At 38.1% G+C, this 72,089-nt stretch overlaps 1 protein-coding gene across 1 annotated transcript; it reads left to right on the top strand.

Annotated features, from left to right (window-relative positions):
- The first annotated feature begins 24,917 nt into the window (after window positions 1-24,917).
- Window positions 24,918-68,789, top strand: LOC124152037 (homeobox protein Hox-A5a). Its single transcript, XM_046524780.2, has 3 exons — window positions 24,918-25,110; window positions 43,869-44,555; window positions 65,720-68,789. The coding sequence occupies exons 2-3, from the start codon at window positions 43,988-43,990 to the stop codon at window positions 65,995-65,997; spliced, it is 846 nt and encodes a 281-aa protein (XP_046380736.1). The 5' UTR covers window positions 24,918-25,110; window positions 43,869-43,987; the 3' UTR covers window positions 65,998-68,789.
- The last annotated feature ends 3,300 nt before the right edge of the window (window positions 68,790-72,089 follow it).

Genomic DNA, 72,089 nt, shown 5'->3' with positions numbered 1-72,089 from the left:
AGATGCCCATTTTATGCAACATTAAGGGCTAAGTATATACCTGAATATTACCATGGTAATTTAAATTTCTTTAAATTCCCATCTCTGTTAAACAACACCAAGTACTTACTTTTACAAAATGTATCTATGTACATTTATCATGCAATGAGACACGGGAAAAATATTATGTTATAGACTCTACTGCTCTTAATATACAAATCATAAATGTACTATAGGCCTGTGGCCTCCTCAGTACGGACATAAAGATATTGAACAAATTATAGGGGCACTGGACGGGGCAAATTGGCAGCCCTAGCATCATTTAAACACCAATTTCTGTTTCTGTTACTCAGATGTTATGATTAATAGTGTCACGGAGCTGTGCTCCAGAGACCAGGGTGTAGTTTAACAAGAATAAAGTAATAATTGAAAATGTAAAAGTTCATAGTGTTATTACTATCCTCTAATTTTATATAAAGATGGCATTATAAAGGATCAAGACCCTAATTTATACTGACAATGATCACTGATTAATAAAATCAGAGCAAATATACAGGTTGAGTAGCTATGTAACTGTATAACAGTAATATAAAAGGAGAGTAGCTTTGACAAGATCATTGGCAAGATGCATAGACAGACAATAACGTCGGCTGCGACCAATTAACTCTAATGAGTAAATAACTTCAACAGGGTCAGATAGATAGAAATAACCACTGAGGGCTTATCCCTGAAGCAAATCTCTTGGACAATGAAATAGACGAAAAACGCTAGAATAGCAAACTAGTCTTATGGACTAAAGTCTAGGACACTTCGACTGGTCAAGGAAATACTAGACTTCTCACAAATAGAAGGTACTTGACCTAAGCAGTATCAAGACTCATAATCATCGAGAAAGGTATTTGATCAAAAGTAAATATGATATTGACATAAACTAGACAATCAGGAAAGTTGGTTATCCACGTATTACTGGAAAACGGGGTACGAAATATAGAAGCCTAGCTAATACGTTTCAGCTCAACACGGGAGTAAGTCAGTACCAGAGAGAAAAGTTTCGACCTACCCCAACCAGTGGCAAGGCGACCTGTAAACGGTCTAGCAATACCTGGGGGTGAAGGCACAGAGTTTTGACAAGTGTTTTAACCAGTGTGCGAGGACGTCGGAGAAAGCAACCTTTCTGGGTCAGTAGGGGGGGATGCTGTAGAATGGCGAGCTAGACAAAGTGTGTTTTCAAACATAGTGAAAACCCGAAACAGCAAACTAACTACAAAATCAATATTTGAGATGTAGATACCAAAATGCACTAAAAAACGGTACCACTGAAGATCCACAACCAGATACGTACAATTATTGAGGTGGTAAAAATGACCATCAATGCATGTGAAATATCTACCAGTATTAGATAATCGCGCTAACGCATGAAAATCAAAGATACAAAAACATTTTCAATACATGAATAAGTTTGAAAACATGTACGAGACGACCTATATCAAATCAATACATGATAAAAGTATGTGATTAAACCGCTTAGAGAAATTGATTTACATGTCACCAGTTCTCTAACAGTGAATGCAGAGACCCTTGACAACTCACACACATATATACAATGTCTCGGTGTGAGGCAGTTCGCCAGCTACAATGTTTTGCATGAGTTTGAAACCTAACAACAGACTGGCGAGCATTGCCTCTTTAAGTGGCAACAGCAAATCACGTTCAAACCACTGTTCAGATCATATACAATGTGAGCTGCCGAAACATCAATAATGCACAATCGAGTCTGCATAATTATTGATTGCAAAATACAATAGCATGCTTCCTCATGGAATGGGTAGCTTACTCGGGAGGATAAAGCCAACGGATGAATACGATTTCCGTTCAGGTTATATACGGATAAACATGCAAATAAAAAGGTTTGGTAGGTATTTTCATGGGTTACAAAAAAACATGGCGTCGCCTTTGTCTATCGGCGATCGCGCCAGAAATAACTATCGATGACCTGGACAAATTTGTGGGGGAATTGTTATCATTATTCAATATATAATAGTCAAAGATACTTACTGTGTCTCACTGGGATGTAGCTGGGTTTTTTACAAGTGTTGACAACAATGGAGATATAAACTGCGATACAAGTTAGCGAGGACGGTAAAGGCGTCAGTTTTCATACCTGCGTAGACATCTGAAGCCTGGGTCTTTTCCCCTACATGGCAGAACGATTTGGCCGAAATATGTCCGAAATTTTACTTTCTTTAATGTTGTCGCTGTGTGGGACATTTGACTGCATTTCGCAACGTTATGACCAGACAGACCAGAGTAACTTCCCTTTGTTAAAGGGAAATAACTCCAACGGACGGGCGGACAACTGGATAGCCGCTACGGCTTCACTGACAAATTTATTTTTGTGCTTTAAGAAAATCACTATCACAAAGTGTGTGTAGACAATTGTCATTTTGCCTACATGGTCGGTCCGACTTACTAATCATCGACCTTGTGACGTTATGTATTAATTTGTACATCAGGAAAACTTTCAATGTTTAGGTACGCTTTTGACAGATGCGAATGCGTTTTTTCGCAGATATAACTTAAGAATGGCATTACATGAAAAAGAGGTTATCACGTTCGTGTTTTTTGATATGGTAAATATGCTCGCAAAATACAATGGTAAATACATTTAGCATAAACACACTCTATTAGGAATATACACAATGTATTTAGCTCACCAATGTTTTCTAAATAGAATGTATATTCCATATACAAAGATGAATATCTGTCAAATTGCTTTGATATGAATCAGAAATCCACCGTGGAATATAAACAAGAAACATTCAGTACACACTGAAACTATGGAACATCTTTTCATTTATTGTAATGAGACTAGAAGCCAAATATTAAAGAAATGATTTACTGGTATGAAGAATTGACTACGAAGACCCTGCATCTCTATAAAGTGTCATTCATACTTCCCCGTGACGATCCGGGGTAGAATAGGTCTTCAGCAACCCATGCTTGTCGTAAGAGGCGACTAATGGGATCGGGTGGTCAGGCTCGCTGATTGTTTGATGGATGTCATCGTATCAAATTGTGTGAATTGATGCTCATGATATCAGTCACTGAACTGTCTTGTCCAGACTCAATTATTTACAGACAGCCGTCATAGATTCGGAATATTGCTGTGTGCGGCGTTAAACAACAAACAAACAAACATACTTGAAAACCCTAACCTGGGCATTCTAGAAATAAAACACCTTTGTATTCATTCGAAAACATATTTAAACACTTGCCGTTAGAGAAATAGTATTCCTTACTTAAACCAAATATTATACCTGTTAAAAAAATATTCCAACATAGAAAAAAATATATATACCTCTGAAAGTGTTAAGATAAACGAAAAATGGTCAATCCTTTACTTAGATTAGATATTGCTATCCTATATCCTCCTCCGTACCTTTATTCTTTTGTGTGTCCTATCCACCTTGCCATTGTACCATTCACTATTCAATGACATTCTTACCACCCCAGTAAACCTTAGCCATGTTGGTATGTAAGAGATTGTGTAAAGCGTGTTTTCTATTATCAATAATGGTGAAAAATATATATATTCCCAATGCAGCATATTTCCCATCCCAAAACAAACTGTATTAGGAATACACAGTTTGTATGTATCTTACCAAGACTCACTAAACACAACGTATATTCCTGATACAGGATATTTACCATTCATGAACACATAAAGGAATAAACAAAATGCATTTATCTAACCAAGGCTCTCTCAACAAAATGAATGTCTCTAATATAGGATATTTAACATCCCTTAACACACTGTATTAGTAACAAACAGAAATATCTGTATCAACAAGTGAGTGAGTGAGTTTGGTTTTACGCCGCTTTTAGCAATATTCCAGCGATATCACGGCGGGGGACACCAGAAATTGGCTTCACACATTGTACCCATGTCGGGATTCGAACCCGGGTCTTCGGCGTGACGAGCGAACGCTTTAACCACTAGGCTACCCGACCGCCCCTGTATCACCAAGACTCTTATCAAACAATGTATATTGCTAATACAGGAAATCCCCAAACAAACTGAATTAAGAAAGAACACAATACATTGATCTCACCAAGACTCTCTAAGTACAATGTATATTCCTAAAACAGGATATGTGAGGTGAGGTGAAGGTGGGTTTAACGTCCCGTCCATGATTATTGCACTTATATTGCGACGTGCATGCACGTGTGTGTGTGGCTGCTTGTACTTGTCCGGACTGATGCCGATTTATTGTGCTTGCTCACTCAGATATCATGCCGCAGTTTAACATGAATACCCCACTCAGACACAGTATACTGACTCCGAGCCGACCAGTCCTTGTTTTAGCCCCTTTATGCCGAGCGCCAGACAGGGTAACAACAAGTACCATCTTTAACGTCTTTTGGATCTTTTGAACTCCGGGCCCTCCGCTCTCCGGGCAGACGCTCTACCACTAAGCCACGGAGGCGGTCAACAGGATATTTATCATCCAAAAACATACCGTATTAGGAATAAACATCTCACCAAGGCTCGCTAAATACAATGTATATTCCTAATACAGGATATTTACCGTTCCTAAACACACTGTATTAAGAACAAACACTAACATGTATCTTACCATGGGTGCTAAAAACACTGTGTATTCCAAATACGTGCTTTAACATCCCAACCACACTTGTGTGATTATATCTCACTATGCATGATGAAATTTTATAATGAGTTGCCAATATTAAGATTTGTATTGATTTCAACATTACACAACGCTATTTCCTGATATGCTGTGGTCTGTTTCGTTAATAGTGTGCCACATTCAAGTATCTGAATGTCGTAACGACATTTGTGCAACCTACTATGCATGAGGTCAGGTGAAATTGGGTTTAACGTCGCGTCCAAGATTATTGCACTTATATTGCGACGTGCATGCACGTGTATGTGTGTGTGTGGCTGCTTGTACTAGTCCGGACTGATGCCGATTTATAGTGCTAGCTCACTGAGATACCATGCCGCAGTTTAACATGAATACCCCACTCAGACACAGTATACTGACTCCGAGCCGACCAGTCCTTGTTTTAGCCCCTTAATGCCGAGCGCCAGACAGGGTAACAACAAGTACAATCTTTTAACGTCTTTTTGTATGACGCGGCCCGGGATCGAACCCTGGACCTTCCGCTCTCCGGGCGGACGCTCTACCACAAGACCACAGAGGCGGTCTTTACTATGCATGACGTATCAAAATAATACACATAATGACACTATGCAATGTTTATTCGATGGCATCATATGATGTTCGTTTGAAAGCATCACAAGATATTCGATACGATAGCACAACATTTGGTTGTTCACAAATGCTGAATGACAATGTTTGATGACATCAAAAAATGTTTGCTCGGTAACATCACAAGTTGGGAATTTGATGATATGACAAGATGTTTGTTCAACAGTATCAGAAGATGATTGTTTGAGAGCATCACAAGATGTTTGTTTGATGGCATCACAAGATGTTTGTTTGATGGCATCACAAGATGTTTGTTTGATGGCAAAACAAGATGTTTGTTTGATGGCATCACAAGATGTTTGCTCAATAACATCACAAGATGTAAATTTGATGATATTATAAGATGTTTGTTCAACAGTATCAGAAGATGTTTGTTTGAAAGCATCACAAGATGTTTGTTTGATGGCATCACAAGATGTTTGTTCCACAGCATAATAAAGATGCTTGTTCGACAGTACAAGACGTTTGTTCAGCAACAAAATGATATCACAAAGTCATTATTTGATGGCATGATATCATTCATTATAGGCCAACTCACAGTGGGCATGGGTGGCCCAGTGGTCTGAGGCGTCGCAATTTGCTGAGCTGAGTTGCGTCCATGAGGCGTGCCAGAAACATATGATCATATGGGTTCGAATTCCGGTTTCGTCCTATTGTGTTTCTAGGTCTGTCAGCATCATACCAATGCTCGTGGGTTTCACCAAGTGCTTAACTTCGGGCTTTCCTCTCACACCAACTGACCCGCCGTGAATACTGTTCCAAGCGGCGTTGAATCCAACTCACTCACGATAACATCACAAGCGTGTTATCTAGTAACAGAGCATGCCTAGATCCTTGTTATCATTGATGTAAGTTGTCCCTGCTTAAGGTGACGTTTATGGGTAACAACAGGCCAAGAAGAAAGTCATATTTGACTCCGCAGCCCAGTCAGCCTCCCTCCGGTATACAAACCAACCAAACTGGAGATAGGACTTGTCCCAGAGGGAGGCACAGAACCCATCCAAGAATATGAACCACACTACCTGAGTGACCGAAAGCAACAGGATGGCCGGAAATACCACCAATAAAAAGCAAATTATTAAATCAGCATTGGGAGTCATGCCAATGCATGCATTCTTGACAGAAGAGAATATTCGCGACCAGCTCCCGCGACTGAGTGAGCGAGTGAGTGAGTGAATATGGTTTTACGCCGCTTTTAGCAATATTCCAGCAATATCACGGCGGGGGACACCAGAAATGGGCTTCACACATTGTACCCATGTCGGGAATCGAACCCGGGTCTTTGGCGTGACGAGCGAACGCTTTAACCACTAGGCTACCCGACCGCCCATTGTGATGATGATGATGATAACCGCCCTCCCGCGACTGAAGATGTATGGGCGCCGTGAGCCTGGTGAGCTAACTGCCAACACTCGTCAGGCGCCTTTCCATGAACCCTCAGTTCCAGCAGCAGCAGACCCGAAATTGCAAATGAACGTTCGCATTTTCCCCAAATGTCCTGATGTAGTTGTCACTTATGAACCACACATGGGCTCACAAAATGAAATCCCTGATGTTGGCCTCGAAGATTTTGAGTTTTCCCCCTATTCCGACCTCTCTTTTTTTCAATGATCTTTCTCGTGAGGATGTCATTTTATGGTCAAATCTGTGATTTGACGATTGAGAAACGGCGGCCAAAAAAACAATTGAACCAATTGTTTCCACAGAATCAACTTAAATTAATTGTTGCTGTATGCTGCGGCACGAACACTTGGAGGAACCCCATACAGTTTCCAAGACAATGAAACAAAAAGGGGTGACAAAAAAAACCATCAAAAGAAAAACCTGTTCCAAATTAAAAAAATTGAAATAAGAAAAGCTATATCCTGGAGAGAACCCTGCTTGAAACTACTTCCTCGGGGCAATCAATGACAAAACCTCAAAACTCAAGTTGAGAAAGAAATAATAAAGAACCGGTTGCAGCAATTATACAAATCAAATAGTTAAATAATGATGGTCATGTTTCAGGAAACAAACAACGCAAATAAATGTGTAAATTAGCACGATATTGGTTGCACTGCGATCTAACATCTAATGCATGTTGGACGAAGGGAACAATATGCCACAGGCGATCTTTACGAGAACGTTGTGTCGAGGTCAACAGATATGGTGGTTGTTACAGCCATTATGGAGTATGGTTTTTGTGTGTAATCAGCCGGCGATTGGCAGAGATCAGAAAGTAACGACCAGAGGGTCACGGGAACAAAGATTGCAGTCTGTTTAGAGCTTTTTCATCTTAAACGTTTTTGAAAAGTTTAACTAACCTCTCTCCACTGAATGTCCGTATTGCAGATTCCTCATTTAAAGTTGCCTCCGTGCAATTCCCCTTGTGGATTCCCAGTTGAAATTGGTACCCAGTAATACATGCTTGTCATACGAACCCAGGGTCCAGTGAGTGAGTGAGTTGGGTTTAACGCTGCTTTTAACAGTATTCCAGTTATATCACGGCGTGTCAGCTTAATGTGGGAGGAAAGCCCGAAGTGATGCAGGTCTCAGACGTTTACCACTTTGGTGAAACCCACAAGCACAGGTGTGATGCTGACAAACCTAGAAACAAAATCGGGGCGAACCGGGATTCGAACTTACAATCATAGGTTTCTGGCGTGCCCAAGGGACGCAACTCTGCACAGCGAATCGCGGCCCTTCAGACGGCTGGGCCACCAGTGCCCCCATATATCTTATGATAGTGAGTGAGTGAGTATGGATACTCTTTTAGCAATATTCCAGCAATACACCCAGAAATGGGCTTCACACATTGTACCCATGTCGGTAATCGAACCCGGGTCTTTGGCGTGACGAGCGAACGCTTCAACCACTAGGCTACCCGACCGCCCCTATCTTATGATATATATGCCTCAAACGATTGGGCCACCCGTGCCCCCACCCCTGGAGTTCAGACTCGGTGACTTGGTTGATAGCGTGTCAACGTACCCCGAAGTCGTTGATTGTTGCTCATGGTATCAATCATTCGTTTGTCTGGTCCAGATTCGATTTTATTTACAGACTGCCGTTATAAAGATGAAATATTGCTGAGTATCCAGTAAGATAAAAAACAACAAAAACAAGCAGAACTCTCCAAACAACTGTGTTTACCATCATTATCGGAATAAACACAGACCTTAGGTCTGATAAACAATCTGGATCTAACACGTCGATTGCTACATACAGCAATATACTTGACTGTCATGCTTATTGACACGACATGCATGACCGTTGACGAAGACGGATATTTGTATCATGACAACAGGGTCAGCGAGGTAAGTCTAGTGGTTAAAGAATTCGCTCGCCATGCCAAGGCCAGGGTTCGATTCCCAATATTGGTACAAATTGTGAAGCCCATTTTTTTGCATCTCCGTCGTAATATAATTGGATATTGCTAAAAGCGGCGTAAAAAGTTATGCAATCTGTATAGTGTAACAATGTACATACATGAAATAGATTAACATGAGCGGGTTACCAATAGCAACAGAAGGATAACATTGGAACAACATGGTGCTTTACAACGTTATAACGATCTATACCGAAACGTCGCTACGGCATTGTATTAAAGTAGTTGTTCTCCATGAATTGTGTATACTTCGACATTCGCCTGCCTCTGAGCAATACCTATCAAACAGTGACATGCTGTCCCACCGACAGCATGAAAGAATACATGACATGACATGATGTCCCGCTGATAATATGATATGGTACATCATATGCTTTCTCCCTGATAATACATTGTGATACATCATGTCATACATCGCGAAAACCTGGTTTTATCACTATCTGGTAGCGATAAAAAATCGCATACTTATGATACAGTCGGAATCAATGGACAATGGACCCTAATGATTATGGAAATGTCGCTTTTATTAAGTCTGAACGGAGTTTCAGTTGCATCATGATGTTGCGGAGGAAATCCCGATGGGATGCAGGACTTAAACGTTAGTTAAAAGCCAGGAGCACGAATATGATGCTGACAAGCCCAGAAACGATCATAGCGAATCATGGAATCGAACCCGAGACATTTGTTTGTTTGTTTGTTGTTTAACGCCGCACTCAGCAATATTCCAGCTATATGACGACTGTCTGAAAAAGTATCGAGTGTGGACCAGATAATCCAGTGATTGACATCATGAGCATCGATCCGCGGAATTGGGATACGATGACATGCATCAACCAAGTCAGCGAGCCTGACCACCCGATCCCGTTAGTCGCCTCTTACGACAAGAGTAGTCGCCTTTTACGGCAAGCATGGGTTGCTGAAGACCTATTCTACCCCGGATCTTCACGGGCATTACATGAAACAAGACATGGAGATGCTTTAGTAGTATTTATAACATCTAACCCTATTGTTTTCGAAATAAGATGACACAGAAACATCACAATATAAGCTGCTTGCACGTCAATAGAGACCTCCTTAATGTATTCAGTTATGCATGCGAGAGCTTGATGACCATGCAATTACCATTAAAGTCTTGATATATCCAGGTGGTTCTTTCAGATATTTCACTGACTATATTCAGCATCCCAGCCTAACTACCATCTTCATCAATCACACCGGATTCCGTTACTGTAGGGTTACTTTGCTGGCCATCCCTAATGGCCAACAAGATATTGCATACCATTATAATGACATGCTCCACAAAAAGCGTTCGCTCATTAACTTTGAAGACTGGTCAGCAACATTTTACGAGCATTGTACACCGTGGGTAGACATGAAAAATAGCATTAACCGTAGCTCGTATTTTTATTTTAATACATTCCTGAACTTCGAGGCACCCAATTAAGCTGCATTTCAGGCAACTGTTTGAAATCTAGTTGGATTTCCATTAGGCGAGCAACGATGGACGGAAAGTGTCTTGGGGGTGTTTTCGCGGTTGGTTTTTGCAATTACGGCCTCTGACAGTCGGGTAAAGCAGTATATTACATACTCCACGCAGACAAAGCATAAATACCCAATCTCGCGTCAGACATACGATTAGACTAGACCATGCGACCATGCGACTCCCGACTACGTGACCAGCAACGGTGTCTCAACTCGCGACATGGCCATAGATCAACCATTAGACCCAACACCCTAACTCCTTTCTCCATTAGGATGGTTTATACCCTTTTAAACGATGTTCTTTGCTTTTAATGGCCGGAGTGGTCCCCAAGAGCCAAGGATGTCTTGTATTAATTTATAGCACGACGATTTGGCGATTGGTTGCAAGCTGGGGTTAGAAGACCGGGCGCTTATGGGGAGAATAGGGGCATACATCACTCGAAAACAAGGGACGAGTGGACAGAGGTCACAATAAACTATCGCCCGGTCTTCATTCTCCAACCGTTCTCTTTCATCGAACGTCGGATCGAAAATATGGCGTTCGAGTCACTCGGGGAATTGGGCCCAAGACGAAATAATTGATTTATAGTTAAACAAACATTGAAATAGAAAATATTCTTGTCGCAGACCTGTCTTCGAAGCTCCTTGGTTCAATTCTGTCAAATATCTCTTATTTATTATAGTCTCCTCACAAGCCGATAATGGGGAGGCGATTTCAGACTTATTTACGGTGTGAAGGTGTAATTGATTTCTCATAGAAAGCCATTACAATATAGAAAACTGACGACTCGTTCTTAGTTCAAATTTATGATCGTTCGTGCCTAGTTTAAGTGTTTCCCCCTGTGCATAAAGGCATATTCTGGGTTGGTTCATAACAAGAAACAACACAAAATAAAGCTGTCAAGCTGGTGGAATTTTTCATGGAGTTGGTGAGTGATAAAGAATTAATTCTCAAACGGGGGCCTAGTTTATTTGCATGCTGAAAGAACAGGATGCATGTGTATTTTCAAGTCTTAATCATCCGTAGCATTAATGTCAGAATAAATCGGAACTTGTATAGACGCAATGCGGGGGACTGGAAAATTGGATTAAAGACGTAACAGCTAGATTATTATCGAAATTACTTGTATCACTGTCGACAATTTTCTTAAGGTAATGCAGTTCTGAATGGTACATTATCTCGTTGCTGATTTGTAAATAGAATATAATGTATGTTCCGTCATTGGTCTTCAAGTGGTTTTTCGGGGAGAAGGCCTACGTACGCTCAGGGACTTCGCCATAACAAGTGTTAATACAGCTGATGTGATTTCGTTTCATTTGTGTTCTAGGTAATCGAGTTTGAGAGTATATAATTTACTAAACTGTCATCGTGTTTATAATATGAAAGGGTAAACTATTTCTTCAGGGTAATGATGGAAATTGAGATTTATTGACAATAATCCCAAAGTAATTCACATTGGTTATGCATTTCCATACAGATATATGTTTTATCTTAATGCCAAACAATACATATGGAAGAGAAATATTGTCAACTTTTTTAATGTTCGTCCTTTGGAATATAAAAATAGCGTTTGGTTTAAAAAGGATAGGATTTGATTCTTTGTCTTAAAGGCAAACTCCGCAGCTATTGATTGATTGACTGATTGATTGATTGATTGATTGATTGGTTGGTTGGTTGGTTGGTTGGTTGGTTGGTACTCAGTAACATTACATGGTGGCGGTCTGTAAATACATGGGTGTAATCGAGTCTGGACCACACAATCCAGTGACTGACATCATGACCATCGACCTATGCAACTGCGATATAATGACATGCCCCAACCAAGTCAGCGAGCCTGACCACCTGATCCCGTTACTCGCCTCTTACGACAAGCATGGGTTTGCTTGAAAACAGAAGAAGAAAGTTTGTTATGTGTTTTATACAGTCATAATCATATTATATACGAACATTTTATGTAATGATCATCGTTAAAATATATAATCCCCGGTCACGTATAGTTTGACACACCCGAACACAAACTCTCATTTATGTCTTTAAAATGACAAAAATCACATCATGATGATGATGATTTCATCATCGTCGTCGTCATCGTTGCGTCATCATCATCATCATCACCATCGTATTCGTCATCGTCGTTATTGTTTCTGAGGCGTTAGCTTCCATCCATCGCAGGCGTAATGAAAAGAGTGACATGTTTTTTTGTGAGAGCTGGCACAGGTAGACACAAGCACTGTTCTCGGAGTAGGTCTCGCGATATCCGTAGTTCGAGACATGCGTAGCGCCGATGTTTAGCGTTACAGGAGTTCGAATTTAGAAGGTTCTTCATGTTGCTTTACCTTTTTGTAAACCTATTGCACAATCTATGACGCAAATCTATAACCTGATATTACGGTTTCCTGTCGACCGTTAACAAGTTCCATTTGCTGCACTAATACAAATACGTCGGTGGATCTGTAATAAGTATTGTCCAGTCATTTTGACGTCAGAATAGGATCATAGAAAAAAAGCAAGTTCTGACGTTAGAAACTGTCTGTTATTTAGCAGCTGTGGATATATTTATTTGCTATAATTGCGAGAATACGTCGGTTAGTAGTACTAAATATATACTTGCCTTGACTGCTGTTCTTCTCATGATTCAATAACTCGGTTTTGAAGCCGATTTCCAGTGTATCCTGATGTGATATTGCTGTAAAAGTTCTAAAACGGCGTAAAACAAAACTCATTCATCACTGTGTTGCCTTTCACTCTTTGAACATAGAAGGCCCTGTGTTGAAGCTTTGATACGGCCAAAGCATAGTTCACTCACTCACTCACTCACTCACTCACTCAGCAACAACTGCGTGTGCGACAGAGCCTGCTACGTCAAAAATGGCAAACAAATGTCAACCCTCACGACTTCGAGAGTGCCGTTTATGCTGACCTAAGCATAAATGAGGCCAGTTTTGACATTACGAACGATGCTTATAATTCATGAGCAAAATCAAAAGAAAGCCATACCAGCAATTATGGCATACATCAAACACAATTCGTCTGTTTATACACTGCCCCGAACTGTTGACGAACGACGAACGACTGCCTAACGGATACAGCGTATCCTTCCAAAACCCATTGACAATGGTATGGGTATCTTCAGAAGAGCATTACTGGTCATGCAGTGAGGTCGTTGCGTCAGCGTGAAGTTGACAACGCGCCAACTCGGAAGCGGGGGTAAAATATCCCCCCATTCATCATTGATTTACCAATCGATAATATAATTCAATAGGAATTGCGTCAGCTCTCTTTATTGTGTGGTGGCAGAGGACTTTTATACAATGTGAGGTTTATATGGAGGATGGAGTCACATCTCCATATACAACACTTTCGGTTTCGTTGCAGGACTCCGTTTGCCGTTTGAAAAGTGAATTCGATTAATACATTCTTTGAGTACCATTCTTAGAGAACAATAATAAAACATTATCCCATTTATATTAAATATTGTGCATCAAATGTATGACAAGACGAAAAAGACAAAGTACAGAAATGTACATGACATCGTGTTGGTTCGTGATTATATCAAGTCATGATAAAAGAATATTATAAAAGCGTCCAGATCCCAGCATGATATAGAAGTAGCTAGGCGTTATTGGTTTGTCTGTCCAGCATATTCAAAAGGTGTTAACCCGCGTCTTCTAATATTAAATGTGATAATGTAACAGATTTTAGAAAAGAGACAAATGACAGTGTATGACCCAGGACCAGCTTCAAGTTGACCGATATAATACAAAAAGCTCACGTTGCCATATTATGATCAGATCTTTTAAACACATTATCAAATATACTTTATATCCTATCACAGATCAATATGTGGGTGATTTGAAACAATTGATCTGTTTATGTAATTGTTAGATTCGTGTTTGTCTGTAATATGCAATGGCATTGTTTTATCCACAATTGTTAATTTGGTTTGATGAAGAAATGATTACGATAAAGTATCTCTTAGAACAGTAAGGGTCGTAGTGTTGGCTGAAATAAACCCTCCTGTGATCTGCCTTATTGAGCGAAGGTCGTTGTCATTCGAAGGAATGACTATACATCAACGAATATGTCAGGCTTAACTCGAAATATATCGATGATGTTTATTTAAATATATAGTTTTCATAACACAAAGTATTGTGAAGCGACTACCCAACGCCAACTATTGCAGTAGTCCGCCTATGCTTTTATGATTAATATCCTTCCTATTTTAGCTGTTAAGTTGAAAGCAGATTATCGTCCTCGATGTATGGTACTTTGGATAACAGAGTACTGTCCTGTTATACTTCTCGTGACAGGAACATCTCCCGGGGGTCATCCAAAGTGTGTGTATGGTGTGTAAGAGAGAGAGAGAGTGTGTGTGTGTGTGTGTGTGTGTGGGGGGGGGGGGGGGGGAGTGAGAGAGAGAGAGTTACAGAGGGGAGCGAGACAGAGGGAGAGAGATACAGAGACGCACACAGAAAGAGGGAGAGAGACACAGAGAGAGAGAGAGAAGGACGCAGAGAGCTAGAGAGACACAAAAAAGGAGAGAGAGTGAGAGACACAGAGAGACACACACACAGATGATAACAGGGAGAGAGACGCAGAGAGAGTGAAAGAGAGAGAGACAGAGACACACAGAGAGGGAGAGAGAAACAGATACGCAGAGAGAGACAGACAGACAGAAATAGACATACACACACAACACATATAAATTATTACGAGCACACATATCATATTCTACAATTTTTATCAGCTGGTGTATCTCTTAATGTGAGTACTTGAACCATTAGGGGTATTCTCAGAAATCCATTTGAGAACAGTGTGGCGATACGGTAGAGTGGGTTATTGATGGCCATCCTTCGTAAAACGTGAACCAAAACGATATGAAAAACATTTTAAATGAAACGAGAACAACCGTTATATATATTTCCAGACAGGCAAATGGGATATACATAACCAAAGCAATTATAGAAATGGTTTCAGGACAAATTGCGAAAGATTTAAGTTCCATTTAGAAAGGAAAGCATTCTTTTCTAACGAACTCAAGACGTCGTGAACATCTGAATATATTTCACTTTATAAATCTGAAGGACAAGCTCTTTTCATGATGTATCCATGTATAACATATGTTGCACACTGTCTGGTTGTAATGTACTCACAATACGTGAACATTGCGCATAACTGTGCATAGGGATGTCTGTTTGTTTGTTGTTTAACCCCGCACTCGACGGCGATACATAGGGATGTGACCTCTGTTCTATTAATCATTCGGACAATAAATTATGTTTAAATACATCAGGAAACAGGTAGTAATCACAGCACATTTACATCAGAATTTGAAATATCGAATTTAAACTAGATTCCTAATATTAAAAATTCCTTGCCTAATTGTGAGGTTACAAATGATTTGCTGGAACCAAGAATTCAAGATTCTCAAAACAGAAACTACGGCCTGAATAGCATAAAGATTCATAATGTTCATATGAGCGAGGGAAAATAAATCCTTCTTACCATTCAATCGTTTGTGAATACAGCAGACTTAAATAAATGTATTGCCTGTTCATATATTCCTGTCATTTATTTTGTTTGGCAGATAATAGTAAATACAGTAGACTACGGTTATGACGAACACGCTTATAACGAACTAACGGATATAACGAACTAACTTTTTAGTCCCGACTATATGCTGTAGTTATGCTGTATATATGCTTATAACGAATTACAGTTATAACGAACTAAAATAAGAAGTCCCTTTGAGTTCGTTATATCCGTATTTTACTGTACATTGATTTTGGTTAAGAAACTCATCGATGCAAAATCTTTAAGAGAAGGTGCGATTGTTTGCAATACGATTTAATACCATCTACCATGAGTGAGTGAGTTTGGTTTTACGCCGCTTTTAGTAATATTCCACCAATATCACGGCGGAGGGCACCAGAAATTGGGAATGTCGGAAATCGAATCCGGGACTTCAGCGTGACGAGCGAACGCTGTCACCACTAGGCCACCCGACCGCCCCTCCATCTACCATGGATGTAACTGTAGAGGTGAGGTGAAATTGGGTTTAACGTCGCGTCCAAGATTATTGCACTTATATAGCGACGTGCATACACGTGTGTGTGGCTGCTTGTACTTGTCCGGACTGATGCCGATTTATTGTGCTTGCTCACTCAGATACCATGCCGCAGTTTAACATGAATACCCCACTCAGACACAGTATACTGACTCCGAGCCGTCCAGTCCTTGTTTTAGCCCCTTAATGTCGAGCGCCAGACAGGGTAACAACAAGTACCATCTTTTAACGTCTTTTGGTATGACGCGGCCGGGGATCGAACCCCGGACCTTCCGCTCTCCGGGCGGACGCTCTACCACAAGACCACGGAGGCGGCTGTAACTGTAGATGGATATGTGGTAAGTTCATATGAAACTGATAAAACTTTAAAGGAGGCGGTGTGATCAAGGTTTGGCCAACAGGAATTGGTTTGTTCAATCAATGAGCAGGGCCTTCGTAAACCATAATGAAAGAAATTTGATCCTTTGACACGGATGTCAAATATATGTTTTTCTTTTCGCAAATTACATGTTCATTACAAGTTATTATGTTTACGTTTTGTAATACATCTACTGAAGTATTAAAAGAAAAAAAATGAGTTTATTCAGGTGAAATATAAAAACTGTTAGCATTTCAAAATATGCATTTACCTTGCAAATATATCTATGCATATACCTGAACCGTTATCTTTATAATAGTATCTTAATAATAATGATTAATGAGTCAGCCGCGTTAAACTGTATTCCAGCACATTTTCACGGCGGGAGACACACAAAAATACGGGGATTCGAATCCTGGCCTTCGTCAAGACATAGATATATGTCTTAACACATCGTAAATGAATTGTATGGAGAGATTTATTTGTTTGTTTCTTATCCGACGGGTCACTCAGATATAATCCAGATATATAACAGCGTTCAGTAAATAATTGAGTCTGGACCAGACAAACCAGTGGTTGATATTATGAGCAACGATTCAAGCCGTCGTGATTAAATGAGCTTTCCAAGTTGTACCCATTGTTGGAAATCGAATCGGGCCTTCGACATAACGAGAGAAGTGAACCACCATAGTTCATATCGATAGAAAGATGGTACACGGTACGGACAACTCCGCATGTATCGAACACTGATGGACCTGAAACGCAGTTCGTTATATCAATATGTAAGCTATATCCATGTACAACGCAAGTGCTATATCTGGGGTAATAGACTGTCCTCGTTACAACCAAACATTCGTTACAACCGTTTCTTGGTATGTTTGTTTGTTTGTCTTGTTTGTTGTTGTTTAACGCCGCACTCAGCAATATTCCAGCTATATGTTGGCGGTCTGAAAAATAATCGAGTCTGGACCAGACAATCTCTTGATTGACATCATGAGCATCGATCAACGCAATTGGGTTACGATGACATGCATCAACAAAGTCAGCGAGCCTGACAACCCGATCCCGTTAGTCGCCTCTTACGACAAGCATAGACGCTTTTTACGGCAAGCATGGGTTGCTGAAGACCTATTCTACCCCGGATCTTCACGAGTATGAAATTGGTTGTATAAGAAATAGTTCGAAACCCGATTTTTCTTGGCAACTGGCGCCGTGTCTTACACATTCTCCCTACCGTCCCTGAGGACTTCGCCACCAACTGCAGAACAATCCAATGCAGGATTATCACCAAAATCAATTTATTTCCCATTTCGGCCCGCTGCTTGAATATGCAGTTTCAACCCCAGCTACGGGAAAACGTAGGTCGTAGCTTCGCCGATGCGACTTTTTAATCCATCAACTTTTGTAGTGCTGTGTCTCAAGAGAGAATGCATTGACAGTGATTAAAGTCAGTGAGTTGGCGGTGCGCGACCGCTCACCTGGAGCGATGGATGCAGACCTTGGATCCAGACACCCGACCCAACTGGGAAACCGCAAAACACGACCCTCGGGACCCACTTCCGGTTTCAAAATTCCTACCTTGGAACAAAGAACGAAATTGGATTTTACTGTTCGGAAGTGATTTTCAAACACCGTTTTTGTTTCTTCTGTATTTTTATTCATTTTCAACTATTGTTTTCTAATTTATAAGGTTGGGTTCTTACAAGTCGGTGAATATTATACAAATTAACTTGTACAAATCAAACGAAATGTTTTGTTTTGTGTCAGGTGTTTACTTTTTAGAAATATTATTTTATTTTATTTGGCTAACAACTGGCTTTCACATCCCACTGACAAGAGGTACTGTTCCTCGAGTACTGTTCACAGACCAGTTCTCTTGATACTTAGGTTTTGTTTGTTTGATGTTTAACGCCGCACTCAGCAATATGCCAGCTATGTGACGGCGGTCTGTAAATATTCTGGACCAGACAATCCAGGGATTGACATCATGAGCATCGATACACGCAATTGGGATACGATGACATGCATCAACCAAGTCAGCGAGTCTGACCACCCGATCCCGTTAGTCGGCAGGCATGCGTTGCTGAAGACCTCTTACAACCCGGATATTCAAGGGTATATTTTATTTCAAATACGATTGAAATGGCCATAGTCCGAGGTTTGACATGATTAAACGGAGCATACTCCGTTACACCATATTTGTGTTTATATTTATACTGATGAGGGGTGGGTTTTAATCTTCGTTGTTATATACTGATCAAAAAAGGTTAGGGATCATAAATATTTTGGGCATATTTTTATGAACTTGTGTGCTTAGTTTTAATTACGAAAACATATCCCAAAAATATTCATGATATATGAACTTCTTTTGTTGTAAGATATGTTGTAATGGAGCGTTTTAATTGAAGGCTGTGTGAAAAAGCAGTGTAAATAATCAAATCGAAACCAGACAAACCAGTTGGTTGATATTATGAACAAGGGTCCAAACCTGACCACGCGATCCACTGAGTGGCCCCCAACGACCAGTATAGGTTGTGGGGACCCGAATTCCTCACTAGGGAAATCAATTTTTAAGGTATATATATATAAATAAACAGTTTATGATAAGCCAAATCATACAAGACCGCCTCCGTGGTCTAGTGGTAGAGCGTCAGCCCGGAGATCTGAACGTGGCGGATTCGATCCCCGGTCGCGTCATACCAAAAGACGTATAAAGCTTTTAATTTCTGTTACCCTGTCTGGCGCTCGGCATAAAGGGGCTAAAACAAGGACTGGTCGGCTCGGAGTCAGTATACTGTGTCTGAGTGTCAAACTGCGGCATGGTATCTCAGTGGGGTAGCGCTATAAAATGGACATTAGTCTGGATAGTACAAACAGACACACACACACACACACACACACACACACACACACACACACACACACGTTCATGCACGTCGCTACATAACTACAATAATCTTGAACACGACGTTAAACCCCATTTCACCTCACATCACCTAAATCATACAACATCAATGTCTGAGGCTAACACATGATACTAATAACAATGGTTAAACCTGCACTAGTTATGAGAAAGGCCAGGGAACATTGTCACATCCGCGGGTAACGTAAGCTGCAATACAACGGCTCAGATCAAAAGTGACGTTACGCCCAGCTTCTGGTGGCATTGCCCTTCTGTTATAGACAAGCGTCTCGAATAACGCTGCCGTTTTTTTCTTTCCAACATACAAAAACGGGTGTGGTGCGATGGAACGGTTGTTTATAGGGTACTGATGAACACTTGAAAGGAAACTGATGCCAATGACATCAGAACTGAGCTATGTAGACTTGCATTTGCCAGCTTTCCAGACTTTCTGTTCTGAGACGTTTTTGAAATAAAAATGCTTTATACATTTTTCACTGTTAGATATCTTCATGATCACACGCGGAGCCACAAACAAAAGCAGTTAGTCAAGGCAGTGTGTCTTTTGCCGACAAGAAAAAGACAACGTAAAAAAAAAACAGCACAAAGTCTTCCACATTCTTATGCTACATGTACGACGCCACTAAAACAGTTAAACGTAATTTGGTTTACGCAACACTATTACAATGCAATATAACGGTTTATTTTTGCCTCTAAAAAGATGTTATTTGAAGACGACCTTGAACATGTGATACACATGGTTATTCGTTTAACCGTCATCAACAGTATGTCAACATGTAAAGTTTTGGGTTGGGCTTAAATATGTTTCTAAAACCGGATTCACCATCCCCTATCGCCTACACGTTGTGTGCTTGAAAGTCACTTTTTGTTGCCTAGCAACTCGATAAGGGTACGACGCGTCATGTCGGATGATAGCAATAAAATAAAAACGATAAGTTTCCATAATCATAAAAAAGATAACTCGTCTAATGAAAGATTCCGACTATATCATGAGCATTTTCAAATAGTGACGATACCAGAATTTATAGCAATACAGCAACCCTATACAAAACGTCATGGTATATAGTGTCTGGACCAGACAATCCAGTGATTGACATCATAAGCATCCACGTAATTGGGATACATGGCATGTATCAAACAAGTCACCGATCCCTTTACTCTCCTCTTCCGACAAGCATAGTCGCCTTTTACGGCAAGCATGGGTTCCTGAAGACCTATTCTAACACGGATCCTAATATCTAGGATTGTAAATAATAAAAACATTTATATTTCGAATTGTTTGTCCGGAAATCCGTTTCCTATTCTGAGTGTAATGGCTGAACATATAAAACTGGTTATTTTAATCAAATAAGCGGGCGATTCCGACTCAAGTGACAATAAAAAAATAAAAATTCAGGGAAGGTTAAAATAAATGTTGTGTTTAATCTGACATGATAAAATGAAGTTAATTAAAAAATCAATGTAAAAGCTGCATTGAGTGAGTGAGTGAGTTTGTTTAAACGCCACTTTGAAGAATAGTTCAGTTATCAGCATGTAAGTTTAACATGGATGGAAAGCTCAATCACGCATGATGTAGATGTCTGTACAACTGGTGAAACCCACGAGCACGGGTATGGTGCTGACAAACCTAAAAACATTATCGGTGGAATCGGAATTCGAACCCACAATCATAGGTTTCGGGCGTGCTCAAGGGACGCAACTCTGCACAGCGAATCGCGGCGCCTCAGGCGACTGGGCCACCCGTGCCCCCGTATATCTTATGATATATATTATACATAACTACTAATGAATTTCATGAATTTCATTAAACAGTGTAGAGGGGACAAAGACCCTCAATTGATGATGAAGCTAACCAGCCTGACTGTGCCAGGATCACCTAAACCCTCTTTGCTGCATTTATATATTTTAATCTGTACATATTACCAATAATAATTCAACAACTGTCGGGAATGCATGTCTATCTAACGAAGGATTTGCATCATACATTTCAAGAAATCCCTCAATTGGAAAGTGTTCCCTGACACAAGCTTGGTTCTCGTGTGCATTAAGAACAAGTACCCTCATCAAATGCATCGTATCGACGAGGGTAATTAAAGGCAACGCATTATATTACGCTATATCAATATTCATACTCTAATGATCTTGTCTCAATAAAATCCACATTATGTTCTGGAGCGCAAAAAATGTGTTATCTCCTTTTTCGGCGATATTATTCGAAGGTAAGTCGAAGGTAGAAGATATATACATAAATCAGTATCAAAGATCCAAAACATACATCTCTTGTCAATTACTGACTAACTGATAATGCCAATCAAATTCGTACCTCCTTTGTCAATTTCACTCATCAGCTGATATGACATCCACGCGTGTGTTCATTAACTTTACATTGTTTAGTTTTCAATAAATACGCATCAAACAACACAAGCAGCCTCGGGGTGTATGTAAATCTGTACCTTTGTTATGCTAATCCGGGAACGAAAATGACATGTCGTTTTCTCGTTACCCGCGCTTGCAATGTACTAGATATGTGTTCTAGTGTCCGTGTGTCACCGTACTCGCCTGAAATGAGAGATTGTTTATTTCACTTGTCGATGTCTTGTCGCGTGTTAGTCGTTTCCTTCATTTGTCGATAGCTCGCCGATGGCCCCCGGCAGAAGATACGACCATATATCTGTCACTCAACCCGGGGATGCTGTGACTCGGTGTTCTACTATTTCCTTAAACTTAAAATCCGTCGACTTTAATACGATTAACTCTTTTCAGTCATGACGTAACTCACAAGACGGGATGTATTTCGTGAGAGAGATGTGACAAGTCTTTAAAGATAAATCAAAATATCCAAAAATAATATGAATAGCTATATCATATTATTGCTTTGACCACGCGTTACATAAAGATCAATGTTACAAGTACTTTTAACACTCAAGGTAAACAACAAACATAATGAGATTCACTTGAAATTAACGGAACACTTCCATTAATGCATTATAATGACTTATAATGCACTACAATGCATTAGCTACATTGAGGACTCGTATGATAATTGTGACGATGGAAACTATAAACGATTGAACAATTGGAAAAAATAGAAAATACATTTATTTCGAACTTTACGGATAATATGCCATATAATGTCATGAGCGAAACTGTCAAAAGGTGTATGACTTTGACGCGTGTTGTAAAAAGGTTATTACAAACATTCCAGTGGATGCTGATGTGGGTAAAACTCGCAATATCAGTGACGAAACATGAATCTGATGCACTTCCCTATTTGTGCCATATGTTCCCTTGTTAATTCAAGTCACTTGACTGCCTTTTTATGTGTTTGTGATCTATGCAACCTTTTCACGAACACCTGGCATCATAACATTTTCATATTGATTCATAAACGGAATCGTTCAAAGGGCATATTTCTTATGATAAGGGCGTGTGTTCTATCGTTTATATTAACATAACTAAGTGGGCCGAATGCTTCCTTTCTCAAAGACACAAAAAGGCACGTACATCTATCATGACTGGGATGTCATGGCCACACGTGCTGAGGAACACGTTTATCTTTCACACAATACGGTGACACGACCTGGTGCGGGGAACATCATCGTTTCATTCACCTTGCGTGGAATGATGTCGATTTCAATCAATACCCACTTTGAGTACATTTCACTTGTCGATTTCAAAACTTGCTGGGGTTCTGTCTTTGATAAAAATAATGTCCGATGCGGTTCACTATTTGGCTTGTCCAATATCTTCCCGTGTCTGTTCAGAGCACTTGACATGGCTTTGCATGTGTTTGTGAAGGTGCCACCGGTTGGGAAGGATACGCTTATCTTTTCGCGAACACCTTTCGATTCTAAAAGACATGCTTATGATATTGTAAGAAACGTATAACAGATATTTTTTTGCATTTTTGAAGGTGATTTGTCGTGTTTATGTATATTAAAACTGTTCATATCTAAGGTGACGATAGTTTGCATACACCAGTGATGGCCAATATCACGGAAAGGTAGAAACTTCTCACTAACTCCTAAATGTAGAGGTGGGGGGGTGCAGTCATCTAAGGCGCCGCGTTTCGCTGTGCAGAGTTGCGTCCCATGGGCAAGCCAGAAACATATGATTGTGGGTTCGAATCCCGGTTCGCCCTGATTATGTTTCTAGGTTTGTCAGCACCATGCCCGTGCTCGTGGGTTTCACCGGAATGGTAAACGTCCGAGGCGTGCATCACTTCGGGCTTTCCTCCCACATTAAGCTGACACGCTGCGATATAACTGGAATACTGTTAAAAGCGGCGTTAAACCCAACTCACCCTCCCCAGCTGTACAGCACAGGGGTACAACAGACTGATTTCAATTGCGGTATCAGTTTTTTCGATCTGATTTTTTATCACCGTAATTTCAGAAAATATAACGGTTCAGTTTAACGGTTCTTTCAACATACCCATTTTCTGTGCAAACTTTGCAGCTGAGATCTACAACGTTGTCTACACATACGCTGTTTTGAACATCAAACATTGCCTGGCAAAACGTCAAATCTCTCTTTATAAATGCACCTCTGTTTTAGTGACGAAAGGATTTTGAAAGACAAGAGACGAAACAACAACGTATTTGTAAAGCGTCTTTCGCTGATCACCCTTCGGCGCTTTAAGATAGTTTGGAATCAGTGTTGTATTATTATGGTCAAACATGACACGTGTCTCCATTGAAACAAATAGAACCAAACAATTCCATACAAGGATCACGTCGTTTACATCGTTCACATGGATGAGGGTGTTCGTTAAGTCAGTATCAGCTGACGACAGTGTAATATGGTGTACATGGCAACAGATAATGTTTTTTGTACATTTTATGACATGTATCCGTTGCACCTTAAGACCTTAAGGCACAGGTCCCTGCAATTAGTGGATATTAATTATGCATAAAAATCCAATAAGAACCAAAAGAAAATAAGAAACAGATTCTTGATTTGAATTTAAAACGCTCCTCATACTTAAAACCACACTATTAGCATCGATGGGGAGTTTTCCATGTTAATTAACGCAGGACATCTTTAAAGAATCACCCCAGTTCCAAACAAATGATCTTTCAATTTTATTATTCCAAACAATATTTTCCTCGTAAGAGATAAGGGAGATAGTTAGAGGAATATTTTAAGAAAAATCGTCCACTTTGCCTTAATTACACATCGTATGAATCATACAAGAGGGAAATATACCGGGACGGACACATAAATCAGTTTGTGCGCGCATGGGAGCTCAAGATATCTGCTAAAGATATCATTTGACCAGGAAGAATAATGTCTATCTGAGATTCAGCTCAGAGTACAGATCTTGATATTATTTCAAAGTTGTATCTAAAGCAACGCTACAAAACAGACTCTGTACCCGGGCTTTCGCAACAGAGTCCGAGGTATCTCAGACGTGGGGCTGCCTCTCGGATTGGTCGACGAGCAAACATAACACTTTTGAAGCGCGAGTTATGCCGAGTCACTCGTAGGACCTCGGGCGCTACACGACTTCGGCTGGCGACTGTCGGCTCGCGATTGGGCGAGAGGCCTTTTAACCTCACAGCTGAAACACAGTGTTTTGCTCAGCGAGTTTTCATTCCACCGAGAACAGTGATAGGCGAAGATTTACTACTGAACTGGTAAGTTAATGATCCTTTATGGTTTTGTGAACATCCGTTAACGCTGCTACTGACCACTAGCTGACCGGGAGGTGGAAGTGGACAGTGGTGTGAGATGACCGTGGTATTTTCAAACCGAGTGGTCACAAGCCTTAGTTCTCATAAATATTGTACAATCTTCTTAACGAGAGGGAAGGATTTTATGGTGTGTTAATTTCGGTGACATTTTTTCCATACAATCATCCTTCGTCGTTTTATTTCTCGTGTGCAATTTGCCAATTATTATTGCAATAATGTAACGTGTTTAAGGGACGACTAATTGTCGCAGCTCTTGTTAAAGAAGCTAAAGACATTGAAGCAGTGAGAAGAAAAATCTCGGTTTGAAATGAAATTGTCGAGGGGAGATTAAGTTTATGACTTCGCCGTCGCTTTGTTTAATTCGGGCCTATTAAAAACACATAAACCCTCGGGAGGGAAATTTTTCATGAAAATAGAATTGGATTTAATCAGTTAGCAGAAAGAATATGGATTGTTCGAGGAATTTTGTCTTGATATGAAAAATGTATTTCTTCAGATCTGCCCCATCTGTCGCAACGTTCTCGGGGACGTGCTGGTGTTGGTAACGGAGTTGTCATCAATCTATTACAAACAGTGACCCACAACATTGACATTTCATGAATTGATTTAACCGCTAACATGAAGGAAAATATTTCAAAAGATTTAATACAAAATAAATGACAGTACCGCTATGTTTCAGTCGATATCGATAATCAGGTGATCTCGATTAGGTTTGTGTTCAACAGTAAACTAGGTATATAGCTGATAAGTGTACTTGATAATGCATGTAACATCGTCCTGTGTGAGTATTCGATATGTGTGCATTTCGGATATTTGTTTACGTCTCTTGTAGACATGGGCATATCACCCATTTATACTAAAGTGTCCAGTGTGGATTGATCCATAATCCACTCTCACAATACAGCAAATGGTCAAAAGAGAATATTTTACTGAAAATATGTATATATGTAAGTTGAAATTTTACTTACCTTATATATACGCTTAAGTAAGTATTTTGTCACAAAATGTTTCATGAGGAGAGATTTGTATGTGTAAATCGTAAAACGAGCGCTGTAAAATCGTCATACTTGGCAGTAATAGAAACGGTTTCACGAAAATTGAAAATAACAGACAGTGTGACAGCCATGACTATTTGTATATGTATACGATCCTGTTTATACTTTATCACAGGTTTTGATTGGCCAATATATATATATATATATATATAAAATCTCAATGTCTCTTCACCATCTCGAGAAAGTATTCATTTCAACACGCCTTGAAATGTATTGGTACAAGGAAACCGATGTAAACCATCATCTTCCCTTTCATCTGTAGATGTACTGTTATGGTAAAGTAGCGCGTCAGTGAATTACCGCAATCCGTAAATTCTGTAATCCCGTTGAAACAAGAGACTTACATTACGCCCAGGATGATTGGCCAGCAGATACCGCGGAATCGGAAAATGAATATTTCTTTCCGACAGTGCTGCAATACGAGCTTTATTCATACCAGTCTCGTCGGCGTTAAGGTGCCCACTTCGGAAGTCACGCCAAGTCTAGGATTATTCCAACATTTCCGAATTATCCAACAAATATGCAGTCTTTTCACTAATGCTGCCTTATTGCTTTTGCTATTATAATGCACTTGAATAGTTGAAAGGAATGAATGAACTGGCTGCCACTCAAACTTGAAATGGACACAGAGCTACACATGTATATTGCTTGTTCAAATACGGTAGGTTAGTATGCAACTATGAATTAATGATATGATCGGATCGGTAAACAATGTTATGTTGTGTTTCCGTTTCAATGACCCGTTTTTGACGATAACTCTTGAACAAAGAGTTCTAATAATTTATTGTAATGTGTGAGTTGTAGCATTTCATGTGTATTGCCTGTACATGCCTTATATACAGCTTGTTTATTTCATGTTTTCCATGCACCAGTTATCAAGCGATTTCTTGTACCGTTGTTAATTTCACTCCATGCATAATCAAACGTGGCAATTCTGCCGTAGCTCGTCTTGTAATAAAAATGCCAATTAAATTTAACATCACTTAATCTCTGAAATATTTATGTCCAATTGTACTGGCATATTATGCCGACAACATCGTTAAGAGGCCAGTCAATTTGACTCCGTAAAACACATGATTACAAGCATTGTTTTAGAAGATTTTTATGTCGATTTCACCGACATCTCATCGATTGCAATATCCTCTTCAAATAATTCATCCAATATCACGAGAATGGATGCTCACTGGAAAAATATATCAAATTTCTTCCTCTCGGAGGCAATATCGATAACTTGGTGTCAAAACATAATAAAAAGAATATTCTCTCTATTCCCGACTCCGAAATAGGAACAACTCACAATAGTTGCTCGTTCTCCAATGAAAGAACAGCTCTAATGTTTATTTTATAGAGACAATCATGTATCCGACCGTATTCCTTGACAGTTTTATGTTCCCGGCACAATTTATGAACGTCAATTTTCCTTAAATCAGCCGAAATCGGGGGAAGCCTTGTCCCTATCGTAAATATTCGGGGGAGATTTCCTAAGTCAGTTCCTATCAGCGGGCAGCATGCGCGCTAGGCTATAAATTATTTTCTTTTTCGGATTTTAATTCCGGCGTTTGCAATTGCTTAATCAGTTCCCGAATTAACTACAGGGCATTTGGGTCATTCGTGAAAGAAATATCTGCCACCGCACTTTGACCGCCGTGTCGAGGATGCTTCGCCATATGCAGAAAAAGCCACGGATATTTCAATCAAATATCCATACAATCAGTGAATGGTACAGGTGGAGGACTGTCAGTTGCAGGTTTTATTTGTGAATATATTACACGAGTGGATTCTTACATAACAGCACCACATTGTGCGAGATTGATTTCTGAAATATAATCCCACGAATCCGGAGACATCGGTATGATCAAGCATCGATTTATTTCAACGCAAACATGTTATAATTGCAGTTGGTTTCGAGGGGTTCAAAGTTATCTACATATCGTCAATATCTTAAACTAAAGTAGAAATGTTGAGATTGAATGCAAAGTAATTCACCAGATGTCACACAACCTGTTATTCTCAGGATGATTTCAGTGTATTGTTATTCAGATGTATGTTTGTTCGTTCGAAACATATATCCGACTGAATTTGCGCTGATATATTGTACTATTATAAGATATATCGTCAGGTAATATCTTGTGATATTCAGCCATGTTGTTCTTGATAATATTGATATTGATAATAGTTTCCTATATAAATAACTGATATAATGAAACAAATATTCTTCAAGAGGACCTTCAAACGTTGAAACAAATGGATACCTGATTAAGATCTATTTTCTCGTTGTTCTTAAACCAGTGCGCTTCACTGTAAATATTCAAATGAAATTAGATTCAGGTAGAAGTAAAATTAATCAAACAGCGCAAACATGAAATACAGTACCACGAAACATGTTTCATGTAATTTCGTTTGTTAAACAAAACATGTTTCGCAACGTTTCCTGTGAAATCCAACACACTATACAATACACACAACATGCCGTATATCTAAGTCTGTGTACATTACTAGATCACCGAAACCTATCGACGCACTGCTCAACAGTTTGTGATCAATCATATTACAAAAATAGTCAAAATGGTCTTACACACTGAAATTATGAGCCTCTAAATAGGATAATAAATTACCCTGAGACCCCCCCCCCCCCCCCCCCCCTCCCACCACCTCACACACACATAATTATTTACACACACTTATAGTATGTTATTGACATTGGCAATGAGCAGCTATGGGAACAAACACGTGGAAAGCCTGCAAGAGTTGCAACTATTCGCCAAGATAGACGATTCATCACAAAAAGACAAATTACCCCTGAAAGAATATATCAGGCACCCGATATGGCAGAAAAAGAATAGCTGTTTGTTTTTCTTCTAAACCTTTATCTACTTTCTTCTATCGACGCTATTTGTCCATTGGGTATTCTCGCATTACTCGTGTGTGAAATTATGACTGGATATTTGATTGATTTGTCTCTGTAATGGAGGTTAATGCTTCTCTTAGGGAAGCGCATCTATCTTTGTACTTGGGTGACAGACTTCTAGTTGCTAGGCCCCCTCCGAACAAGCGGCGGGGGTGGGCAACAACACTTTGCATTGTTTATTGACGTTGACAATACTTACTTAACGGTTAGACAAGGATAAAAACGCATATTTGTATAATGTAGTTGCACACGTTGTATGTGCCCAAACAAATTTAGTTTTATGTCAAACAAATGTTTATAGCGTATTCTTTGTCTGTGTGTTGTTATTTCTGAGAGTATGGTCCAAATATTGACAACAAATACACGTGGTGTATCTATATATCACAATTGATCATATTCCTATTTTTTTCAAAATTTCTATACAAGATCAAAAATATTAATGTGAATACGTTGCAGGTTTATATTTCATGTAATAAACAGCTTTGTTGACAGGGTTATACATTAATCAACACATCATAGAAAGCTGTGAAATATACACGCACACGTGACAATAATACACGGTTCTTAAAAATATACAAAACAAACGTGTAACGTGAACTCGCCTTGGAGATATTGCATTGTACATTTTCCGTCAAATACAATGGTCTCACGGCCATGTGTCTCCTCAGTGGTAGGAGAGTTTTATTCGTCCCCCATGAGCGGTGTTAGATTTTATTTTCATTTAATCCATTCCAAAGAGAGAATCCCTTAATATTAAGCCTATAAAAGCTTGCCCTAATCCTGTGAGAGAGCCCCCTTCACCAGCCGTCGCAAGGACCTCTACGATACTCCAAGCTACAATTACACAGCTCGGAGTCAAAGAGCAAGCCATGGACTGTTGAAGTGGTCAATGCATGCTTTTATGTCCCGCTACTCGTGTAAATTTCACTGCCGTGCTAACGAGCGGCGAAATCCATTTGACCTTCCATAAAAACACGTCACATCGTATGACCCGTGAAATGCCAATGTCGGATGCCGTAGTCGGGAATTAGTTTGAGAATCTCAAATTTAATTCAATAATTGACATTGTTGGATTTGAATCACAACTGATGATAATAGGGGCTGACGTGGATTTTGTCAGTTCAACTAAAAAACAATTTGTTGATATTACTGGTTGTTGTTATCAACATATTGAGAGAAAAGTTGGAATGGTAAAACAGTTGAAATAATTGCTATATATTTTTTTATGTTTATGATTTTGATATACCAAGTAGTTGTGGATCTCGAATAATGAAAACAATTTTTTTCCGCCTGAATTTTCAATATACAATAAGTATAATATGTTCAATAAGTGCAGCGATTTAAAGTAATCAAAGGCCCCCCGCAGCGCTGTTACAACTTTGATGTAACCCTTAACATTTAAGGATATGATGCACATCTTTGAAGTTGTTGCTGATGGGGGACTATTTACTATAGTAATGGGTAGAATTTCCGGGGAATTATTTTGTGGTCTGACCATCCTGAATATTGTAACCGAATAATCAGCACATATTTACATGCACAGCCACATATTCACAGGCATAATGTGCACATGAACTACACAATACCTGATCATTGTATTTATTATTTTAGAGCAAACTACTATCTTTTAGCAAATATATTCCATCCAAGACGATACGGCTATCGGATTATTGTTTTCAGAGAAAAAACAGTTTATTTCATGCTACACGAATGAAGAGCGTTATAACGAGGTTTGAGGGCTTCATTGTAGGGTCAATGGGCAATGCAATTCAAGGATGATCGTAAAAGTAGGATAAAAATATTTTATTGTTAATTTGTTACCCTATGATAAAAGGATGGTAAAATGAGATGGTTTTCAGTCGGCTGTATCTCCCGTCCTGGCGTAGCATTTCTTTTTCAACAGGTTTGGAGACATTTTATTTTCCAGAAAGAACCATATTTTAACAATTAAAGCGAACAAATTACCTCTTCACATGACATGAGTATTTTATAGCCTGTTAGCATGCTATTTCAACTTTATAAACGCCCCGAAAATCAAGTCATCGCACAGTCTATCGCGTTAGTTATTTATTAGTGTCAATTTCATAGATGGGTGGTTTTACAACCTCGGTAACACCTACAATACGCCACACACTCACGAGTAGCCGTGATTCTATAGCAAATAAACTGCCACATAGCAATAAATCATCTGTTGTGAAATCTACATACTATAGACCTAATAAACATGCAATCAACGAACCCACAAATACATGGTTAACTCGCAACAATAGGCAATAAGCACCCATGTTCATAAACAATCCGGATTATACACATGAAACAATAACTCGAAATGTCATCACAAATTTGCAATTAACAACACAAAGACGACCACTAATTGAAATTAACATGTGTCTATTGCATGTAAGCAGTGATCGGTTTACAGCGTGTGAAGATTACCCGGGAAAGAACCTTAGTTCAGTGTTTTGAAAATGGCACGAGTTTGTGCCCCCGGGACATGAGCACGGAGCGGTCAGACGAATTTGGGAAAGGCTACAGTGTGTCATATGAGTCGATTAGACATGTATTGTGAAAAGGTGATAGTCGGAATTGATTTACAAGCCAGCGATAGTCAGCAAATTGCTTCAAGTAGTTCTAATATTGCAAGTAGATGTCATATGGATCTAGTGAGAGATGGTCTGATAACACACACACACGGGGACAACTGAAAGGAGAGCATGCGACAGTCTGGAGTATCAATTATAACAGCAAGATTAGATGACATTGATGAAGGCGATATTTTAAGGGTAAGTCATCGTTCTTGATGGTTGTAGCTGTCGATTTCGTCAGAAGGGCGACGACAGCGTTACAGAACGACATCACGGTTACAAGCGTTTGTGATCACGCCCAAAAACAGTTGTCAAGTTGTATACAATAATTATGTTTAATATTTCATAAATAGATGCTGATGAAGAAAGTGATGAAGGTTGTAGATGACCACTTGTTTTGGTCTTCAAAGGCTATTTCTAAGTTCGTATATCACACTGGTCCACATGTTTATGTTTGTTCTGTATTTGTACACAACGTGATCGGCAAATGTGTTATTAGGAAATATGTTTATGATTTGTACAAACATATTATCAATGATGATAGATTTCCGTTGTTATGTCTCTTGATACATTATAATTGACACACATAACACAATTCAGAGAAAACCGACACCAGCCGCTGGAGGAAGTTGGCTTTTTTATCCTTAAAATCTAACTTGATTTCACATCGACTTTGACCCTTGTAACAATGGCGAAATAACCTTCATTTGAATTGGAAATATTTGTTCTTTTATTAGCATCAGACTAATTGCTACACTGCAGCCCTACTTAAATCAGACAATCTAAAGAATTGAGAGTTATTAAGCTGGCGTATTTGTGTGTCTGAAAACACCCATGAATAATCAAATAATGGGGATGTAACAATTGTAGATACCAGCTGGGAGAGTGGTCAGTGTCAATGCGATGACCACCGTCCCGTTGCTCCAATGTCCAGACAATCATTAGAGCAATCCGATTTCTTAAATTTTATTATGGGGTTTAAGACAAAAATCGGTAGGCATCAGCGGACTCCCGCATATCTCCATTTTTCATAGCGACATGCCATGAATGAAACCAATAGAGCAAGTGGTCCCAAACGTGTCATACATTTCCCCGTTCTAACGTGATAAACAATGCTTAAATTCTCAATAGAACTGTTCGCAGGTCCCAGGCGAGATTTGGTTTTGTTCTTGTGTAGGAGTCTATAATAAGCTGTGTTGGTTTGTGCCGGTTAGCTGTATCGTTAAGGTGGTTCTCATTCACGCCCCAGTGCTTAAACACAAACATCGGAGAAGGGTAAGATTTTATTGACAAATGTTCCTTAAATAGGCATAAACGTATTCATTAATGAGATTAGTTATTGATATGACGGGGCGAGTGCGTGAAAATGAGCAAAGATCACGCATTTTCACAACAGAAGTTGGTGTTTTGGGTTGCATGACAATGAAACACATGATTCGATACATACATTCACAGACTTTTGCCATAACCAGAAGGGCAAATAAAACAATAACCCTATGTTAGTGTATTGATGAAAATGGTTTTAAAAAGTTATTCCTATTTCGAATGGTTTTATAAAAAAATAAACTGCCGGGTAAAAGAAAACATACGACCCATGTTTAGAGGTGGCTAAAACTGAAATAAACAAAAAATGGTTATTCGATGGTGATGTATCTGATACAGGTGTCATAGTTTTTTACCGAAGTTGCAGTGTTTTGGAGACTGTTTTCAGCCTTGTAACGTTTCGATAACTTTTGTAAATTTGGGGTGAAATCCAACTTTCAAGTGTATGGTTTAATTTGCACGGCAGTTTAAGGGGTGATACTTTGAGGTAAAAGAAACAATTATGTTTGGGGGAATTCTTTATGTATATTTCGATATTCTAGGCACCCAATGTGTTGAAAGACTGGTCAACTGCCTCTTGTTCGTAGACACATTGGTAAAATGCAATATTTTATCATTAAAAATGACAACTCTGCTATGAAAAGAAATAGTTCAGTAAACAAGGGCAAAACTGCTGACGTGGCAATATTAATTTCCTGAGTAATAACCTTGTCACATCGGAATGACGCAAACCTACAAGATACAGCCATGAATGATTAAAACAACATATCAAAAATCACACACACCATGACAGCTGCAGATACTTAACTATGACCTAGATAGTCGTATGAAATCTATGTCATCTATGTGAAATGTACATCAAAATGAAATACACATCTAACACATATCTTTCATACCCTATGACACTGCAGATTTAACCAGAATCTCCATTTCTTTATACACCAAAAGACACATAAAGCGAAAACGAATCTTTCTTATTAACGATATTTTCGTTTCGAAATACTCTACAAGCGCTGAAAGAAATAGCCATGAAATACACCTATACAGCATTCTGCACGTGGCCTGTTTGGCCAGGTGCGCGTTTAGATTTATTGTTTATATCAAGCAAATAGAATTGTAGGTCTACATCCCAGATAGGTTGACAACATACCACGAACGTCCATTAGATAACGACTTATCTACATGTATATATGTTAAAAGCTATTAAAGAATAATTACACGTGTAAAAAAATCCCGCAGATTCATTTCCCATTCGTATACAACATGTGCCTGCGTAGTCAAAGTATTCGTTTTACAAAATCACTGAGCGTGGACTCGGGGTCTCTGCTTTCGTCGTTACTTTTGCTCTAATAGCGAATCTCTGTTTATTTTCGCAAGAGTCTTCAAAATAAACAAGGAGTAATAAGAACGTAAATAAAAACATTCGCACAAAGCGAGAATAACATGATAGCCCACAACCTCCACGCTGCTGTTATAAGTAATGTGGTTTCGTTAATATATCACCCTGACTAATAAACGTGGAGGCTTGAGTGCTCATTGTTTTTGCGATGATAGTATTCCATTCCGAAAATATGTCTCGGTAACGGCTCGTTGCTTGCGCCGTTGAGGGAACGCCGAACGTCGCAGATGTAGAAAGGTTCTATTAGTTGTCACGGTGTAACGGGTCAACAGAGAACATGTGTACAAACAGACAACATGCATATAACATCTAGCAGAGAAACGCTCGCCTTGTAAATCTTTTTCCCCCACAGGTGGGCCCCAACTGGACAAAAAGCCAGACGCGTTTGTATCTTCTTCGTGTCCGAGAGGGGGAGAGGCGGAGAGGCGGGGGGTGTTTGGGAGGGGATGTCAAGAATGAATACGCAGACAGACCGCGTCTCCTTTACATTCTTCTGTCACTCCCTTGTCGTATTTCACCCTTCGTTCTATCAAACTAAACATTTTCCCCAACTAGACATGTACATTTGTACATTTTATGCCCCGGTGCTAACGACACTCGACTGCTTGAATAAGCGTCCCCAGAATTACAGGAATCCTTCTTTTGGCAGATTTACGGTAGACATCTCGACATTCTTAAGAAATAGGGTAACAGTAACCTATATGTCTATACCTTGCTGCCTGGCTCCATGCTCCTGGGTTTCAGGAGCCCTGAGGTAATAGAAATGTCCTATCAATTTAACACGCTTGCAATAAATCTCACCAATGTTATCCTAGGCCGTATCCCCGAAACAGAAAACGAAGCGAAACAACCTCATTTTACCCCGCCAGCTCTGAATTGCAGCACAACGAAAAGATAGCCGACATTAGGGTAGCAAAACCATGAACGCAATGCGCGATTCCAACCCATCATAACCTAAGCAGAAATTCGCAATTTAAATTAAGACGAATTGATTGAAAGGGATACGACGTCTTGGACATTTATAATGAGTTAAGATTATTTTTTTCTTATACCCGCCGTAACCGGAAAGTATAATTACTGGCTTCTGTCATTAACTTGATAATATTCTGTGGTTTCAGTAATTTTGTCGCGTTAAAACATATTAACATTTAGACACATTCAAATATCACCCCTCGGTGTTGTCTGAACAATAGTCATATTTTATGCTAGTTTTATTATTAGCAATATTTAAGAAGTTCCATCGTATGAAGTTATCATGTGGTATATTGGTGAGTGGGCAATCACATGTCTCTGTCAATTTGGCCCGCATTCCGGAAGCCCTAATTATGAATTTGTAATGTAAGATCGTTCTTAATCAACAGCAAAATATGAGTTTTATTACCACACAGCTTGAATCGGCTTCAGTCTTCTAAGATAAGCGAAGGTATCGCCGAAACTAATTACCTGTGTATCAGATATACACATACACCGCTGTATAGCAATGACCTGGTTATAAAACGTTATATACATTCAGCAGTTCATATATCTAAAACGATACAGATAAAAAATAATAACCGTTTGAACAAACTCAACCCTACACTAAAATACCATAATGTTAGTAACACGTTGAGAATAATATTGTCAAAATATGTAACAGACAAGTACATATGTCTAACTGTTGGTGTGTTTTTTAGCTCGTCATAGTCTCTTGTCTTGAAGTACACGTCTTTTTCTTCAAAATGACAATATTTATTGTTTTACCAATCTCCCTCAACACCACTTTATGTATGGCTTCCATTGGGCCTCATGTTTGAACACGGCACGTTCAGCAGCACGCATTTGTCTTGCTTGTCGATTTCACAGTTGCGAGGAAGAGGTAAGTACATTTCCTGAAAATAGCATGTCTATTTCATAAGCGCCGTGTCAGTTATCACATATTGGACCATTCGTTTTAGGTGCATCTCATATCGATCAAGATTATGGAGTACCAATGTGTCGTGTTTTTACAGATACAGTCCTTTTATCTATAACCTCATAAATTGCATAGACGATTGTCATCGCATGGTCTAAATAATTAAATTAAAGAAAGAACAGTATGTGTTTTATTGCCTTCGTCAATTAATGAGTTTTATGACATATATCAAGGTGTAAGCCACCAAGGTTGTTTTCCCTTCTGTTTTCAAACCTCCATGGAATGTAGATAAACATGTGGGTATACGTACTGATGCATCTAGAAGTGATTGTAAACAGAAATTAATTCCGATTTTGGTTATAATATACAAAAGGGTACTAACATTAATGTAACATTTTGTATCAGAATTGCGTCTGTTTGTTTTTACATCAACAGAAAACATGTTATTCATCTCTGGGTTAAGTAATTATGTCACATATATTTTAGTGTCAGAAGTATTTACAGTTATATAATGTACACAGTGTGTAATATTTACTCATTCAAAGTAATGGCAGTTAAATAATAGTGTACTAATTCTGATAAATAAATTTAAATGTCAATATTAAATTTGATAGTTACTTCAAAACAGTTTGAGGAAATGGTCCTATAAGATTGATAATCCACAAAGCTTACTCTTTGAGTGTATTAAACCTACTTACAAGTAATTACATACTGATTTTAAATTTAAAATAACACTGTATTTTTATATATTGTTGATCACATTTCTTCAAACTAACATGCGAATATTAAAATGCCTACATTTACATTGCCTGTAGAAAGATAAATCACATTTGTGACACACGTTTTGTTTTATTATTTTAAAATAACAAACATTATCAGGAAATTCTGCAATCATATCCTATTGACTTCCTAGACTACATGACCCGTGAAGATCCGGGGTAGAATATGTCTTCAGCAACCCATGCTTGCCGTAAAAGGCGACAATGCTTGTCGTAAGAGGCGACTAACGGAATCGGGTGGTCAGGCTCGCTGACGTTGTTGATGCATGTCATCGTATCCCAATTGCGTGGATAGATGCCCATTATATTAATCACTGGATTGTCTGGTCCAGACACGATTATTTACAGACCGCCGTCTTATAGCTGGAATATTGCTGAGTGCGGCGTTAAACAACAAACCAACAACAACAATCCTATACTACATACGCCACAGAGATACAAAAAAATAATTTAATGATTAAATATTCCAACGTTGCAGCTTAGATTTAAGTATTTGATTGAATACCATCATTTGCAATATAATTCTGTAGTTACATACCTCATCTTTACGATTCTATCTGATTAAAGAAGAAGATATTTAAAAATAATTTCTATGCAGAGAAAATATGACCGATTTGCATACAAGTTATGTCCAGTATACATGAACATCCAAGATCAAAGAGGATTTATCAAAATATTCGATTATTTCGCCTACTTTTCATTTGAAATAAACGCCTCGAAAATTCCCTTAACTTTGAATACCTCTTGTTCAGCTAAAGCACACGTTATGTTGAAAATAATTGATTTTTACAGACACATTAGCACCATACGGGAATGAAATATGCCAGTGATTTAGCAACGCCACAATTTAACAGTGGGTGTTAGGAACCGTTTTAGAAATATTTGAGATAGTAGAGCCGAATAAAATATGTCTTAAATTGTTTTTTACATTGTTATAATAGTTTCCCATCCGGGGGATGCACTCGTTGGAAACCAAAGTAAGACGATGCGTGCAACACAATTTCTGTCTTTGCGTATCTTGCGTAATTGACAAGGTTAGGTTCTTTGCAGATCAGGTGATTAGAATGCTTAGACTATCTTGTATCTGTCAGCTGAAATTAGTATTCTCTCCAATACGAACATTTAAAAAACGTATCAAGTTCGCATCAAATTATCGTTTTTAGAAGATATATCGTTTGTGACTACATGACAACAGAAATAAAACTAATGTTGTTTTTATAAAGAACAAATGCTGAAAAAACAGTTTTATCGACAATAACTACCGAATTAAAAGCAATAATTAACAAGAACCAAGCTCGCGTGTAATGTAACATATTTATTTACTTGCTGAAAGAAACTGATAACGCAAACCGTTGTGGAAATCATACTCATTGTAATAACAATCAAACTCTTACTTTCTATTGGGAGGAACATTAAAATATTATAATGCTTATTAGTTTAGATATGTAATTGCCCGTCCCTCAAACACCTCTTTTAATATTAACACGTATGGTTTAATGTTGTTTACATTGTATACATCGCATCAATATCGTAATGACAACACACTCTCATTCAGTCTCATCGATAAATGCACGTGTCCGCTTCATCATGGTTTGTTTAGGGTTTTCAATTTCAGTCAATTTCACTTTGATTTGAATGTTGCCATACAGAGCGTGTAGCCTGGGTATTGTCAATGTCACTAGTGATGCGCTTTATATCAGATTCTGCTCTTAGTGAGAGATCTCTGGTCTTGAAATTGATGGGCGTCAATTGCATTTCAATTACACGGTGAGGAGTGTACTTCAGCTCTTCGTGTGCCGCCATCCAACCAAGCTGCGTATGGTGTAGGTTCATTACTGAATTGTTTCTGGTGCGTGGAGAACTTAGGTAAACATGTAGATAATGAGAGACTTTTTTACCTGTGTTTTTGTTGAAAGCGCAAAGGGGTATTTCCTCCGGCAAAACTTCATATGTTATCATAATTGTTTGACCTTCTTGAAGAAAAATACACTTTAACACACTGATGGTGATAATCTCTTTTACCATATTCCGTGTATTATCTTAACACGAAAGAATTACATAATAATGGTTTTAAAATAGCACTCCACATCAATAATACATCTATCACGTTGCACATCAGCAACGATAAAAAAACACCCCATGGACACAAGCGATGATTTGAAACAGTTCAGAACAGCGTATATCAACAAAATCGCCATGAAGAGATTCTAAAACATTTTCATAATCTTAAGAATTTGAAACACTCGTTGAATCCATCTTTTGATTCCCTGACTTATCAGCTCTCTGGGAACAAACATAACGATTTGAAATGTTGGTTGTGGTATCACAATATCTCCAATGACCACAGTTTTATGTATTTGATATTAGGCAGACACAGCGGTTCGGGTAAAGTTGAAACAGTACTTGATACACTTATACAACAGGTATGCATTGTTTTTGCGAACGGAGATTTGTAAATATATCAAGCTTATCTATTTAAATGTTACTGAGTCTGCTACAATCCAAATTCGATTTATGTGAGTGAGTATGTTTTTTACGCCGCTTTGAGCAATATTCCAGCAATATCACGGCGGGGGACACCAGCAATGGGCTTCACACATTGTACCCATGCCGGAATCGAAGCTGGGTCTTCGGCGTGACGAGCAAACACTTTAATCAACTTGGCTACCCGACCGCCCCTCGATTTAGGTACTGTAAAAGTAATAGGTCCATAAAGGTCCAATTTTTCTTTATTTGTTGTTTAACGCTACACAGTAGTATGCCAAATATATGACGGCGGCCCGTAAATAATCGAATCTAGACCAGACAATCCAGTGATCGATATTGAGAGCAACAATCGGGGTACGATGACACACAATCCACCAAGTCACCGGTGACCACCATAGCCATTAAATTGCCTCTTACGATCAGTATAGGTTGATGGGGGTCTTTTCTGACACGGAATCGCCAAGAAATAACAAAAGTATGAACACGTATGAATAGGAAATGAGCTACAAATGTGCCTTTTTTTTAAAAATGTATTTTTTTTTCATTTATCATTATGCCACAGAATATGTCTCGGACATAGTAGCATATTGACCTTCTTCGGTGATACATCGTGTTCGTTCCTCTACGTGGAAATCACATCTGCCCTCTGACTCTTCAAAGCATACAGCAGAATACCCAAGGGACGTCCAATCGCCTCAATTTCAACAGCCTGGCCCTGACCGGTATGAAATTGAAATGGCTTTTCTGACACATTAGCAAAGACAAATATGACCAGTGGTCGTTACGGAGCCCTTGGTGGCATAACTGGTCTCCTATCTCCCTGTGTCCTCCCTGGTCCCTCCCCCAACCCCCGCCAGCGTCACCCTTGTTATCAACACCCTCCGCGATTCACACGCAATCGACACCTCATTATTGACACATTTGATATAGACAACACCAACACGTAAACATACTTAGTAACTATCGGCGTTACAGACACCACGTGACTGATGGTATCACAGAAACGCAATCTGCGATACTCTGCGATACTATGTGATACTCTGTGATATTCTGTGATACTCTATGACCGGGGTTGTAAATCACGGGGCAATCGTTGATTCAACCTTATGGACTATTTGCTAATTGGTTTACACGGAGCCCAAGATTTATGACATGGGAGGCGAAATAAAAACACTCTGGACGAAGCCATGCATGATAAGTTGAGGAATTAAACAATTATTCCCCTGACGTTACTCAACGATCTGAACACATTACTGAGAACAATACACCACATTACGATGATTGTTTATTTGCGTACGGTTTGTATTTCTGTTTGTTAATCCGCTTTTAGAACGGCGTATTCAAGCATTGAAAATACCAGCTGTTTAGTACAAATATCCCAATTGCTTATTAATTGCCGACAAAAACACGTTGGATAGAAAGGATGTCTTCTACTGAAGCATTTATGATTGTGATATCAATTTGCAGGATATTAAAACTGAAGCTTATGTGATTGAAATATCAATTTGTTGGGTATAAAAACTGAAGCATATATGATTGTGATATCAATTTGTTGGGTATAAAAACTGAAGCATATATGATTGTGATATCAATTTGTTGGGTATAAAAACAGAAGCATATATGATTGTGATATCAATTTGTAGGATATCAAAACGGAAGCATATATGATTGTGATATCAATTTGTTGGGTATAAAACCTGAAGCATATATTACTGTGATATCAATTTGTTGGGTATGAAAACAGAAGCATATATGATTGTGATATCAATTTGTTGGGTGTAAAACCTGAAGCATATGTGATTGTGATATCAATTTGTTGGGTATAAAAACTGAAGCAAATATGATTGTGATACCAAGTTTAGGATATCAAAATTGAAGCATATATGATTGTGATATCACTTTGTAGGATATCAAAACAGAAGGAACTGGTGACATTGATGATATCTATGTTAAAAGCATGTGTTTGTGATGTTATGAGAGGCACACAGACATATGAAAGATATATAACATGTTTCATTGGGATTTGGATTTAGTTGACAGGCATGAAAAGAATATACCGCATAATAGGTTTCTAATAGACAACGAAACCTAAAACAGTAAATCAGCTGTCATTATTCGCCGTATTTAAGACAACTCGACGCGCAAGCCGAAACAGGATTACATCTGTGTAAGATGGTGATACGTTGAGGTTACGGCGGGGTTGAGGTTGGCGTAGTGGAGTTCAGGTTGTTGTTTTGAGTTGACGGGCAGACTCAATTGGGGTTGCCTAGACAATTATCCGATGATTATATTTATTATGAACTTGTATTATTGTCTCAACTCCGGTATCAATTACAAACACATGTCTATACACCCGATCACCCAAATATCACATATATATGTATATATAAAAATCGGCACTTTCAATTTATTGTATTCGTAACCATATGGAAAACACGACCTTATCCATAAACACGAACAGTTCCTGAAATAGAAAACACTGTCTAATTCCCCCCGAGATGGATTTGAAATGCATTGTGGAAATATTTCGATTATGGTGTCGTATTTCATATGTTGTGATGCTCCTTTCAACGTACGCATGTACATATCATAAGGGACTTGTAAATAGCACACGATTTGCGCTCTCCGCTGAAATGAACATCATGACACTGGATGTACATTTCATGTGCTTGCCTTGCGAGCGCTAAGCTGGATATTCCCTTGTTATGCGGGGGAAGAGCACCATGCTTCAATTACAATGGGGAGATTCAGCAAAGGGGGCCATTGGTGTGCAATCGACATTGTTTATAGCACATGGTCCTATCTATACAGCCTTCCAGCAGTGATAGGAACAACGGGGTGTAAATAAGCGCCTGTCCTATTGTAATGATGTATCACAGTGTCGCATTTCACCAATATCTGAAATATATTAACTAAATCTTGATGTGAATTTTCAGCTCTTGCCAAGTGCCGGTTTCATATTTGGTTACTGTTATTGCAAATTTAAATGACTTGTCTCAAATTGTTAATAATCGTGAATTTTGTCAAAATATTCATAATGCTAACTTTTGATTAACTTTGATATTATTATCTTCAGGCAATCTTAAATCATTGCAACTTGATTTAGAGTTATTTGATTTATATGTGAGGTGTATCTGTTTACTTTTAGATATATGTGACAGATAGTTACGATTTATGCAATACATATCAGCGGCGTTATTGCCATTATTTGTAAACAATGAGTCGACATTTTATATTGTTTGTGTTAATTGTTATTGTTGATGGCGATTTAGGGATACAACATGCATGTTAGTGTTGGCTGTTTTAAGCTATATGCCTTTCATTTGAGTCAATCAATGAATTAATTATATAAATTTTACAGGATGTAACTGAAGTTTTCAACTTTATCGATAAATATCTAACACATTGGAAGGATGATCAGTTTGCGTTTTACTGCATACTATACCTTCTTAACACTATTTAACATTTTATCTTTTTTCAGCTTTCCTAAAAAAAATCCATTTTGCAGTCACAATCATACCGCACACAAATCAGTAAATGCAAAGCAGTGGTGATTAATAAATCAAAGAGACGGATTGAAATCATGATTGATATATATTTATTTTTAAAAAACAATACTGACTAGACAAAGCACATCACTTTGAAAGAGAAGTTGTTGCTTTACTCGCCATTAAGACCTGTGTAGATAGATCACTTTCAAAATTCGAAATACTAGCCCACAAAATCTACTCTTTTAGAACTTTCACATTTCTATGCTTTGAAAAATTAATGAATCAGAAGTGACTTTTTGAAATTCTATATTCAATATTGCCCGCGTGCATTAACGTAGAATCCTTGATGGGTACATATTCTAATTATGTTTATTTTACTGTTCCTACATATTTTCCATCACAAATGCAATATTTCGTTATGACATATAATCACAAAATGTCACATGTGTTTCATCAAGGGTAAAGCTTATGCGAATGAAGCTTACTTAAATGTATTTCTTTTCAATGAAAAAAGTATCTCTCGCAATGAAAACATCGCTAAACGAAATCTCTTTCAAAAGGTAATTTTAGGTTGAGAAAGCATGAAAAATACCACGTCAAGGGACACCTCTTTAGGTTAATGATAAAAACATTAAATTCATTTCACATTTGGACCGCTCACGGAAGCATTAATGCACTAGCCATATTCAAATCCTTTTTCCATGACATTCTCACCTCGCTCAATCCACTTTGCGATTTCATTGGCTGCCCCAGTCACGTGACTCTTCTTTGGTTTCGTTTCAGTGCGACAACCCTGTTCTACCGTGAAATCAAAGCGTACGAGCGAATCATCATAATTCATTCTAAGCGCAACATCGCTTGACGCTAAGGACAGGTTTACGATCTTATATTATTCGATTCAGATGAGTTCTTACTTCGTAAACTCGCTTTCAGCATGCTACGGACAAACAGCCGGGTTAGACAATTGCTCAGACGGGAATTACGAGCGGAATGGAAATTATCACTCGACTGGCAGTGTCTATTCCAGTTTTGCCGGGACCCGTTACCCATACAACGCTAACCGTGGCGACAGGATAACAGATCAGCAAAATGGCGACTTTTATTCTACCCCTCGCCTCACCCACCTCCCGGCGTCCAGTCCTTGTTCGTCCCCACCCCACATACAATCTTCAAACCACAATGCAGTACCCATGAACACTTCAGACCGCAACTGCGAACTACGGAGTAATTCGTCTGCTTCGAACGGGGGGTATTTCCCAAACGGTCAGCTGAACACAAGTCTCGATGACAGCCGGCCTAACTCTGCTCATTCCACTGGCTCACCCCCCTCAAGGCATGACACCCAGTCCCCACAGCAGCCATCGCCGCACCCCCCAGGACAGGGACAAAATCAAAACCCGAGCCACAGGTCGGAGAACTTTCCCCCTCCCCAGATATACCCGTGGATGCGGCGAATGCAATACAGCTCAGGTATGTAGTTTTTGTTTTCTTGTATATTTATTATGATGGGATTCTGTGCACCTGTTTGTGAAATGAAACACCCATAGATATTATCACTGACGGTATTTTACAGGATTTATGTAAATAGAGTACCTCGATTTCCGTGGTATTGTTCCCGGCTACAAGCTGTTAAAAGAAACCCGGCTATGATGTCGTGAGGTGATTTGTTTGGAATTTGTAGATTCATGATTGACTGACATTGACAACACTCGAGGTACATATCACATATCACAACACTTGTACATTTCACAAACCCATTCACGCTGTGAAACAAGTGACACTGATTACCCTAAGACGAAATTGACATGGTGTAGTTTAAACTCTATCGTCAACGCTGAAATATGCAATTATCAAATTAGAACAATAAGGAATCAAATAGTGATTTAACTCTTATCTAAATGATCCTAAAGTCATGATAAATACATATTTAATCGATAATGAAATGGGTGAACAAAAATCTGAAATTTTAACCTGAACTCTTGTCGTAAATTGCAACTGTCTATTGCGAGTGTCAAACTGTATCCCTCCCTAGCAGTTTGAAATTCAAGTCTATAATTGTTTGACAATGATCATAAGAGAGCCTCGGAAGTTTTAACTTTCCGTAAAACTATACAAATTGTGGTGACTTATAGGACCTATTTGACTGTCATAAATCAACAAAGTAACAATTAGACTGTCGCACAGTGCAGAATGTTGATGACGACGTCACACAATAAATCCCCCTGTCCGTCCTTACACATATATGTATATATCATAAAACTTTGCATCAACTGGTTTCATCCGTTTAAACATGTCTACATGTCTCTGTCCATTACTTTCATTTCACACACGAACCAAAAAAATTAATAAAATTTCTTATTTCAAATATATGCGGCTGAATGACTACCTCTATATGATAAGGTGTCGTTAAGACATTTCCAATGGTAAATATTTAAAACGTGATGTGTATGTTTAAGTTTTATGCTTGAATTCAAATTCTTTGATATAAAATAACGATAAAGCAAATGTCATAGTTGAATATCTATTTCGGCTGACACGCTAAGGGGAGATATGTGATCTTTCGCAGTCAAGTTTTAACACCAAGTCTTATTTATAAATGCAGCGATTGATTTCAATCAAATAAAACATACATAGAAAGAAGTTATGCATTTTGTTCAGATAAATATGACAAAGCACTTAGGACTATGTCAATAGATTGCATATTGGTACGTTCATCAGTAAGGAAACGCCGAACGGAATTGACAATATTTATAAAGAAAACAACGTTATTACGCAACCATGCTCAGAAACAAAGTTTTTACAAATGGAGCGAAAAACATGTATTTAAAGAGGACTGGAAACAATCAAAGCGGCAGGGCCGTGTAAAAAACATTATTAATTATGTTGAAGTTTGTCAACAGGAACTTGCCTAAGGCTTAAACGTTGTCCTGATTTCAGCTTCTGAAACAAGTGTAAGCTTGACGAAAAACCTACGTCGTATTCTGTTTTGTCCATCCAAGCTCATAATGTATTTACGTAACGAAATTAAACAGAATATGAATAATAACAAATATGATACTGAAGCGGGTAAAAAAACATGACTTATGACACATGCATTTATAAATAAATATGCTAACGATGTATTCAGTGTGTAATTACATTATTCACCAATAAACATTTAATATACAAATATAAAATACCCTTTATGACAATGAATGAGCCTCGAATACTGTGTCAATATGTGAATGATATCGAAATGGAGAGATTGAAATGAACACTCCCTGGCGTCAATTTCATGAATAAATTTCCTTGCTGCTATGTAAACATCGTGAAATTGACAATAGGATATAAATCATAATAATCTTCATGGGGGAATACGTTGTGATAATTCATTTATTAGACTCCTCAAGGCAGCTATACCTCCACCACCCTCCATCTATATTTATGGATTGAGAAGGCCAGTAAACAACGTCGGCAAGCTCCATCGACATCATGAAATCGACATCCATTGCAATGAGCGTCGGGCACGAGCATTTGCAATGGCACATCACGCCGATCGCTCGCTATCAGTCTTGTTCAAGCCCAGATTTATGATCATGGAGATGAGAAATAAACAGTCTATTAAGCATGGTGGGGTTAAAAGACGTCTAAAGATTTAACTGGGGAAGGCAATCTTTACGATCGAGAATCAATGCTTGAAAACACGCCTCGTTGCTACAAGTGATACATAAATCCCATTTTATGTTTCCCATTTGTCGCGAAACAACCTCGAATCCCATAAAATAAATATCTATATCTAAATAGTATTCCCCGACCCTGTTGCAACTACATGATATATTATTGGTCAGATCTGTCCGTTTAATCCACTATATTGTACTCAGTAATATATATACAGGGTAATATATTTGTTTGGACCGTTGTGAAATCAACAAGGCTTTTTTAGCGCGCGTGTTATCGAATGATCGCGATAGGCGTCAGGGAGAACAATTTATTGGGCCTATTTCCATCCCATTCACTTCATGACTGTGTCCTCACATGCAAAATGACGATAATTTTCCATCTTTTGTCTTTGGGATAGGAAAAAGATATATGTACCCTCTAATTCATTCATAGATAACATTGCAACACAATTACACTAAGGAATTGGAATATTGGATATTTCCTACCTTATATAAATTATCGTTCGAAAAGAAGTGTCATATTGGAGTTTAATTCATTTCATTATACAAAATTATGTTGATGACATTAGTCATTATCAATCCGTGTAACATTTTAATATGTATTTGCATGTAAAAAATGATGTCAATGACTTAGCAGCAAATTCAGTACGAGCTAAAAAATTAGTTCATGGAATCGTGTTATCGGACCAATTAATCTCTTCATTTTCGTATCAATCACCACATGATACAATTTCACCTTTTAAAACATTATTAGAATCCTGGAGGCAGCCATGCTCGTATTAATTATCACAACTATAACAAAATCGATGGAAGCCACTTAAACCATCTTAGCTATACAGTTGGGCGAATCCTCTGTACTCGCACCTCGTTTTAACGAATATTAATTCAATTACGATTTATGTAAAGAGACCATACAATTTATAGCTTTTTAATTAGAATATCCAGTCCTTATTTTGCATGTTAATTTCTTTTCACACTTTCTGCTCGTAGTTTTTAAATAGTGCTTGATTTTCTGTTTTTCGTTATACCGATGAGAGTGTAAATGTAGAAAAAACAGCCTGATAAATAGCCAGTCTAAGGAGAGGTGTCGGCAAAACGAGAGATCCTAACTTAGGGATGGGGGATAAACCGCCATCAAAAGAGGAAATAACAGAACAAATAGAAACGAAATGAGTCTGTTTAATTTCAGCTCGGCATCTGACCTTGCGAAGCGTTTCATCTTTGTAGATTTCAAACAGCTAACTACAACCTCTAAGGGGAAGGTTGTGTTACACTCAACAATAATTTGGGCAAATTATTTACTTGGGCGTGGACCGATTGAAGTCATGATATATCTTTTAGAAGAAACACTATTAAAAGGGAGAATCTTGGAAAGACTCAACCTCGGTTACTGTGAAGTTTGATATTATCAAATATGATCAAAAGTCTGCAACACGTGAAATAAACACCATTTAGATAAGACTGAGGTGATATTGACATCTGACATATGACATTTACCTAAAGATGTTCACTCTGTTTTCCTCTCTAAGTCTTCAACGCCACGTCAATTTTTATTTATGTTATATTATATCATAATTTGAAGTGTTGAATTAGTGTTTAACTGGATATACAACGCTTGTAAGCGTGAACTTCTGATATGAATCGGGCGCAGAATATTAACGCTACTAGTAGGCCACACGACATAAACATTGAAGGCTTAATGTGAGAATGATACTTTCACTGATGTGTGACATGTATATGCAGCTGTTTTTAATAGAGTGATGGTTCGTACATGTGTATATATTAATGTAACCCTTTGTTTCAAACAAAAGCAGGAAATGGCAATAATTGTGTTACTTTTACCGGTATGTTAAATCATGTTTATAAATATGTAAATTGCTATCAAAATTTTGTAGTTTTATTACAAATACCTCTCAAAACTAAACTAAACCTTACTCCCCCTAAATCTCATAACATTCGCGTTCCGTTTTGTTGTTTCCTCTCAAATGTAATCGAGCTTGAAAATGAAAATTACAACTCGCTCAGTCGGAAAATTGTTACATGTTCATAAAATGCCACACACACAATTTTCTGGCATCAGGGCATGAGAGTCGAAAGATTTTATTGATCAAAATTATTCCACGTTGCTTTTAAAGGAAAGCAATACTATTGCAACCACACTTTCCACGCAATGTCTAGTTTTCTCAATAGACGGGATTTCTAACCAGGTCCTATAACGGAATTGAAAACAACATTATGTCGTTAGGGAATGTGGAACACAAACGGCTCGCTATTGCCGTCAATTTCACGTGGGGCTGATGAGGTTTTGAGTAGCGACGGTCGGTCGTAATCTTTGATTATAGTAGCATTTATGACGTTCAGACGCCGACCTTTGATCAAACGGATTATGATTATTCGTGGAGTAAGATACATTGCATCTTTTGTTTCCATGTTAATTTCATCGTTTTGAAATGTATCACTCGCATGAAATACACAACGGAGTAATATATAACCTGTATTTTAATATAATATTCGATAGATAGAAACGATTTGTTCGTCGAAGCCTATACACCTGGTATGAGGTAACCTTGGGTTTCATCCATGGTAGCTCGGCATTCGTTCTTGCCATTTCCTCCCAGTTTGCGTGTGAATTAGCATCAGTTGTAAACAAGTCATCAACGGATTAGTACATCTTATATCATAAAACGTAACCATGTAAATAATAATGTTAATAAATAACATTTCCGAAATAATTTAATTCACAAATATATGTGTATACCCACGTGCAGCATTAGAAATAAAACGCGAAATATACCCGGATGTAGTTACAAACGTCCACCATTCTATTGAAACATCATGATCCTCACGACCATAAAACGAATATAAAGTCTCAAGTGTGAATTGAAGAAGCCACTCATTGTAGGCGCGATCTCGTGGCCTACTTAAGCACATACTGCATAAAACGGTAAAGTTAGTGGACAAATCTATTGTTTTTTCTTCCGTTTACAACTGACCTCTGGTGATTAAATATCCAGTATTTAAGTCACGACTGGGCACATTTTACGAACTTTTAAATACCCATTATAAGTCAGACTGTTGTTGAGGAAATTTACGAGAAGTTTCCCTTTGACTCCGACGCCTGAGCTTATCCGAGTCGACTATCGATAGCATCATCATCCACACTGTTGCTGTACACTACAATACCAAGAAGCCGGTGGCCATATAAATTTCCCCCTGTGACAATAGATCCGTCGGAACGTTGACACTTGGGAAAACCGACCCCTGAAAACACGTGACCCACCCTGATTCCATGTACTTTGGGATTTTGGCCGGGTTCTGATTTATATTGGCAGATTCTGTGATAAATGCCAAGTTTTTTTCTTTGTAAGATCCACCCCAACGTAGGTGTGGTTGACCAAGCTCTCGACGTGGCTTACAGACAACAGATGTTAGGTTCGTAGCGTTCACCGGTATTATTTATAATGGGCGCTTCGATATCAAGACTTACATCTGTGAATATGTAAGATTAAAGATGAGACTATCACCTCGGGAAGTAATTTACCATTATGACAGAAAATCATTTATTGTAGGGTCACGCACATTCTCGTTGTCAATTACGGTATTTAGTCAAACAATACGCAGTCAAATGAATGCATCACGCTTTGCTGATGTTTGTCTATACTTCGCACACGCTCTTGTACTTTTCCAGGTAAAGTATGATAAATGTATCTTATATCGACCATAAAACAGGAATGGCCCATCTACAACCATCAACCACGTTGTAAAAGTACAATTCGTTTTACCCTAAACCATTAATAACGTTACTGTAAAAATCAACAACACTGGTTAAATCATAATAAAAAGAAACAAACAATGGGTTTGTTATAATAAACATTCGTATATTATGGACAAACGTTTTTTCCATGTTTTTTTGTAATAATGGTTATTCAGCACTCCAACGGATTTTAACCCTCTTTCACACCTACCTAACGGGCACCAACGAGAGAGGTCATCTGCGTGCGTTAGATCTCGGCAGTTCGAAAATGTCTTTCAGATTTCATCGCCTATATGGCACCGGTACCTTATGTGTTTCCAACTCTCGTGAATTGCAATCGGTGCATTTACATTTATTATTGACTTCCTGAGGTCTTGCGAAAATCTCTTTGGTTATAAATTAAGGCGTGAACACCCGTTCGTCAACCGAGAGGCTTGCTTGTGCCACGAGAATGTTGGGCCACCTGACTCCCTGATGGGGTGCTAGGAGATTTTATTGACATGTGAAAAGATAGAATTTCCACGAATGCAAGCTGTTTGGAAGCTGGAAGAGCACCGAGAGACGTCAGACCACATATGTTGAAAACAAACCTTCTTGTGTCTGAAACAGAGTTTGTCGTATGCGAATATAATGGAACCTTTATAATGTGAATGATTTGCTCTTGAATCAAACCTTTGGACTGATGAGCGAGTGAATTGTGTTTTACGACGCTTTTAACATTTTTCATTTGTGTCAGCTTAATGTGAGAGAAAAGACAGGAGAAATGTCTAGATTATCGTGTGTCTTGAATGCAAATGTTTTACGAGTTTATATTATCTTTCCGAAATATTTGATATTGATTGAAATAGAAAAATAAGTTTATGGACACGAAATTGTAATGAATACGAAACAATTAAACACTTAAAAGTGTGTCGAATAAAATATAATAGCAAATAAATCTATTTAAAAAATCACTTATATAAAAGATTCGTTATGTGTTTATACTCGAAGTTTCATAAACAATTCGACAGTGCCGTATCAACAAGAGAAGTCATTAATCAACCTTACAGTGTTGTGTTACTATATGCTCCAAGGAATACTAATATATGTTATTTCTCAAAGATAGAGCTATTTTTCTAAGTTAAAATGGCCCATTGTAGTCTGTGTCGTATTAGCATCGTATTCCCATTGCACCTGTAGATAGCATAAAGACAGTTGGGTGATCTATTTCTAATCTGCTTCGGTGTTGTTCTTTTTCCATCTTGTGATTGAAGCGTCCGATATCAAGTCTCGAAGGTCGTATTTCCCTCTACCAATCACAGTGTTCCGAGAATCGTATCCAGTTCCCATGGTTATCAAGATATATAGTCCAAGTCAATCGGCCGCGATCGCATTGTGACATGAGCGGGTTTTTTTTCATATTGTCCCAAGGGCCAAATAAACCGCTACCATTCTACACTCAAGCGGGTTTCTTTGTTGCAACATGCAAAAACGCGATTAAATATATATCCGTCTTTGTCAAGAGCAGTTGGTCGTTGTGTTTTGACATTAACCGTCTAATGGAAACCATTTAGGGGAATACCTTTCCGAATTAAACATACATTTAGTAAATTGGACTAAGAAATGGCCTCCGATAGCCTCCTCATGAATCCACGGGAGTTCGTAAAAAATGAATTTGTCCAGAGAGGAAAAAAATTAGCTGAACGGGGCCTCGCGTCCAGTTCCTCCGCCTGGGTACTTCAAAAGACTACGAAGCTCATTTCATCTTTTTCCTTCTGATTCCGGGGTTCATAATTTCCTGATATCACGTGACCATGTCGTTTGCATGTCGTTAGCGTAATGGACGGAATGGAAAAGTGTTGTATCTCTATCACTCACATGTCAATTTCACTTCAAGAATCTACGCCAACATTTGAAGGTTGAAAGAGACATCAAAATATTTTCAAGATGTGATATAAGATGGCAAGCAGCAGGGTTAATTAGAAGGGACAATTTTTCACGCACCCCTTCCGACCGCGGAGTTGTAATGTTGCGCAGATATGAGAAAGTGAGCATGAAGGGAGATAACCCGGTAAGCGAAGAAATCGTACCACTAAACATTATATTAAGCACTCGCTGTTTCTTTCATGTTAGAATGGGGTTGTTATTCTCGACGAGACTGATGTCAATGAGCTCCAACAGATTTCTGTTAGTTCAAACTGCCTGGTGTGGATTTCACAAGCCTCATTAAACAAATGAAAAACAGGTGGTATAATAACTCATAAAGAATATGTTAATACTGGTTCCATGAAGACTTTGTTTTGAAAATATTGGTGAGGTGAAGGTCCACAAACATTACAGTAACATAGATAAAAAAGGACTCAATTAATAATATATCCTGAAACTTGGTGAATCGTTTCCTGTTAATGGATTTCTGAATTTTTAACCCTATACTTACGGAGGATACCCGTATACTCATGAACAGTACTGCCCGGAATGTAAAGTATCCTGACTCTCGGGGTTCATTCTATTAGGTTTCAAATGTGCTATGCAAATATGGAAGGGATCATGAATTCAGGCCTTTAACCAGATACCCCATTTTGGATACAATGTGTGAAGTCCACTTCTGGTGTCCCCCGCCGTGATATTGCTCGAACATTGCTTTAAGCGGCGTGAAACTACACTCACTCTCTCTCTCTCACTCACTCACCCACAGTGCGGTATCACATTCGAACGTCTTACATTGAAATATTTCTTTCTCGTCAAATATTTCAACTATCTACCTTGTAAAAAAATCGAGTCTGGACATGTCGAACCAGTCGAACCAGTGACTGATAGTATGAGCATAATCCCACCATCGCCTACGTTGGCACACAATAAACCACATCACCGAACCTGACCATGTTAAGTCGCCTCTTACGACACCCATCGGGCCACCTTGCAATGAATCAGAACACCATGGTAGCGACAGATTTACCTTCTTCCCTCAAGAATCCTGTAATATCACAACTATGACACCGGGTGTCGTTCCAAATCCGCGTTTTCACGTTCCGGAATATTGTAAACGATTATTAAATTTGATAAATATAAAATGCTAATGCAAGAGAATAACCCAGATTATCCGCCGAAACATATTCCGTTTGGTGCAAAGGGCAAAATAGCAGTGACAATTGCAATGTACATGAATGGAAAATTGAAAATCAGTGACGACGCCAGGTGTTTTCGAACCGAAATCATTAATAATTTGAAACATGCATCCATTCCTTTTTTCCTCGTCTGATATATACTAGAGATATGTTCCTGTGCAGTTCTGAACGAAATCGTTATGAAGCACAAACTGTCATATCAAAGAAAAAAATTCTCAAAATCTAAATAACATTTTTCAGCTTCCACGTGTATATGACTACCCTCGATATAGGATGACATCTTGCCTCCCGAAACGCATTTCTGCGTTCAATAATCAGAAAACTAATACCAAAGCAGGACTCTATAAAAATACCTGCACATATTTCCTACACTAACCTATTAACAAACCAACCCTCCAACGTCTGGTGAAGCTTGAGTCTGGTCACAAGGCTGGAGCCTCACTCGGAGAGTCGAAACTGGCCAAACGTTTAGAGGAGACACCTTGTCTAGTCTTCAAGCTTGATACTAATCGTGCTGCTATTGCAAGGCCAGTATCGGGCTCCTATGCTAGCGGGTATGGATAACGCTCGGCGGGATGTATAAAGGCTTAGGTGATGTATTGGTACTCGCCTGTATCTTGTGAAATATTGCGTTGGAGATTGCAATCTTTCTAGTACATCTGCAAGATAGCAGTTTTATGAACGGTTAATTCGCTGGGTTTACCCAACCACCAGGAGACAGTGGTGTTCGACTTTTGTCGTTGATATCAACGTCGCCTCGTTGTTTCCAACCTGCTGCGAATTGCGATGATTGCGTTTTAAGATGTTACAGAAATTTGAAATATTATAGATCGTGTGTCGTTTGATATTATCCCTGGATTTTTTTATAGCGACAAGCCGGAAAAAAAGAGCTTTTTAAAAAGACGTTAAGATAAGTTGGTACTGTAAAATGTGGGTGTCGTTTTCAAAAGCGATAAGATATAGATGTCGTAAATAACATGAAGGGTATCATTGTTAGTATTTTGCGAACTTCTTTTTTTACATTTTATGAATCATGATTTGTCGGACAAAAATGTCAATCTACAATAATCTACTGTTTTAATCCACTCCCCTAGATTTGCAATTTCTACTTTTTGACAATTAACAAAAGTTTTATAATAATATTGATTATAAATGCAAATTAATTATATTTCACAAAAGGCAAAATATAATTCTGTACTAATTCAGTGACCTGATTTTTTTTTATTGATTTGCAATGAGACCCGAAATTGAGAAAAAAACATTCTATGTTAACGTGAAGCCATTTATTCCATTTCTGTAATTATCCTGCGAGGGAATGGGAAACGCAACACGTTCCCTTCCCGCTGTTAAAACACTCCTACTTTTCGAAACTTGATACTTCATCCGGGACCTCTCGCCAAGAATTGAACAGGTAAAGCTATCCTTACAACTCCTTATTGTCAGGAAGAGATAACGGAGCCTCCACGCGACAATTTATTACTTTGATCATGGCATCAGCATGGTAATGAGGGACTCAATGCCTGGGTCTGGTTTCACAATCAACACAGTCTGAAATAATGAAATTGATTTTTTTCCCGTCTTAATTAATACATTTACCCATCGGTGGTTATATGTTCATACGTGTCCTCTGATGGCTTAAGATATGAAAAATGAAAATAATGGAAAAAAAACCGGATTCAATTTTCTAATGTTATTCATGAAATATTTTTATCTTGGCGCCGTAATATAGTGTCTCTAAGTGCTATGTCCCTTCGAAACGTTACGCCCAAATCTCCAAAGAACTCCGGAAAGCGGGGTAAAATGATAAAGGATTTGGCCAGACTTTGTGTCTGAGAGTAATGCACCCAGGCGTGGCTGTCGGAAGCCAGATTCGATCAGATGCGGGCAATATTGGTGAGAATCGAACCACAAAGAATTCGGATTCCATTTTAGATATACAGTAAACTACGGTTATAACGAACTCAAAGGGACTACTATTTTTAGTTCGTTATAACCGCAGTTCGTTATAAGCATATATACAGCATAACTACAGCAAATAGTCGGGACTAATAAAAAGTAAGTTGGTTATATCCGTCAGTTCGTTATAAGCGTGTTCGTTATAACCGTAGTTTACTGTATCGTATAGCTCCGCCCTTACACCCTGTACCCTATCGTTCAATACCTCACTTCGGTTTTTCAACATCTTTAATATTTCCGTGTTCGTTGTCTTATATGTTTACGGCATACGCAAATGAATTTATCGACAGATATATGTTAAAGTTCATTAATTCAGAAGACAAACAGGACGTTAAGCTCGATAAGAATTCAAACCATGTTTGCATAATGGTCTATTTCGGTGCGCTATATTCACAAAGTTGACATTGAGATATAACTTTGTCATGCCTAATATGTTTGCACATATATGACTGAGGGATGCTACCTTGGTATTGTTGGTTTGAAAGCATACCATTTTCCAGAGACATTTGACATCATAAAGGCTGGTTCAAAGAGTGGAATGGAGATCCTGTGATCAGTGTAGGGCAGTACAGTGGGGGTGTTTAGACTGCAAGATACTCGCATGCATAAATGTATGTCGACGTATCGAAAAGTTCGAATTAACCGTATTTCGAGACAAGCGGATGCTATGATGATCTGTGGTATCCACAAACGCTTCTGATATGACCTTGAAGTTAAGTAGCCTTAAACGTTATAAGGAGTTATTGTGTTTTCTGTATATATGATATACATGGATTGTGAATTATGAATTATGTGAGCATATTTCATGTCAACAATTTTAGCAATGCTGCCTGTCTAGGATACATTACCTGTATGGCGAAAGATGAAATTGAAACTGTTTCCATGACAACTGTTGTTGATGGTTCAAGTAATGTCTACAGTTTGTTTTATTTATATGTTTCGTGCAAATATAACTTACCCCATCACTCCACCCCTCCAACCACGCCTCACCCGACTCCACATCCGACCACCGCCCCACTCCCACCAACACCATCAACCATCGCTGGTGTGAGACATGTTCAATGAACACGCAACGCTTATTTTGTTGATATGTTACGTCCAATTGAATATTCACGAAATAATTACGCGGACTTCATATTTGCATAAATATCTTCTGAAGAAACAATCCACTTTCTCGAAACCTATCAGTCCAGCTAAATGGCATCACCACATGTTTGGACCCTTTCTGCAGTCATTCATATTTTACTTTTTAAAACTGTTTGTTTCTTAATGGATCCTTCTCAGGAGGATCATAATTCGTATCCTCAGAAACTGTTCTGGTCATACGACCATTCCTTTCATATATTGTAAATCCCTTGGTTTCCACGTCGAAATTCTGATGTCAACCATGCGACCATTCCTATCTTTTATTGTGAAACCCTTGATTTCAATGTCCACCATTCTGGTGTCAGTTATAGGACCAATCCAATCTTATATTGTGAAACCTTGATAATTTCGATGTCAACTATTCCTGTCCTATGTTGTGAAACCCTTAGTTTCAATGTCGAACATTCTAATGTTAATTAAAGGACCAATCCAATCTTGTATTGTGCAACCCTTGGTTTCAATGTCGATCATTCTAATGTTAATTATAGGATCAATCCAGTCTTGCATTGTGAAACCTTTGGTTTCAATGTCGATCATTCTGATGTCAACCATACTACCATTTCTATCTTATCTTGTGAAACCCTTGGTTTCAATGCCCACTATTCTGGTGTTAATTACAGGACCAATCCAATCTTATATTGTGAAACCTTGATCATGCCTATGTCAACTATTCCTGTCTTATGTTGTGAAACCCTTGGATTCAATTTCGATCATTCTAATGTTAATTATAGTACCATTCCAATCTTGTATTGTGAAACCTTTGGTTTCAATGTCGATCATTCTGATGTCAACCATACTACCATTTCTATCTTATCTTGTGAAAGCTTTAGTTTCAATGTCGACCCTTCTGATACGACCAGTTTAATCTGTTGCTTTAAATCGGTTTCATGTCGATTCTTCTGAAGTTGATCATAGGCCGTTCGTATCGTATTCGTTTAAACTGCCCAGTGTCGACGCTCATCGATCACACTATCAGTCCAATCATAATTTATGCAATATGTAACCTGACGTATAAACTTTTATAGCCTTTATAAATATATCTCTGGAAACATAACAAGTTTATATACACCAGGCTATCTCTTATATCACATGTCAATCATTCTTAAAAAGACAGTTCCATATTTTATGTATGGTACAATAGCAGATACAGTATGCATCATCTACCAGGACCTTTACGGCGGAGGAAAAGAGTTTGAGCTTATATCGATCCTTCGTTTGTCGATGATATGATCGTGCTTCGCCTCTTATAGGTATTACTGGGGCCAGCTATAAATCACATTCGTTGATTGAAGTGGCTGAGCAGCGAGGGATTAAAAGGTATCATCTAAAAAACCCGTAAGTCATATCACGACTGTTTCCGTAATGGGAAATTAGGAGATGTATACACGGCATGCGTTCAATTTCACATCACCTTAATTTCTGCTGATAGACCAGAGCAAGATTTATGATGGAGGGAGGCGGGGGGATGGTATGGAAATACGCCATTTCTCTTTGATATTTCAACACGAGACGGCGTTAATATGTTCCGGATTTTTTAAGAATTTTATTGGAAACATCATTTCATTTTTAACACAGGGTTAAGCTATGGACCTTGATGTAAAAGGTACTTGAAATAGTTGTTATGTATCTCAATTTTGGAATAACTTTTTGAACGAAATAATTGTTAAGATGACTATCTTAATTTATAGAACTTGTAATGAATAGCCGTAATCGAAGTGTCATTACGATTTCGACATTAATCGAAATCCGAAACGACATGCATTTATTTATTTTTTCGGAAAGAAGTAATGTTCATTTACAAGAAAGTGGATAAACAAATTTAAAAAACCATGTTTCATTTAGAGAGAATGCTTTATCGTTAGGATGCACAGAAGAGACATTCCCTGTGAAATATACCAGTCTAACAAATCATACATTACCGAAATGGGTTGATGTCATCTTTGTTCAATAAAGAACAAGTTAAACGCCAGAGAACAAAGCTTAAAACGAGCGGTATCATCTGTCTGGTTCATATGCAGGTGATGTGTTATTATTATTATCATTATTGGTGACAAGAGGTTTATTGATCCTGTACCTGCGCTGGGCGGGCCAAACGCATCAGGGGTGGAGCTCATTACTGATGTGTTCAAAATTATAGTTTTTGACGACGCATGATGGGGACAGTGGGAGAGAGGTAATATGGGGGTTGGCCTCAGATATAAACTTAAGAGGGAGGAGGGTAAGGGACTTTGACAGTTTCTCGTTTCTCATCACATACAAATGTTCGTCATTTTCATGTCAACAGCGAACCTCACAACCTTCAAACAGTTCTTAATAACTCATAATATGTCTATGGCTACCATTGTTGTGTCGTGTTTCATATTCTCTTCTTAAAGATGAGGTTCTCCCATCAAATCATACATTCGTCATTCTGTGTTCCAAACAACGACCATGCTTATTCCTAAATTGGATATCAAACATATGCTCCAACATAACATTATTATTTTTCCTAACCGATATTCCACATTACATTTGAACGCGGACTGAGCAGTAAAGTCGACCACTGTCTTTGATGCCAATAACACAGGACTATATACGGATAAAAGCGTATTAAGTATGCTTTGTATGTATAAATTGTAAATACGTAATAAAAAGTACATGTTTTTTGTCAAGTTTTATAGAATTCTCTAGGAATGGAGACATGTTACCTTGTTGAAATCCATTTTGAAATGTCGTATTTGCATTAGACAACCATTCAAGCCTTGGTTCAACTTAAGCCAACTGAGAAACGCTGGCCGACTATTTTTCTGCTCGTGACAAATGCTCACATTTGCAGTTGCCTTTAATTGAACAAAAAATAAAATAGTTAAGCCCTCCAAACTTAATTTTAATACGACTGTTTTAGACAGAAAGAAGCAACCTCTAACGAAGAATAATAGATTTTTGAAAGGGAAATTGGCGCGGGTTGAAAATAAGGTGTTCACAGCGAAATTACAAGAAAATAATTGTGAAAAAAAAGTGACAAGAAAAAGCGACAATAAGGTTAGCGAAGTAAAAGAAACGCATTTTCAGCGCAAAAGCGACAAGGAACGACCAAGTGTAAAGTTGATGATATAGCAAGGCACGAAGGATTTTTCCAACCGTCCGTTCGTTATATGACCAGTTCTCGAAGGACCCGCTTCAAATTGTACGTTGTCGCATGGCACGCTGAAATATTGGTACTGTGCTGGAGAGTTAGGGAGAAAATGAACGAAAATTAATGCGTTTTCTTTGTTGTCTAGGGACCGCAACTACGAACAAGCGAGGAAAACATTTTGTCACTCGCCTTTAGCCCCAGTGATGACTCGACTGGAACAATAATTTGATTGGACGAGAGAAATACATTTTTCTTTCTCGCTCTGCCAATAATCTACAGTGAAGTTTTAGCGAATCGGACAAAGCATGGGTAACAATAGATTACATCGTTGATTGCTGCAGCAAGGGGTATTTGTCTTCGGTGATTCTGAATTTCAACCAAATTGAACTCCTCGCTACCCCGATTTCTTTCTCCGCGCTCCTGTCTTCGTCAGGAAATTTGTAATTTTGGGCGATGAATTTATCACGACATTCCTGCCATCCGTGGTCGTGATGAATGTATTCTCTTAAATTGAAAGTCTCCCTGACTGGCCGTAGTAACACGACGTGAGGAAAAAATAACAGTAGGAAGTAATCCCACAGGGAAATAATTGTTAAGATCACGGCCAGATCAGGGCGAATTGGTAAAAGCAATTTGGCTAATTTGCATAGAGAAGAAGAGAGGTCTAACTCCTAGATTAAAAACGCCAAAAAGACGAAGATTTTGTCAGTTCAAATAAAACTTTATCACTCCTTTTTGCATACCAAACATCAAATTAATTTCTAAAGCAATCTTAGGTTTTGCTGAACAAGAACTCCTTTAATTCGTGTTTAGTCTTGTATAAATCTCTTTGATGACCGACGTTATCGCGGCTTTGAAATAGTACATGATGATGTCTCGATTCAGGAGATGTAGTGTCTCAATATGTTAAAATGTCCGATTGTGGCATTTTAATCAATAGATCGATTCGATTTCGCATTTTTAATCATTAAAAAACAACAAATCATGATTAGTTACCCTTTCAAATAATGACATCACACTGTTGATTGTTAGTTTGTATGCGTAAAGGTGTATTCCCGTTATATACATAGCACACGTTTTGCTACTTTAAGTAAACATCGGAATAATGAATTCTAACGATGTGACCAAAAGCGTCAGACAGACTTTTTTTCTAATTCGCAACGCGTCAAAGTTAACCACGCGGTATCGAATGAGAGAGACTTTAAAAATCGATATTCCGAATTTGATCTTAGGTGAACATGGCGTCACAGTGTAAGATCCATAATAGAATGCCTCGTTTTTTTTCACTTTTTCTGTCTGCTGAAATGATGATTTATAATTTGACATGGTTCCACTCCCATCCTGTTTCCGATAGTTATTGATTAAAGCGATTGAATTACACACATCTAGAGGCTCGGAGAGACTGCCCGATTCAATGTTCCGTTCATTTCCTTAGTGCTAATTTGTCCGTATTTACTTTATGAAAAAGATAATTAACACTGTATAATTTCAATAAAACAACTGATAAAATATTATGGGTCCTTGTGTTTGTGTGATTTTAAAACACAAATATTTGACCCACGACAGCTGTCATCGCTCGTATATGTCATCATGTGTATATATTTTTTTATAAACAAACCAAATAAAATGTCACATCGAAACAACGATTTTAGGTTGTTGCACCGTCTTGTGAAATGTACATCGTTGTTCACTACATTCAAAAGGATATGTTGGTACATTGTATGAAATTGATTCCGTGGTATTTACACAATGTTTATTAGCTCCAACAGAGTGGATGTCCATTTCACAGCAATATAAACGTGTCGATTTCGTTTCATCACTAATATAGCGGAATAGTGTAAACTAGCATAAACGTTTGTAATTGACAAGAAATGACCCTGAACCGGCATATCAAGTTGTCGTGTTGATAGCAATTGGCATCAATCATCAGATATTATCCACTTTGATTTACGAAGAGTTAGATAGATACCTCTGTACGGGAATAGTGGCCTCTTTGTCGCGTCGTTTTCTGTCATACGTGGTAATACATTTCATAGGTGCAAGATCATTAATCAGGAACGAGAGAAGGATTCAATACCCAACATCAACCTGTCATTTTTGCTCTCTTTCGGGATAACTCATCTTATTACAGAGACTGTATTATCAGAAACAAATTGGTCACACTGATGTAATATGGACCATATGTCTGCTATGCAGTTCATCAAGTTAATCACGAAGTGCATAATCATCTATTTCTTTTGATCTGTAACGAAACACATGTCTTCTGCTACGTCAGTGTTTTGTATTAGCATCTCCCTTATGCCGCTTCCTTCTGTATGTGCGATGACATATATGTGTTGACTTATTGTGTTTCCAACTCACGTACAAACGTATCTGCGATTCCACAACGCTGTACGCGGTGAACTTAAAAAACGTTTTATTAGCTATACATATGTAGCTATACAATTTTATAAAATTGAACGAAACAGATATATAAATTATATGTAATATATAGAAATATATATATATATATATGTAATATATAGAAATATATATATATATATGTAATATATAGAAATATATAGAAATATATATATATATATATATATATATATATATATATATATATATAATAAAATAATAAAGTCCACGTTAGTCCATCATCTTCTTTATATCAGTTTAACTGATACTGATATAAAGAAGATGATGGACTAACGTGGACTTTATTATTTTATTATATATTACATGTACACCGAGTGAACATTTACCTCATTTTTGTGTGTATATATATATATATATATATATATATATATATATATATATATACTCTGTTACACTGATTTGGAACTGCAGATATGAAGCTGCTTTGTTTTATGCAAGCAATTATAATTGATTATAGAGATATACTTATATGTGGCTTGAGAAATACAGGTAGGTAAATTAAGTATTTCACAGCCCACAGTCACCGCACAATGTCCTTAGGAAACACACACAATGGTATATACTGTGTACGATCGACGGTCGTGGTTTCAGAGCGACACTTATACGTGACAATGAGATCGTTGGCGCGAGGCCTTTCATTGATGCCCCAGCTCCCGCCATGCACTCGAGTTACGGTGGGAGTTCGTGAGGTGCCCAGTCAACCGTGGTCCCTGTGACACGACGCGATCTCAGGTGCGAATAATCGCACTTATTGACATTTTTCTTATCATTGCTTAGGGCAAAAATTGTAATTTCTGTGTTTATAATTTCGTTCGGATCAGCGATTTCTTAACCTGAGTGATGCTTCCTATCTGAAGCAAACATCAGTGCCTCGCATCCACCTCGCCCTTTGGGACCTTTTATGTTTCTTTTTTTTTGTGATAGGGTAAAATGACGGTTTGGAAAGACGGAAATAATGTGAAAAGAATAATTTATTTTTTCATTCAAATCTTTGTGAATATTATTTTTGTTAAAAGTGATGCAATGTGATATAAATGTATACTTACATATACTTATACATATAATATCAATATACGAATATATATAAACGAAAGCAGACCCAGTGAAGAGAACACTTTGGAACATTAATAGGTCCATAAAAAACAACTCGTGAATTATGAGTGATCTTGCAAATGTACCCGAAGACCTTATTTCGATTCCACCCAAGTTGTACTCGTCCCCTACTAACTCCCTGTTACAAGACATAAATGAGTACCAGTCACCCCACGTCAGGCTGTGCTGTTCCGTGGGATGTCCCCTCTTGTCAACAGCAACCGAGATGATCCTCAATCCAACTATGTTATGACAATAATGAAACGGACAGGTCGACTCAATTAAGCTGTTGTAAGAGAGTCCATTAAGAGCAGAGGGGGTCTGGCGAGCAGAAGGGGTCATCCCAGTGAACAGCACAGCCTGACAGGGGGCGACTGGAACTCAATGATGTCTTATGACACGGAGCTTGTGAGTACTTCATGGATGGTGCCCTGATTTCACAATATAAGTGTCGTGAAAGACTTTTTGATGAACTGAACTGAACTGAACTGAACTGAACTGAACTGAACTGAACTCAACTGAACTCAACTGAACTCAACTGAACTCAACTCAACTCAACTCAACTCAACTCAACTCAACTCAACTCAACTCAACTCAACGCAACTCTATACTATAATATGTACACCTTTTATCCACAATTTGTTTTTAATCAGTGTAAAATGTTTCAGTTTGCCTGAAACGCTTTCTAAGTTTCACGTAAACAGCTGTATGAAATACACTCGCCTCACACATGTGTTTGACAAGGTGTTCATTTCGTTAGGAACACTAATATCATTGTACATTTCAAAGTGACAGTAAGTGAAAATATCAAAATGACTATCAATTTTCACATTAAGTGAACTCTCGTACGCATTTTAATATTTTACTGAGAAGTCGTGAATTTTTTATTCGCTCTTTGTGTATACGACACTGAAGCTCAAAATCCATCTCCATCGTCTGTAAGTTCAAGATCGGAAAGAAAACCTGACTTCAGTTGACAAACACACGCTCATAAATAATTCGGCATAATACGTTTGAAAATAGACTTATTATAATTTATTTCCTTTAAATCAAATATAATGTGCTGTGTAAATCCTTTAATATTTATTCGTAACACTTGAAGACGGATCTTTGAATTTAAAAATACTTGAATGACATAGGTCATTTAAATATTCATGTTGTAATAAATAATAATGTGATTAGAAAAAATCTAAGACGTCTATATAAAACATGCATGGATTAAAATGTTTTGACGCTGAAACTGTTTGTGTATTCAATGTGATTTGTCATTCATTTAAACCTGACTGGCATACGTGCCACATTAATTATATTATATAAATGAAAACGACAAAACCCTTTTCATAATCTTAAGATCGCTCTTCTAAAAGCATAGTCCACCGTAGGATCCTTATGATATCAGTGAGTGTGAGTGAGTGAGTGAGTATGGTTTTACACCGCTTTTAGCACTATTCCAGCAATATCCCGCCGAGGGACACCAGCGAAAGGCTTCACATACTAAATCATAAGCATGTGTTTATGCATCACTTTCAAATAGTGATGATACCAGGTGTTCGCGAAAAGGTGAGCGTATCCTGCTCTGCTGGTGGCAGCCGTCACAATCGCACACAATTCTCATCTTTATCTTCTATTCTCGTACTATTTTCAACGCACAATGATGGAGTAAACACTCACATTAGGGTAGCCTCGAACATGCATCAGTCCCGATACGAGCCTCTCCGTCAATCATGAGTAGGTTACATTGCTGAATGTATTTTAGGACTTTAAAAAGATCACAATATAATTTTATGGCAAGATATAAATAATTTCTTTTTAGTTGTGTTATTCGTCTGGATTAAACACCAAATTTCATTTATTATAAATGAGGTTTTACTCATAAAGCTAGATATTTCATTTTACAATTGTGTATAACTTTAACGATACTCTAAGTTTTGATTTATATTTTATGTCAAATGTGTATGTTGCCAAGTAGACGAATGACGAAAAACGCGTTTTTGTCGTGTCTAAGCTCATAATAATATATAGTTAAAAGGTTAAAGTTATAAGCGATTTTTGTGGGTTTATGAAAAAAACTTTTATAATAATAAAGGCGACAAAACCCTTTCCATGTTCATGAGAAATCTCGTTTGTCGTTTATACGATTCCTTTTATATCATAAGCATGTGTTTATGAAGTACTATCAAATAGTGATGATGCCAAGTGTTCGCGAAAAGGTGAACGTATTCTGCACCTGCGATGGCCCTGTCACAAACACATGCAAAGGCAATTCAATTGTTCACCCGAAAAAATACGGAAATATGGTACAAGTCAAAATAGGGACATTATTTTTGTCACTGATTAACATTTTCTCATATATAAATATATATATTGACGTCTTATTTATATTTCAGATGGCAACGATGGGGAGACAAAGAGATCACGCACTTCATACACACGACATCAGACACTGGAGCTTGAGAAAGAGTTTCATTATAACAAGTACCTCACTCGAAGACGTCGAATCGAGATCGCTCATGCACTGAATTTGACAGAAAGACAGATCAAGATTTGGTTCCAAAATAGGCGGATGAAATGGAAGAAAGAGCACAAACTTTCTCACATTGCCAAAAACATGAACCTTGCAAACGCGCTCGAGAAAGTGGCAGAAGAACGTAAAGCTTGTATGTAATGACGTCACACATACGTCACCATGACATCAAATAAGACGCCCGAAGGTCGGGAAAACGATTCGAGGTTATCGTTCCGACTGACTCATCACGTGGTGCAAGATATGTCACGTGACACCCACAAATCAGACGATACGTGCACGTGCAGCTCGTGGCGCCGCGTACGTTGTGGTGAAAGACTGTCATGTGATGTTGTCACGTGATAAATGGAGGGTAAATGGCTTTGTGACGTCATAATTGACGCGGCAACTCAATGTGATAATTGCCTCGGTCAAAATGGGTAATTCTAAAACATTATGTGTAAGTGTACATACTCTCAAACTGAATGCGACAATGTTGCTCTGTATAAGGAGTTGTCATGTTTCTTTGACGAAGGGTATATTGCATTTAATGTAATAAAAGCGCATTGCAGAAGCGGTTCCTATAGCCAAACAACGTACAAAAAAACACCAAAGATGTTTTGGCCTAATTTAAGACTGTAAACTCACTTTATTTCTGTTATTTACCGTTTGATATTAGATAGAAGTAAAGCGCTGACCTGTAATTTGTAAACTACCACTGTAACATCCGATAAAAAAAAATATATTTCTTATTCAATACAAATGTTTATGCTCGCGTATAACTTGCCTTTTTCAGTGATATTTAGCACCATGAAGCTCAGACAATCAAGTTAAAACACAGAAAAACAGTAACTGATAAATAATTTTGAGAATTAAACTAAAAGATATTGTGTAGCATTAAGTTGTATACTTAATTACGCATCTTAGGTAAAATAAACATGATTATTTGATCTTTGTAAACATGCAAATAATAAGTGCATTTCTAATGCGCAAGATTCCATCCACCAAGTGGATGCTCATGGCGCTACACTATTATTACCCCGGTAATTGGAACAGTGAGCACTAGATTTTCATTCTCAGCTCCCTGGGGAGTATACAATTCGAATACTTTCAATATGCATAAGAATAGGCATTGAACGAATGTATTATGGTTTTAACCACCAACTCAAACTAAAACTGTCTATTTCGTCTTAAGAAATATGTTGAATTTTTATAATATTCATGTATTTTATCATTTGTTGTTAATCTCAGTCTGCTGAGGTCAAGATGTTGTAGATAAAAGTATGTATTTTTATTATTATTTCAATTGTAATCATGGCATATGGCGATTTTGCTTAATGCAAGGCGTAATTTAAGTAAGTGTGAATATGATATATACTATCAAATTGACATATCATTTGCTGAATGAGTGAGTATGTGAGAGATTAAGTGTAGATAGGTAATTCGCGATAACAACATGTGCAATTCAGCGTTCAAACCAAAGTCGTGATTGTTTTTATTCCTGGAAATCGTTAGTGCTACTGGTTATTGTAGATTTTCTAAACGTTTTATTATGTACACGCAATATACGGGTTTACATGCATCACATAGATTTCTAAATTCATAATGGTCTTTTTGCAACAACTAGAATAGCACCAATGCAGCATTTCTTAAATGCTATATCAATGAGTGCTCTAGAACGTTCTCCAAACCTTTAATTTTAGACGATCCCTTTTCTATAATTGCATATCATAAATATATGTCACTTCCAGATTAATTACTTAAATGTTGTTTACTTAATTATTAAACTTCTGAAAGAAACACATTCTTTAAATTAAGGTGTAAAATATGTTTGACAATATCCATATTTCATATAGTAAAGATATGTTTTGTTCTGTTTAAGATAAAGGGTTGGAAGTGTTTAACGTTTACTCTAGGCGGTGTGAAGAGACGAAAATGCACAAACTAAATGTCGCGTTGTTTTGTGGGAACGTACAAAGCCACAGAATCCACAATTTCAGGCATAATATATTCAGTGCAATGACCAATGGCGAGATCTTATTGATTTCATGTCTTTGTAAGGCGCGGTAAGTATTCCTGTTTTTTGATGATGATAAGAAAAAAGGGGACTTGGCGCATCTTTAACCAGGGTAAAACTCTTCATCTGATCATTTGTGATGTTTTGTGTATATTTTATGAGAAAACGTATCAAATGGTGTTTTTCACGTTTCCATGGTAACTTACATGCACTTAATTTGTAGCTGCCATTTAGTGCTCGAATATGTCGCGGGAAATGTACTTTGAATCGAAAATTTACTTATTAGTTTGCATGCAAGCTCTGGATTCTGTTTGCAATGTAGATGTATTAGATTTGATGGGAATTAAAATTTTAAATTGATGTTGAAATAAATCTAAATATTAATGATTAAAATTCACCTGTAGCCTTATCTAAGCTATTTCCTTCTTGGAAACACAATAGTTATCTCATTTCGGTCATGGTTGCAATCGTTTGGAAATTCGGCAAATATCGCACATGTCGATCAGGGGTATTGTACAAATCGGTAATGTTAACCTCATGAAATAAATATTCTACCTGCAGGTGAAGGTTTTGATTTAATTACCAGTTAATGTTTCCAGACATTAATTATTTTATAAACAAGTAGTTTCAATTGAACCGAATTGAAAATATGCGTTTCAAAACCCAACGGCCAGAAAACGCATTCAATGGCTTAGTCAGCAAAGTATCAATTACGCAAAATTGATTTTTTTTTTCATTGAAATAGTTTATTATTTTGTACATAAGATACAAGTGAGTAAAGAAGTATATTTCCTGTAGATGTAGATGGAGACATTTTATTGTAACGTGGCTGTATGATATCGTTCCTGTAGTTGACGTCAGTGCAGCGACCGTTCATCGTCGAATTAGATGCGTACCATCTTGTTTTCATCTGTGCCATATAAAATATTACACCTCATTCATTTTGTTGTTTTGTACTTATGATCTATGAAATAGATCCCGCCAATCAAGATGGGAAACTGTAGAAAAAACCGGAAATCCGTTGGCGTGGAGCTACGGAAGTTAAACTGTAGCATGGTGCCTCAGCGGGCTAGCGACTACTGGTATCAGACCGGACTAGTACAAGGAGACACACGCACGCACGCACGCACGCACGCAACACGCACATACACATTATATTGTTTTAGAAACATGGTCAATGTACACATGAACATGATTAATTCTGCTTCCATTAATTATATTCTGATGTGCTGCATCTCTATTAGTGTGTACACATATATACATATATGCATGACCGTCACCACTGACCAGAACCTGCATGACATAAACACGCGTTAAAACGGACATTATAATAATAAAAAAGCAAAAACCGTTCCATATCCATAAGTAATGCTGCATGAAACAGAGTCATCTGTACGATTCCAACCATATCATGAGCATGTGTCTGTGAATCACTTATAAATAGTGACGATACCAGCACTGCATACTGTCGTAGATCATCGATTCATAGGTCACTTGTTGTCTCTTCTTATGTATAAGTCGACATAAATATTATAGTAATAAACCCGAATTTCATCCTATGAAATTGAAGTTCCAATTATTTCACCTTTACCTGACCACCTCGTGTCATCACTATTTCATAGTGATTCATAAATGCCGACTGTCAATCGTACAATCGACTCTGCTTTTAACAGATATTGTTTTATGATCATGGAAGGAATTGTGTTGCTTTTATTTGCAAATATGCCCAAAACAATTGCTTGTTCATTGACTTGTTGTCCTCTGTTGTTATTTACAGGCTTGTTCTTCAACTAAACATATTAATTCCGTCTTTGAATCTCTCCAATTCGATTCACAATTGGTTTTTTTAAAAACCTTCTGGAACACACTTTTCAAAACATGAATGTGTTTGGAGAAACCAATTAGGATCAGAGTAGACGGAAAAGGACACTTGTGGTTGATTCTTTTCATATTTGTATGATGAAAAAAGTATAATATAAAAATTGTCAGTTCAGGTATTTGGCGACGGCTGTAGGAGTTATATACTATAAACTCTCATGATTCAGTGTCACACGCCAGCTGTATTACGTCAGACTCAGACACACGTATCTGTCAACGCCCTTCCACTTGCGTCAATACGCCGGAACAGCCATCAACCAACACGAGCCTGCCGGACAGATAACTTACACAGCATTGCGATTGATATTTATGACAATGAGAGGTCTCTGCTTTATTGAACATATTCCAGCTCACGTTCAGCCTGTGTGTCAAGTTATTCGACGCAGTATTTGTCCTCTTATTCTTTCTAATATATTTCGATAAACTCAATTTTAAAAACTGACGAAAGCACCTTTCAACACATTTTGAACTTTAAAAACCTGGCCACGACAAAAATCTCTTATGCTTATCAAAATGTTAGTTCTCAATACCTTTTCTAATGACATATTTTCGATACATTTAAAGTTGGATAAAGTATCATTCAATATGTGCTGAAACCCAGTTCCACACCTGGTGTTATCACCGCCCTAACAGTTATGAGATCGTGACGTAAAACTGTCGTCAAATTTATAGCTTTTCCGTTTCTATATGAAACAGAAGAATGGTTGGTTGATGTTTGGCATTTTTCAAACTGAAGTTGGTTTCTTCACTATCATTTAAGTGATCTGAGACTTTTAGGCAAGAAGTAGGCATCCCAATGGGCACCAAATGTGCCGCCCGTCTTACTGATCTGTTTCTTTGTGCATATGGAGCGGCATTCCTGCCCGGATTTGCAAACTTTAAACAAGGGAATAATGTCAGGCAATTTAACTTTTAAGCTTGAGGTATGTAAGTGCTCTGAAAGCGTTCCATCACAGTCAAATTTCCAATGCCCTTCCACCGAATTACCCACCTGAACTAGAAATAAAAGAGACTAGAGAAACCACCCCATCTGTTCCATATTTAGATCTATGTATAAAGATTCAAGTGACACAAATCTCTTGACAAGACTGTATGACAAGAGGGATGACCTCAACGTTCCAGTAATCAGTTTCCCTATATGTCAAACATGTTCCAGTAGCTCCAGCCCTTGGTGTCAACATTTAATAACTGTTGAGGTACAACCACAAAGCACGCTCTTTGTACGAATATTTCGATGAGCTTCATACGATTCTTGCTCAAAATTGTTTGATCAAGATACAATATTCAAGACCTCGGTAAAGCTTTCAAAAACGTTAATGGTAAACACGTGGAGGTCATTGCAAATTTGAGGCACCAGTGACAGAAATGATGTCCGATGCGAATCCGTATTTTGACTTGTACCATATGTTCCCGTGTTTTTGTGGGTAAACAATTGCCTTGCCTTGCATGTGTTTGCGATGGGTGCCACCAGTGGAGCAGGATATGCTCATCTCCTCGCAAACACCTGGTCTCCTCATTTTTGTTTATTGATTCATTAACACATGCTCAGGATATAGTCGGAATCACACACACTGACAACTGTCAAACGTAGACATTCCGTTTGATCATGTTAATTATCAATAATTATCATTAACATTTATTTCAAATCAACCACTGTTCATTTGAGTCTTTGTCTGGGTTTGATGATCTGATAAAAGGTTGGTTTGTTGTTTAACGCCACACTCAGTTATATTACGGCGGTTTGTAAATAGTCGAGTCTGGACCAGACAATCCAGTGATTGATTTCATGAGCATCAATCCACGCAATTGGGATCGATGACATGCATCAACCATGTCAGCTAGCCTTACCACCCGATCCCGTTAGTCGCCTCTTACGACAAGCATAGTCGCCTTTTACGGCAAGTATGGGTCGCTGAAGACCTATTCTACCCCGGAACTTCATGGGTCCTGAGAAAAGGTCGAGCATACATGCCTGAATAGTCAGTCTGAAAAGTCAGTCCACCTGTCAAATATTTGGCTAACATATAGTCTATGAAATCGTTTATTACATAATACATGTTCCTCCTCTAAAATTAAAACAAGTAATGTTCCTGAAACTTTCATATGTGAAAATGGAGCTGGCTAGGCTTGCTTTTATATATATCTATATATCTGGTTTTGTTTTCATAAAATATATATATTCCACAGTCATGGTGCAGGGCTAGTCAAATATTACACATTCTGTATATACTACTAAAAAGGCGTTACAACCACCTGCTTTTGTATGTGTATATAGTTAATCCGTCATGGATAGTGGGTATTGCAACACACAGCCTCCCAGTGGGCGTTCTTTCACTTGTTTTGAGTAGTATACACATAA

The sequence above is a fragment of the Haliotis rufescens genome, unplaced genomic scaffold, assembly GCF_023055435.1.
Source record: "Haliotis rufescens isolate VD_foot unplaced genomic scaffold, xgHalRufe1.0.p SCAF_4, whole genome shotgun sequence".
Classification (NCBI taxonomy): domain Eukaryota; kingdom Metazoa; phylum Mollusca; class Gastropoda; order Lepetellida; family Haliotidae; genus Haliotis; species Haliotis rufescens.
The sequence above is the reverse complement of the archived record's forward strand: the minus strand, read 5'-3'. Positions and strand labels throughout refer to the sequence as shown.

Bases quoted from the DNA above. Each gene is read 5' to 3' on its own strand.
- LOC124152037 (XM_046524780.2), top strand. From the start codon at position 43,988: ATGAGTTCTTACTTCGTAAACTCGCTTTCAGCATGCTACGGACAAACA. The intron at 44,556-65,719 runs GTATGTAGTTTT...TTTATATTTCAG, and splicing joins GCGAATGCAATACAGCTCAG to ATGGCAACGATGGGGAGACA.